General features: G+C 38.8%; 2 protein-coding genes and 1 pseudogene across 2 annotated transcripts; all 3 read right to left on the bottom strand.

The window, feature by feature from the left end:
- Window positions 1-18,887: 18,887 nt before the first annotated feature.
- Window positions 18,888-20,904, bottom strand: PATE3 (prostate and testis expressed 3). The gene is made up of 3 exons (XM_016122616.1): window positions 20,856-20,904; window positions 19,514-19,636; window positions 18,888-19,012 (listed from the first exon to the last, which is right to left on the bottom strand). Exons 1-3 carry the CDS (start codon window positions 20,902-20,904, stop codon window positions 18,888-18,890), a joined length of 297 nt encoding a protein of 98 aa, XP_015978102.1.
- An 18,356-nt stretch (window positions 20,905-39,260) lies between these two features.
- On the bottom strand, window positions 39,261-39,379 carry LOC118603721 (annotated as a pseudogene).
- Window positions 39,380-47,356: 7,977 nt separating this feature from the next.
- Window positions 47,357-48,590, bottom strand: PATE2 (prostate and testis expressed 2). Its single transcript, XM_016122615.1, has 3 exons — window positions 48,581-48,590; window positions 47,829-47,957; window positions 47,357-47,493 (listed from the first exon to the last, which is right to left on the bottom strand). Exons 1-3 carry the CDS (start codon window positions 48,588-48,590, stop codon window positions 47,357-47,359), a joined length of 276 nt encoding a protein of 91 aa, XP_015978101.1.
- Between the last annotated feature and the right edge of the window lie 12,358 nt (window positions 48,591-60,948).

Below are 60,948 nucleotides of genomic sequence, written 5' to 3'. Positions count from 1 at the left end.
CCCTGGGGTTCTCACTGTGCCAGATCACGCAGGGCTTTAATTTGTAGTCTGCCACATTGTCCCCAAGCAAGACTGTTATCCTGTCCTTAAAATCCGTGGAACCTGGCATGAACTTGTCCTCCATATGGATGAAAGTCCTTTCAGGCATTCGTTTTCAGAATAGCGAGGTTTCAGCCATATTGAATATTTGCCCTAATGAGTAAATTTCCTCTATAATCAAACTTACCTAGAATTTCCAAAATTTCTTTACCTGCTTTTACATCAGCATTCACAGACTCACCACTCGCTCATGTTATGCAATGAATAACAGTGCCTGAGTCATTTAAACCACCCAGAGCTGGCAGGACATTCCATATGTTTGGGTACAGACTTTTCTTTCAACATCACTAAAACTTTTTGTTTTGGCTAAGATCTATGAGGGAACAGAGAGGGATATGCTCGTGTGTCTGAGCTGCAATCCACGTGATTAGAAGTTTCTCCATGTCTGATGTAGTCCCAGTTTTAACCTTAAATGGTCACTATGAATAGGACAGGATGTTTTGTTTGTCATAACAGTACAATTTGGGGTCCAGAATTCCTTTCCTTTGGCTACCAGGTAGGCAGAGGAGAAGAAACTATTATTAACCTCACCCTCGCTGCACCCTGGTTTCAGTGTGAAGAGGCATATTATTAATTAGAGAGAAAAGGCACTATCAAGAAGGAAAGGTCTTGAAACTGCAGGCAGAGAGACAACACAAAGGTTGCAATAGCATCACCAGGTGAGGCCCCTGCAAGGTGCAGCACACAGGGCACAATTGTAGATGCCATAATCACAGCACTTCAGAGTTGTGCACCTTTGTAAACAGTCATTCTCTGACTATGATGCTCTCTCTCAGTCACTCATTGTGGGAAGAGTCAAAGAGTTGAATTTTTGTTTTTCTCACTATAGGAAGACATGGGAGAACTCAGTGCCAGGCCTCCAGGAAAGCAAAGGTGGCGGGGTTGGGGGGGGCGGGGGTTTGGTGGGGACTGAGGGGGAGGGGGAGGTAGTGTGGTAGAATCGACTCAGTATTCACGTTTGATCTGGGAATAGAGTCTTTTCTAATAATCCTGACCTAGCTCCTTTATGCCTTCCAGAAGAAAATTACTTGTGCCTAGGAGTTTGGCATCTAAAAAGACACTTGGAAATTCCCAGAAAATTTTGAAGAGAAGGGAGGTCTGGAGATGGAAGAGATACAAGGAAAGCATCCCCATAACACTTCAGTCAAGTTCCTTTTAGGGCCGTATACAATCCTTTGTGTAGTGTTTCAGTCTTTGCTTACTCTGGGTTGTAGACCTACAGATCTAACCCTCTTTCAGTGAATCAGAGCTCACTTAATTTCCATAGTACTCACTCATCTGAGAAAATTCAGTCTGTTCTGAACCTGAGCCTCCGTCTTCAAAGGCCATTCTCAAAGAAATTGTTCTTGATCTTCCTGCCCACTCCAATACATAATCCAAATCCAAACTCTGGTGGCAGTTAACCTTTATCAGGCCACTCCTGCAGCCAGCCACCCACACTGCCAAGTTCTTCCTCATCTCATGCCAGAGCTTAAGCTGCAGGCCCTCACACACTGTCTTCTCTGGACAGATGACCTTCTCAAAGAATGGCTCCCACCGGCTAAAGTTTCTGACATTTATTCTGGCTAGGAGGTCTATGCACTATGGAAAATTCAAAAAACAAAGTGTCGTACGTCCTTACCTCAGCCCTACCACAGAGCTTGTTATTTGGGTAGTCCTGGTGAACACGGTAGAGCCTGATTCATTCTTGGCTTGGGAAAATAGAGATAATGAACCCCACAGTGTCATGTATGATGATGTCCAGACTCCCTTCTTCCCACTGCACTTTAAAAGCAACTTTGTGTGAACTTAAGGGCAAAGCAAAACTCCCATGGGCATTGTACATGGTTTTCTTGAGTAGAGGAGAACAGGCAGAAGTTGCAGCTTGAAGGCAGTGTAAGCTCCAGTGCCCCTTCTCCAGCGTGACCAGTCCATGTCCTTGCAGCCCGTAGCAGGAAGGGCATGCGACAAGCATCTGCTGTGACTGCAGTCATGGAAATTGGTCGATAACTGCTGGTTGGCGGGAGCTTGCTGGAGCTTCCCACCTGTACCCATCACTCCTAAATATGCTTGGTTACCATTAGAGCTAGGGACCAGATGGCAGGAGCTGAGCTGATGGAACAGGGCCTGAGGGAATGGCCTCAAGGCAAAGCCTTCCCTTCTTAGAGATTGAAACTCAGTCTAGGAAAAGTCTCAGATAGGGGGTCATGGAGAAACCTTTCAGAAGAGTCCTTGTGAAGAAGCAAGTTGTTGTTATCCTGGCCTTCCCACAATCAATCTCCTTTTGACTATGTTAAATGCATTAAGCTCTGAGCTGGGCATGTAGTAGGAGGGTCACTAATGGAGGGTGGTGACTCAGAATCCATACCTTATCCCAAAAGTACATTCCTTGCTCCTCTCACCTGTTGGACATGATCTCTGATTTGCTAAGAGTGTATGGATTAGGATCTTCTTCTGCCTTTACATCATGGTGCTATTTTAATTCGGTCTGGTTTCTTGTACACACAATAAAGACATTGGGCTACGTTGTTTGTATGCTCAACTTTTGTATTTAACACATAGGGTAAAATGGTGCCTCCAAAGCTGTCCAAGGCTAGAGAGTTTGGAGTGCAGTTAAAAGAGGGTAAATGAGGTTGGGTCAGGGGGCTGATTTGGGTTGGATATGAAGGAGGGGTGGATGGGTCAGGGTTCCTGCCAGGTCCTAGGCATGCAGGTCAACGTTCTAAGGGTGATTCAGGTTCCTAGAGGGAGCTCGGGTCTGAGGCAGAACTAAGTGTCAGGAGAACTAGTTGGTCAGACCCCATGTCCCCTGTGGGCCTGGGAGTGAGGCAGATGAGATGCTGTGGAGAAGGAACTGTCACGGAGAAGAAATGTGACTGTCCTCCTGCCACACGCACATTTTTTCTCCTGTCTGGATGGGGCCTCTAACAGAGCCCCATAATAAAGTAAGTCTCTGTCTTCTAACTCACCTGGGACCAGATGATTCCACTCCAGGTCTCCTCCCTGATGTGCAGGCCGAGGATCTGTGTTTGTTGAGGTTGGCGGAAGTGGTTGAAGAGGATGCACTGAATGCAGGAGACGTTCTTTAGGGGAAATTTTTATATTTACTTTTTATTCCCCTGTATCTCATGCCTTTTCATTGTCCTCCTGCTGGGGAAACATAAACCCAAACTTCAGGCTGGCTACAAAGGAACCTAATTTGGCCTCAAATCCATTACCTTCCCCCCCTCCTTCTGTAGCAAGAGGGGATGGGTACAGGTTGTGCCTCTGGGCAGGACAGGAGCAGGACAGGGCAAGACAGCATGTCCTACAACTCTCATCTAGGAAAGAGCAGCAGTAATGGAAGGGCCTTGGGCAGAAGCCAGCGCTGAAGGGGAGAAGGTGCAGACTCTGGGCTCCAGGAGAGGCCTCAGGGGAGGGCCTACTTCTGGAGGCTCAGATACAGAGGCGAAGAGGAAAAAGTAGGTTGGCCAGCACATCCTCCTGTATTTGTGGAAGAGAGAGAGCTTCAGGTGTCCAAGGTCTGTCTGTGCCCCACACTAGGATCCTGGGGTGACAGGTTTTGGAAGACTAAGCAGCTAGCTGAGGCTTAAGGACTGAGTCTGGAAGGAAGGCTTGAATATTAGCCTTTTGAAGGGGGTTACCTGTTGACTAACTCGTGAATTGCCTGCCAGTTCTGGCTCTCACATTATAGGAGGGGCAGTGAGGTACAGTAATAAGGGCACAAATTCCACAGTAAAAACATCATAACATCATGCATATGATGTCAACTATGATAGCATTTATTAACATAAACATGTGGTATGTGTATAGAAATAATATTGTGTGGAGATATGGCAAAAGTATTTACGCTGTTTTTCTCAGATTTGGGGGAATAAAAGGAATTTTATTTACTTCTTAATAAAGTTGGCATACCAAAATTTCTGTTGCTCTTATCCAGAGAATAATGTTGTTCAAGTTTACCAGGACAAACACATGGGAGACTTGGGTTGCATGGACTTTGGGATTCACATCCAGATTTTCCTCACTGGTTGCCCAGGTTAAGGTGCGGGAGCATCTCCCCAGGCACAAGGGTCCTTTGCTTGGAGGCATAAGCTGATGCTCTTAGCTCAGACCCTTTAGGACTCATATCCATGATTGCTGCCTGTGACTCACATGTTCCAAAGGCAAGACTCCCAAAGGTGGGCTCTATGGAATTTCCTTCTAGATAGTGGCATGTCAGCCTTAGATCCCAGCCAGGCCGTGGGACCCCTCCCCAACTTCCCACCCCCAATTCCAGTGGGAGCTTGCTCATGAACATGGTCTCTGTCAGTCAGAGAGAGTTTCTTTGTTCTTTTTAAAAACAGAGATGGGCCTTTCCTTCTCCATTCTTCTGCTCTCTCTATTGTCATCTGATGATTCAGAGTACAGCCCAGCCCCCGCCCCCCCCCCGCCCCCAGAGCTTCATCCCTGGGAATCCTTCTAGATTATAAAGAAAAAGGAAACATTGAGGTATAGTGCAAACACAATGGCCCACTGAGTCAGATAGACGTGTGCCTTGTTCTCTAGGGAGAAATATTTCACTCTAAGCACTCCTCGTCTTCAATTGTAAGATGAGGTCAATTGTTTCTACCTGTGAGGTCCTTCTGAGAACTTAAAGAAAAGAGGTCCATAACATGCCCAAAGATACTTGATACCAAGTAGGTTCTTAATGTTGGTCCCCTTTGCCACGACCTATGTGTTAGTTTACATAGTCCTGACAACTGTATCAGATAGATCTGTGATAGTCCTTGTGTTTGCTTGTGAGGTCACAGAGGCACAGAGAAGTTCAGTAACTTGTTTGTGGTCACAGCAGGTAGGTGGCACACTGGGTGGGGCTTGTACCCCAGGGGTGCAGGGAGTGCCCTCATAGTAAAGATTATGTGAAGGATCACACTCGGGTGTAACATGTGTCTGGCTTGGGGGATGCATGCACCCACTCCGATAAATCGCCCCACACTCACTCTCTCCCCAAGAAAGAGGATCTGTCATCGCTACTGCCCGTCTTCCCGTTAGTGACTGCTAACTGCAAGGTTAAGGCCAGGAGTATTATCCTGCAAACTTGGAATTAGGGGCTGTCAGTACAGAGGCACTGTTCCCTTGTGTCTCTCAGGTTAACCATGCCAACCGTGTAGTTCATTTTTTCATCAAAGACTTTTGATTATCTGATATGTGCAAGGCATCATGCTAGGTGCTGAGGAGAGAGCAGAGAGCACAACACGTAAAACTCTTACATTTGTGGAGCTTTCATTCTTGAGGGGAGAGAGACAAAATAAACAGTAATAAGGAAAAGCTATAGAACTGAAATTGGGTTAAGTACTCTGGAGAAAAATCAAACAGGAAAGGGACAGGGAAGTGTGAAAAGAGAGCTTACATATATATATGGAAAGCTTTTTCATATATGTGTGTATGAAAAGCTTATAAACATATATGAAAAGCTTCCCTGGTAAATTAGTAGATGAAAGATGGATGGCAGAGATATGGCACCACCTGGAGGAAGTAAGGTAAAGTAAGACAGGGAACTATTGGAAAAAACTCATTTCCGGCCCTCCCTTTTTTCCATCCACGCCCCCTTTCTTGTTATTAATCCAAATATTTTTTCTCTTTCTTTCCATAACACTCCGTGTAAGTCTTTCCCACTATAATCATTTATGGTCTTGGTCTTCCTTGAAAAAAATAATGAAGAAACTCGAAGCTGAGATCATCTTCCTCTCCTCACCTGTTTTTTCTGGGCTGTCCCATCCATCCTCAGGGATGGTGCTACACTGAGCAGTCAGACCGTATCTGGAGAATTGGGCTCTGATCTGGCGATGCACTTTGTGAGTGATGTAGCACCCCTGAAGGCTATGGTACTTGGAAGAGCCTAAGCAACTCACAAGTGCTCAGTGATCCCAGCTTTGTTATATCTAACAGGATGTCACGTGGACATAAAGTGCAACGTGTTTGTATAGACCAACGAATAGACATACAACCGAAGTGAAGAGGTACCAGGGAGAGAGATTCTACATCAACATTAATTAGTATCTTATGATAGAAATATGGTGTTTGGGTGGTCTGAGTTCCAAGTAGCTGGAGGAATGCAATAACAGACAGTCTACATCCTCTCCTGGGAACATGAGAGAGAGAAGATTAGGGTGATTTGATCTGAAGTTTACGATTCTGTGATTTTAGTGGGTTGCCTGAGGGCTGGTGATGAGAATAAATAAAGCTGAAACCTCCCACTGGGACATTCTCCAGAATGGGCCCCAGGATGTTCCAGTTGCTTCTGTTTGGCATATTCACAGTGCTTTTCATGGATGAGGGTAAGGCCTGGTGAGGGAGGTAGTGAAGATGGAAAGAGAATGTATGGGGAGGAAGAAAGGAAGGGATTTCTAAACATGACTCTGCTATGGGGCTGCTCTCAAATGGTTCACGTAGAATATGTCTTCTTCTCTTCGCAGGAGACAGAGTCCTGACCACAAAATGTATGGTTTGCTGTTCTTGGATAAACGATGCTACAATGAGAGGGGACAGTCTTGAGTTCTTTATGCATTGTCTCTCTACCCTCCCTGACTCCACTCCACTGTTCTTACTCAATTCTCTAGTGTCTTCTTCCTGCCTCCAGCCTTGGGTGGGGAGCAGGATCCTTGATTCTTGAAGAGTCCTAGTTATTTCCCTGGAGTAAAGATCTCTGGAAGACTTGGGAAGGGTGTGAACTTCTCTCCTGTGAGGTTTGCACCACCATAGCATAAATGTTTACAGGTGGGAGAGGTAAAGCAGAATCACTTTTCCGGAAGCTCTGCTTTAAGCTTTTCTCTCTTTTTTTAGGGATTCGATTTTGCAATCGATGTGATAATCATGATGGATTCAAATGCCTCAAACCCATGAAAAGTTGCTGGAAGTTTAATGTATTGATAAAAAACAGGAGTTGTCGTACAGATCACTTTTACTTTAGTGAACGTTATTCAGGTAAGTGGGCTATTAGAGAGAGACAGGAAATATTACTGATAGAGCCCACAGTCCCTGGAGTCAAGGTGTGGAGGGAGACTGGGACCCTGGGAGAGCATGGGGAAATTGCGATTCTTCATACATAGACCTGGGGTGGAGGTCATATGGGAGGCAAAAATCTTTTGCTTGGTCGTATCCAAAGAGATGTAGATGAGATGCAGACACAGCCTTGGAGCTCATTCCAGACTACAGAAAACTGAAAAGATTCTGGAGAGAAGTCATTCCTAGGAAGATGGTGAGATTAAGCAAAGTGATCACATTTGCTTTTCTTCTCTTTAGGGAGATATTTATATCGTTATTCAAAATTATCTTGTGATCCTTGCGAAGAGGGAATGTTCCAAGTATTCCATGACTTGCTTCGAGAAACATTTTGCTGCACCGAAGATGACAGGTGTAATAAGCCTGAACTAATAATCGATACTACAAAGGAATATGTATCTCCAGACAAAGACATTATATGAGCCTGACAACAAATAAAATCGTTAAGATTTTTCGGTGAACACACAATGCAATATGTATGTATGTATGTATGTATGTATGCCTTACTATTAAATTGTATATCTGAAACTTACTAGATTTCATTAACTAATGTCACCATAATAAAAATAAAATAAAAAATAAAAATAGGAAAAAATTAAATCAAAAAAATTATTAAGATTTTTAAACCAGCTCTCCCAGTAGACTTTGCCCTTCCCTGACCGATGCCAACACCATCTTACATCTTCTCAAAACCTAGACTCCACTCTCCTTCCTAATCCAGTAGATTTACTTATGGAAGCGCTATGTTTCCTGTGTCAGCTCTTCTATTGACAGGAAAGGGTAAAAACAGCGTCCCTCAAAACTCCATCTCTGCTTTCCCATCGGATCCCGCTGTCTTTGTTACCTGATACCTCCTGGCAATCTCTACTCACCTTTATGTTCTGATGCCCAATCTGGGCTAAAAATCAGAGTTCTAAAGTTTCTGACAAAGGAAGCAAAGTATTTTTCTGGTAGAGCTTCTGAGGGAAGATCAGGAAAAATCTGACTAGACGAAAACCAGGACAAGAAATCACAGGAGGTTTTAGAAATATTTGGGAATACAGTAGAAGAGGTATCTGGTGGGAGTTTGAAAGGGCTTGTGTTAAGCACAGGCTTGAGACAAGGTGATGCTAGAAAGCTCTAACTCCTGTGTAAGTAGTTGTCAATGTACCAAACATGAGAATTTAGTATCTCCACTATTTTGGAAAATTGTACCAACCACAGCTACTCCTGACCACATATCCCAGATCACCATGTTTCTGATCATCTTATCTTGGTCTCATGGCTAAAGTGCATCAGGATGGGCCCTTAGCTGAGTATTGACCAATTACTCTGTCTCCTGGCCTTTGAGGGATACTATATCACATATAAACATCAATTTAAAAAATTTTAAGAGAATATCAGCAAACAGATTTCAATAGCAGATGAAAAGATAATATATAATGAACCATTAATTTTTGTTGAGTAAAAAAATTGCAAACTGAGTGGTTTAAAATAATAATTATTATTATTTTCTGTGTCTGAAGAATTCGGATGATCCAGATGTGCTCAGCTGGGCAGCTCTGTTAATCTCTGCCAGACTAGACTCACTCATATATCTAGTGGCTAGCTGAAGATTCGTTGATTTAGGCTGGCCTTGGGTAGAATGACTCAGCTCTGCTCTGCATGCTTATCTTCTCCTGGGACCAATGGACTGGCTTAGACATGTCTTACTCATGGCAATGGCAGAAGCATAAAAGAGCACAACCCAAGCCCATTTCCACCTCTGCTTACATTACTTTGACAACACCCCAGTGGCCAAAGCAAGTTACATGGCCAAGCCTAGAATTAGGAGACTGAGCAGGTGATCCTAACTACTGTGGCAGATATAGAAAAATTATGGGTCAAACAATGTAGACAAAAGGAGGATTAAAGAATTGGGACCAGACGATGCAATATACTGCATGCCACAGCCAAATGAGCCTCATTCTAGGGATGCAAGATTGGTTCATAGTTAAAAATATCAATTAATATAATATGATAATAACTTAAAAAATCAGAGAATCATTCCCATAGAAAACTAGTCGTTTGACAACACCTTTTTTATATCACAAAATAAAATAAATAAAAGTGGCATTGATAAATATGTATTTAACATGATGAAATGATATATATTAGTCCAAAAAGCCAGTGTTTATTTAATGGGGAAACATTAGAAGATTTCATGCTAAAATAAAGAATAAGATGAAAATGTTCACTATTTCTAGAGCTAATTAATATAATGTTAGGAGATTAGCCAATGCGATTAGATAAGAGAAAGCAATTAGAGGGGTTAGAATTTGAAAGGGAAAAGCAAAACTATTTTCTTTTACATAGGAAAGGGTGTATATCTGATGAAACCAAATGAATCAATAGAAAAACAATTATTATTAATAATAAGAATTTATTAAAGTGCCAAGGCATAAAATTAACATTCAGTTACCAACAGCGTTTGCCTATACAATAACTGCTTAAAATGCGAAAGGGAATGAATACATCATATCCATATAGCAGGAAAAATATCCATATAAAGAAAAAACATATAAAAAACTCCTGAAAGAAACAGTAGTTGGCTTGAAAAAATGCCAACAAAAGCATACCATCACTTTTTACCCTGGAGTTAGACAAATTGAATATAAAGCTCAATTGGCAGAATAAACAAACAAGAAATACTAGCCAAATGCTGAAGAAGAGCAACGGAAAGAGGGTTTCATTTCTAAATACGGAAATCAAGTATAAAGCCTTTATAATCAAAACATTGTTTTAACACATGAATAGATGAAAAGGGCAACTTCTTGAAAAGGTTTCCTTGATGATTCAAATGGCAGTTCATCTTTTTCTTTTACTGATGTAATGCCCCTTCTGTTCCTTCCCATGTCATAACCCTCATATATAACTACAGTTCTAAATTCTGTCACCATACACCTGCCTTACTTGTTTTTAAAATTCATATAAATGAAATTGCATAAATGAAATGAGTTGTACTCTTTTTGTGCCTGGCTTCTTTTGCTTATCACTATAAGTCTTTAAGAGTTATCCACGTTGTTGCGTAGAGCAATAGTTCAGTCTTTATATTGCTGTGCAGTGTTCTGTGGTATAGACTACCCTTTATCTCTTCCAGTATTAATGAACGATTGAGTTATATCTAGTTTTTAGCTATTATGAATACAGAGGCCATGAACATCCTTTTTTGTTTTTGTTTTTTCAGCAACTCCTTTATTAGAAAATAAACATTAATTTAAAAAATTGACTATTTATGGGTTGTTTGTTCAAAGGATGCTAAAGAGCTGTGTTGGATGCTCTAAGGGTATGAGAAATAATGGCTTAAATTTTTCCTAATGTAGTCTAAAACTAATGAGATGGGAACAGTTAAAGGGTCGAGAAGATTATGATTTTAAATGAAATGGTTTCTGGAAAAAGTAACAGAATATGAAATTATTAAATAATTCTTTATAGGTTTTATTTGCAAATATTTACAAATCATAGATCTCATAAGGGTTTAATATCCAGAATATGTAAACAACTCCTAAAACTCAACAAGAGACAAACAACTTAATTAAAAACAAACAAAACAGTTTTTAAGGATTAAAATGTAATACCCCCAAAATACATACACGCTGTCACCCCAGTGAGCTAATTTCTATTAAAGAAAAAAGTGCTTTCTGGGGAATTTGGAAGCCAAACACCCTGCCTAATTGCCCAGAGTGACATGGAGGGAAAAGATAAGTTTTTAGAACTCAGGGGATTATAGTTGTAATCATATTTAAGATTGCATAATTTATGCTAACTATGTCATCTCTCTTGGCCTCTGTTTCCTCCTCTGAATATTCTCTCAACATCTTTGGTAGGCCTGTTTACTCATTTCGCTACCTAGGGTAGAACTGCTAAATCATAGGGTACTCCTCTAATGGGATAAGGAACATACCATATTTTTTCAAAGTGATTAAATCAATTTACAGTCTCATCAACAACATTTTTTTTCAGATACTTATTGACCATTTGGGTATTTTTTTTTGTGAAGGACCTATTCAAATCTTTTGTTCATTTTTAGTTGGGTAGTTTACTATTATCAAATTAATTCGTAAGAATTTCTTAATTTTTAATTTTCAGTGAGATATAATTGACATATAATACTGTATAAGTTTAAGGTATACAATGTGTTGATTTGATACGTTAATATATGATAGTATCATCACACTATAGTTTTAGCTAACACCTCTATCACCTAACATTATTATCACTTGTTTTTAATGGCGGAAACAATTTAGATCTGGTCTCTTAGCAACACTAAAGTTTATAATATGCTATTGTTGCCTATGGTCACTATTTGTGCATTAGATCTCTGGGACTTACCTACTGGTTGAAAGATTGTACCCTTAAACAACATCTCTCCAATTCCCCACTCTTTGGTAACACCACTCTACGCTGTTCTAGTTTGGCTTTTTTAGATTCCATGTACAAGTGACATCATACAGTAGTTGTCCTTCTCTGTCTGATTTATTTCACTTAGCATATGCACTCAAGTTTCATCCATGTTGTCGCAAATAGCAAAATTTCCTTCTTTCTTATGCATGGCTAAAATATTCCAGTGTGTGTGTGTGTGTGTGTGTGTGTGTGTGTGTGTGTGTGTGTACCACATCTTTAACCATTCATTCATTGATGGACACTTAGGTTGCTACCATATTTGGGCTATTATAAATAATGCTGCAATAAACATGGGAGCTCATATATCTCTTTGATATTCTATCTTAATTTCCTTTGAATGTATATCCAAGAGTGAAGTTGCTGGATTATGTAGTAGTTCTATTTTTAAATTTTCAAGGAATTTCTATACTGTTTTGTATATTGGCTCGATCAATTTTCATTCCCACCAGTAGTGTGGGAACAGGATTCCCTTTTCTCCACATCTTTGCCAACATTTGTTATCTCTTTTCTTCTTGATGATAGCCATTCTAACAGATGTGAAGTTAAAACCACTCATGTGGTTTAAAGTTGCATTACCCCAATGATTAGTAATGTTGACCATCTTTTCATGTACCTGTTGGCCATTTGGATGACTTCTTTGGAAAAAATGTGTACTTAGTGCCTCTGCCCATAGCTTAACTTGATTTTTTTGGTATGGCAGCCTGGAGAGAGTGATGTGCTTTGAGCCTAAAAGATCCTAATTCGAATCATTCCGGTTCTGGCGCTATCTCATTGAGTGACCCTGACTATTCTCTTAACATCTCAGAACTCCAATTTCCTTATTTGTGAAAAAAAAAAAAACAACAATAGTTTCTCCTTTACAGGGTTGCTGTGATAAAAAAATGATATCTTCAAAAAATAAGTGTTGGCAATAATGTGGAGAAGGGAACCCTCATGCACTATTGATGGGATCACAAATTGGTACAGTCACTCTGGTAAACAGTGTAGAGTTATTTTAAAATTTTTAAAATAGAAATACCTTATGACTCAGCAATTCCAATTCTGGGTACTCAAGGGAAACCAAAACCCTAATTCGAAAAGATCTGTGCAACCCTATGTTTACTGCAGTGCTATCTACAAAAGTCAAGATATGGAAGCACCCTAAATACCCATCAACAGACAACTGGATAAAGAAGTTGTAGTACATATATACCATTTAATATTATTCAGCCATAAGAAAAAATGAAACCTTACCATTTGCAATGACATGGATTGACCTGGAGAATATTATGCTAAGTGAAATAAGTCAGGCAGAGAAGGGCAAACACCATATGATTTCACTTATACATGGAGTCTGAAGAACAAACTAAAGGAACAAACAAAACAGAAACAGTCTCATAGATACAGAGAACATTTTGATGGTTGCCAGATGAGAGGGAGGTTAGGAGGCTAGGTGAAAAAGGTGAAGGGATTGAGAAGTGTGAATTAGTAGTTAGAAAACTGTCAAGGAGAAATGAAGTACAGCATAGGGAATTTAGTCAATAATATTGTAATAATTATGTATAGTGCCAGGTGGGTACTAGACTAATTAGGAGGGTCACTTCGCACTTTGTAAATTATATAAATGTCTAACCACTATGTTGTACATCTGTAACTAATATAAGAATATTGAATGTCAACTCTAACTGAAAAAAATTAATAAAAATAAAAATAAGATCTTATACTAATTGCCTGGCCTGTATTAGGTGCTCAATAAATAAAGGTATTTGTTGTTATTAAGTTGTATGAGTTCTTTACATATTTTGTATATTAACTCCCTATCTGCTATATGATCTGTACATATTTTCTACCATTCTGTAGTTCGTTTTTTATTTTTTTTTATTGTTTCTTTGGCTTGTAGAGGCTTTTAGTCTGATTTAATCCCACTTCATATTAAATTTTGCTTTTATTACTTGTGCTTTTGGTATCATGTCTAAAAAAAATCGTTGTCAGGACCAATGTCAAGAAACTTCCTTCCTGTTTTCTTCTAGGAGTTTTATGGTAACAGGTCTTATATTAAAGTCTTAAGTATATTTTTGTGAATAATGTTAAAGTCTATAGTACATTTTTGTGAATAGATTTTTCTGCATGTAGTTATCTGCTTTTCCCAGCATCATTTGTCGAAGAGACTGTCCTTTTCCCATAGAGTGTTCTTGACTCCCTTGTTAAATATTGGTTGACTATATATGTGAGGGTTTTATTTCTGGGCTCTCTATTCTGTTCCATTGGTCTATGTGTCTATTTTTATGCCAGTACTGTACTGTTTTAATTACTATATTTTGTGGTATAGTTTGATATCTAAAATTATGATGTCTCCAGGTTTGCTCTTCTTTCTCATGATTGCTTTGTCTATTTAGAGTCTTTTGTGACACCATATAAATTTTAGGATTGTTTTTAATTTCTGTAAAATATCCCATTGACCATTTACAAAGGATTAAGTTGACTCTATAAATGCCTTTGGGTAGTATAAACATTTAAACAATATTAATTCTTCCACTCCATTTGTTTGTGTCTTCTTTATTTTCTTTTATCAATGTCTGTAGTTTTCATTGTGTAGATATTTCACTTCCTTGATTAAGTTTATCCCAAAGGCTTTTATTGTTTTTGATGCTATTGTGAATGAGATAGTTTTTTTTTATTTCTTCCTCAGATGTTTCATTAGTGTAGAAACGCAACTGCTTTTTGTGTGCTGATTTTATATTCTGCAACTCTACTGAATTTGTTGATTAGTTCTAACAGTGATTTAGTTGACTCTTTAGAGTTTTCTGCATAAAAGATTATTGCTGCGAATAATAATTTTGCTTCTTTTTTTAAAATTTGTATGACTTTCATTTATTTTTCTTGCCTAATTGCTATGACTATGACTTCCAGTATAAGTTGAATATGAGTGGTGAGAGTGGGTACCCTTGTCTTGTTCCTGATCTTGAGGAAAAGCTTTCAATTTTCACCATATGTATATGTTACCTGTGGGCTCGTCATATATGGCCTGAATTATGTAGAGGTATTTTCCTTGTATATCTAATTTGTTGAGAATTTTTATCATGAAAGGTGTTATATTTTGTAAAATGCTTTTACTGCATCTAACATGATGATCAACTCTATTTCCCAAGCTTAATATTTCATTTTTCCCCTGGGGCTCCGCGGTGATTGGTCTCAGAGGATGGGGCGAGGGCCTCTCCGGTTTGGGGATTGAGAGCTGTAGTTCAACCTCGGTTTTGCATCTTGAGTCAGTAAAAATCAACTGTTGTTTTTCTGTGGTCCCGTCCTACTTCTCTACTTTCTGCCCTGATGACTGGGCCCTGCTGCCGGCTACATAGAAGTCCCGGCACTTCCAGGCAGGGTTGTTCAGGGAAGTCACCACACCTTCTCCCCTCCTTCTTCTCCTGCAAGGAGCTCCAGCAGCTGTGAGAAGCAGCTTCTTTATTTCTCCCAGTCCACCACCCGACACCCGGAGTTCTAACCTGTGGTAGTTCTTGTGCGTAGATCTCACACTCAGACATGCTGGTGTGCAGTTTGGGTGTTTTTTGTTGAGTTTTAGATGTTCATCTTATTGTTATTTCAAGGAGAGAGGTCTGAGGATGTCTCTCACTCTGCCATGTTCCCCAGAATTCCTTAACGTGATGATCGTATGATTTTTATCTTGCTTGGTATTAATGTGGTATATCGCATTTATTGATAGGTGTATGTCGAACCATCCTTGCATCCCAGAGATAAATCCTATTTGGTCACAATGTATTATCTTTTCAATGGGTTGTTGGTACATATATACAATAAAATATTACTCTGTTATAAAAAAATAAAATCTTACCATTTGCATAATGTGAATGAACCTAGAGGGTATTATGCTAACTGAAGTAAGTCAGACAGAAAAAGACAAATACCATATGATCTCACTTACATGTGGAATCTAAAGAACAAAATAAACAGAGACAGATTGGAGACAGATTCAGAGATGCAGAGAACAAACTGATGATTGCCAGATGGGAGGAGAATTTGAGAATCTGAGTGAAAAAGGCAAAGGGATTAAGAAGTACAAATTAGTAGTTACAAAATAGTCATTGGAGGTGAAGTATAATGTTGAGAATATAGTCACCAATTAATTAGATTTCTCTAGTCTGGTTGTATATTTACCTGGATCAATGTGTTATATATTTTTGTATATTTTCATGTCATTGATTGTGTCATTTAATTTCAGCTTAAATACTTCCTTTCAGTATTTCTTGTAAGGAAGTTTTTGTCTAGGATGTAAGAGTTATTGTTATGTTCTGGAAACAAGCTTTATGTAAGATGCAAGTATTATAAATATCTTCTCAAAGTTTTTAACTTGGTTTTCACTCTCTTAATGATGGATTTGATGAGCAGACATTGTTAATTTAATGAAGTTAAACATATGGATTTTTAAAAATAGTTTTGCTCCTATCCAAGCACTAACCAGGCCAGACTCACAAATATAGTGGACAATTTGGTAATGGTAAGAGGGGTGAGGGGCTCGGAGGGCTGGGAGAATGGGGTAAAGGGTTAAAGAAGTACAAATTAGTAGCTGATGAATGGTCGTGGGGATGGGGAGCATGGCATAGGGAATGCAGTTAGGGTCAGGGGAGGGAGGGAGCAATTGGGGGGATCATTTCACGAACTATATAGATGTCTAACCAATGTACTGTATACTTGAAACTAATTAAAATAAATAAATTTCAAAAATATTCTTGCTTTTTAGATTATGGTTAAGTATCCTTTGCCTTGACCAAAGTTATAAATGCATACTGTTTTCTTCTAAAATTCTATTCTTTTACTTTTCCCATTAAGCCTACGATACAGTTTGAAGTATGTGTGTGTGTGTGTCATGAGGTAGAGGTAATGGGTAGAAAATTTTAACTGAGTAGAGAACCCATAATTTGTGTTAAGTGCTAATGGAAATTCAGTGTATTATGAAAGAGCCATCTTAAATTAGTTGATAAAAATATAAACTTTTAAATAAATGCTGTATGGTTAATTGGACAGTAATATGCAAATAAATTGAGTTGGATCAATTTCTTACAAAGATAAATTCCACATGGAGAATCTAAATGGTAATTTTGATCCATATAAATATTAGAAGAAAATGTGGATGAATTATTTTCTAACCTGGGGCATAAAAAGTGGCTAAACTCCAATAATTATTAGGAAAATACAAGAGTCCATTCAAACCAACTAGGATAGCTAAAATTTAAAAGACTAATAATAATTGGTGGTGGAAAATGGTAGAGTAACTAAAACGCTTATAAAATACTGATATGACTATATATTGGTACCATTTACTTTGGCAGATTATTTGGTAGTTTGTTTAAATTATGTATATGCTTACTTATGACTCAGAAATTTTGCTTTTAATTACCAACCTAAGAAAAATGCATATGTGTGTCCACCAAAAGTCTTATGCAAGAATGTTCATAGTAGCTGTATTCACAATAACCCAAACCTGGAAACAATTCAATGTCTCTCTATAAGAGAATTATAATTTAATAAATTGTAGTATATGTATACAGTGGAAAAAAGGAACAAACTTTTGGTATAAGCAAAAACATGCATGAATCTTAAAAATGTTATGGTGAGTGATAGAAACCATACTCTAAACACTACTTTAAAATTTTATTTAAAATAAATTAAAGAACATGTAAAATTATTCTACAGTGATAGAAGTTAGGAGAATACTTTGGGAGTGGGTGGTTACCTAAAGAAACTTACTGGGGCGATAGAAATGTTCTATATTTTAATTGAAATGATGATTATATAATTTCAAACTGTATACTTAAAATTGTGATTTTATTATATGTGAATTATACTGCAGTTTAGAGGGTAAAGTAATTCTATTTTGACTCAACAAATAATAGATCTAATTAATAATAATTGATGGAGTTTAAAACTGTAAAATTAAATACCAAAGGGAAATTTTATATCGTATAGTCGAATCTGGGAACAAACAAGCTTCTGTGATCAATCTTGACATCATTAAACCAGGAAAGCATGTGCCTTCAGATATTTCAAAAGGGTTGGGCCAGATTACCATTTCTAAATTTTCAGGCTTATTTTATATAAGACCTTGGTACAACAACGATATTGATTATTAATTCTGAAGTAAGATTAGCTAATGAGTTTTGGAAGAGTCCCATCAAAAATAATTTTTGGTTAAGATATTTAAATACTGGAGGGTCCCATAATAAGAAATGTCCTTTGCACTATCACTTTGAGGAAAACATAATATATTACCATCTGGAGTGAATATTCTTTGTCAGGTAGAAAATAGAGGTCACCATTCTTGGTAAACTCAACAAAATAGGTATACAGCCAAGAAAAGCATGAAGACATCATTAGTCCTGCAAACTAAACTAATGGACAAGAAAAAATTTCCTCAATTCTACTGGTTGCTCAGTTAAACAAAATAAAGTTTCATTGGCCAGTCAAAAGGAACAGAGATGAGTAAAGCATGGCTCCTGTCCTTGCTGTGATATATAACATACTGGGGGCAAATTAGACAAACAATTGAGTTGTCAGTGTCAAGAAAAGTATTCATAAAGAGACTTGGGTATTCGGAAGAGGGAGAATTTGTACAGCAATGGTGTGGGTGCTGGGTGGGTGATAGTGGAGGTGGATGACAAAGCAGAGTGGAATAGAGAAAGATTAGGAGAGGAAGGGCAAGTGGAGATTTGTGATATATCTGGAGTGCACGTCTTGACAGGCCTAGAAGTGGCTGTGTGGAAGCTGTAAATGTTCAGAAGCAGGAAACCCCTTATTTTCTGTTTCCTACTAACACAGTCAATAGATGTACTTTGTAAATGACAAGAAAACCACGACTGAATCTGAAGTGGACACTGTCTACTGGAGAAAATAACTTTGTATCCATTGAGGAAAATCTCAAGTGCCACCATCCAATTTGTTGCAATTTCTGCATAATTATAGTAATGATAATGGGAGTTTTTGATAAAAATAAGTATTTGTGAATTTTCAACTGAGGGAGTTAAAGTTTACTATCTAAAGTAAACTATCTAAGCTAATCACAAGGTTCTAGAATGCTCTTGTTTTAAATGTTACTATACAGGGCCTCTCAGGGAAAGCTTCCTGGGGTGAAGACATGCCAGTTTCCGTAATGGGAGAAAACTGTTGTTGAGAATCATTATCCTCTGACTGAGACAAGAACCAAGCTGGAGACACCAGAAAGGATAACACAGAATTATAGAGAGGACCCAGGTAGTTCCTGGATGAACCAGGCAGGAAACAAGGGCAGGCGGAGTGTGAAGGGGGCGAAACATCAATCACATTCTACAGTGTGAGACCTCAGAAGGGCAAATAGCTCAGGGTTCAAAGTTACAGTAATCATGATTGCAGCATTTGTGAACATAAGTCTGATCGTTGAGCTCATACGTCAAGTTTCTGCAAAATTTCTGACACTCCAAATATAATAACTGGAGATCAACACCTGTAATAAGAAGGAAGCATGGAAAATAAGCCAGTGATCTAAGTTTTCTAAAGTCAAACCTGGCGCTGGTGAAAATGTAATTAGGAATCAGAGGAGGAATAAGGATGGCTTTCCAGCTCTTACTTTCAAGAGGACCCAGGCAGGTGGTGTAAAAATCTCTGGCCCCTGCAGGGGTTGTTTGCCTGAGTCCCTGATGGCCCTCAGCTCTTTGTAGAGCTGCTTCATTCCTTTTCCTGCTAGAAGATTAGTAATTAGTGCTTTAAGGTCTTCAGAGTTGGAGTCAGTTTAGTTAATTTTATTGGAAATAAGAATGCCCACTTTCTACCTCCTGTCTCATTTTCCCAAATTCTCTTTTGTCTGCATGTACCAGGACCCATGCTAGGGACATTCTGCACGTTGGTTCCTCTCCTGGACTGGCCTTAGTCTGAGATATAAAATTGCTGAAGTACTCTCTTAAAATGTTTTAAGAATCTCACAGCACCCCCAAATCCTCTAACTTACCCTTGAAGATCTTTAAGGTCATGCATGTCGCATCCTTCTTAGCAACACAAACACCTGAGCCTTTTCTACAACGATCTGCTTTCAGGTGGAGGTGGCATGTTATGCACTTCAGTGGTGTCACTGCTGGAAGGCACAGAGCTGGTGTGAGGCCTGGGGATGCATGGACTTAGGTGGAGCTGGATGTATCTAGGCCTGGGGAGCGGGGAAGCGGGTGAGCGGCGTGAGGTGAGGGTTGGTGGTGGTGGATGAAGAGCCGGTGATAGGGTATGAGGTGTAAAACAGAGCTCTCACCAACTCCACATCCCAGAGAAATGCTACTGTGAGAATAAAAAAATTCTGGTCCAACTTAAGCTCTATAACCTCAGTAGCTGAGTAAAGATTTAGCCTCCATGGCATTGGTTTTTCCAGCTTAAAAATGGTTTTATTAATGCTGGCCTGGCCTATTTGGCTGTTCTGTAGATAGACAGGAGTGTGATCGTGATGGTGAATGCTTTAAAATATTTTACCCGACCTAGTGTTGCTATGATGGAATTTCTGACATTTGCCGATTAGATATTGTTAGGTGATATATGCTGTTATTTTGAACTTCAAACTGAATCTTTGTAAAGGTCTCATGAATTACAGTGTAGAGAGTGACATTTTACATGGTCCATAGGGTAAGCTAACCAAAATACAGGTTTAATTTTTTTTAAACAACTCTTCCTGGTACACCTACATGAGAAAAAATAGCGTTTGTTGAGCATCTCATTGGGGCCATGTTCTCTTGTTTTGTATCTGATTTAAAAGCCTTGTAAGTAGCTATTTCCCTATCTCTCAGATGAGCAACCAGAAGTACAGGGAGTTTAAGTCAGTGACTGAACTATATATATATATTTTATTTATTTGGTTCCAGAGCATCCAGTATTTTCACTCCTACGATTACTTGTTTTAATATAAAGTCCCTAATAAGGGTATCAGAAGCCATTTCCCAGCACTAAAATAAACTACAAAATTATTCATTGTAGAATGAAAAGCTCCCTTGAAATGGGATACAGATTTATAAATGGAAAGGATGTTGCAAGGAAAATCTTGCTAGGATTTTAGGTTATAGGCAGTGGTAGGAACAGAGTGGGAAAGCAGTATGAAGAGGCAACCATGGATGCTTGAGCCCCTGATGGTAGAATGTCGAGAAGGTCAGAAAAGTTGGCCAGGAAGGCAAACGGAGAATTTTGAAGGCTAGCTTCTCCTCCTTTATAAATGTAGTCAAGGCTTAGTCTTGCATGGATACCTAATGCACATGTGGAGCTTCCTGGGGCTCCCTAGATCCCATCTCTGGAGCCCACTCCTGAGGTCTGTGACTTACCCTCAATGAAGCAGAAGAGGATGAAGATCAACAAGAAGCATTTGTCCATCTTGATGCAGAAGTCCCTTATTCAGGAAGAAAAGAAGCCAAGGACTACGAGCACAGATCTTTAGGCTACAGGGAGGAAACCTTTGTCGTCATAGGGCATTCAGTGATTATTCATGCTTAACGGAGACAATCACACAAGGTTTCCACTGGGAGCTCAAGTTCATTCTCTTCTCCACCACAGAGCCAAGAATAATGATAATTAATTTCTTGGGGTTTACATTAAACTAACTTTGTTTTTTATATAGTCTTCAAATAGTAATTATTGATAATATTATAGTTATGATATTATCATTCTTGTTCCAATTTCCCATGGGAGGAAACTGGGTCTTGGTGAGGTCCAGTGTCTTATCCAAGATCGTATATCCAGTGACCAATAGTGCCAGTACTCAAAGCAAGACTTCCTAATTCTAAAGGCCACATTTTAACCACCTCGATTTTATGCCTCTTGAGGATTTATGTATACATTCAATAAATATTTACTGAGAGCTTTATGTGCCCAACACAGTTCCATATGTGAGAGCAGAGCAATGTGTAAGTCACTAAGCTCATTTAGCTCCTCCCCTTATGGGTGAGAAACAGGAGAGTGAAAGAAGTGAAAGATGTATAATCTATGACCAAACTAGTCCTTCAACCTAAAACTTCTGATTCTCAGTCCAGAACTCTTTCATCTTATCAGAAATTTTTCCTCCAAGGTCAAGGACTTTTAACTTTGTAGGGCTGTGAAGTCCCCACCCCCCCACCCCCCGCCGCCAAAATCAATCACATGAATTTATCCTTAGCAAATTTATATTGTGAATCAGTTTTGTCTATGATTTAAGTATCTATCTCTACAAAAGTTAGCTCGTTAAGGTTCACCATGATTAAAGCCCTAGAAAAATATGACCAACCCTGGCATTCTAAATCTCCTAAACCTGCCAGTAAGCTGATGGTACTTTAGGTAGAGATACTAGGAATCTTTCATACTGAATTGATTCAATGACACATATTTTAGTTGTAGAAACAACATGTTCATTAAAACATATCAAGTTTGACATTTTTAGATATTAAGTGTAGATTGCATGAAATAAGGTCTTAAATTTTTTCTGTGACAAGCCGGAGTGTGGAGTCCATCTTTGTCTAAAAAGGGACCCAAGAGCCTTAGACATGAGAGAATTGATTCCTCTGGAATAATTGATTCTAGAATGGAAAGCAGGATTAGGGTGTCTTTTGTATATTCTGCCATATTTCTAGAGAAGATGTTAGAAACTGGATGAAATGTTTCAGGACCTTCCAAAGGCTTTTCAAGAAGACAAACCCCTGAGCCTTTGGTGCTTGGGTTTAAAGGCAATTAAAGTGTTTTATTTGTTACCTGTTTTCTCTGCTTTCTCTGTTTAAACAGAGTGACTCTAGAATCATAGCCAAAGGTGCAGACATTCTAGATAGACTACAATGGGTTTGCACAGTTTCTATTCTTTCAAGGATCCCCTTGGAAGATACTTTCTGAAAGCCCCATTGAGTTTTGAATCTCTTTCCTACTGGATTATTTCTAGTTAAGATTGTGGAATTTTGCAACTCCACCCAAGCACTGGGGTCCTCCGACCTATTCCCTATCTTCTCATGGTAACTCATCCATCAGATTTTCTCTTAAAAACAACTTCTTTTTTTCATTTAATATAGAGTAGGAGAGACTAGGTATTAGAACCTATTAACAGAGGTAGTGTGGCATAATAGAGCACTTTCCTGGGAGTCTGGAGAGCTGTGGTTGATTATTGTGTAACTCATGGCCTCTTTACCAAGCCATATCTGTGATGTGAGATTTCAGCCATATTTATGATTGTTTACAACTTTAACAGTCTATGGTTCTGTGATACAAATTTTGAAGATGGGCACCAAGTTCAGTCATTCTGACCTGGCACTCTGCTTGGGACATGGTGATATGCTGGACATATGATGACTTATTGAAGGAGTGAATGAATGACGGTGTCAGTCTTGCTTGATTCCACTGTCTCTGATCCCACTGATACAGAGTCAGTTTGGCACAGCACCCAAATTAATACACTCTAATGCCAAGACGTCCAACCACTCAGCATAGATGCCGTTTGCCCTGCACTGTGGAGATGAAAGCAGAACATTGTGTCCTTGCGTTCATGGTCTCTCTTGGCTCCAGGGTGGGCGACTGAGATTGTGGTGATACTACAGGTGAGCACTCTTCTTAACATGACCTTCTAAAAAATGCCCTCTGTTTTGGGGAAATGGACCTTGGCATAGAATCAGGGATTAGGCTGCTTTGTTCCCAGGTTCTCAGGAGCAGCAATTGTTATCCAGAGTGTGTATAGAGACTGGAAAGAGAGATAATAATCCTTTAAAAAATCTGGTGGGGAGGTATCTGCTTGTGGGGCCGAGGGAAATCACCTGGAGTACACATCCAGCCCCTCACAACTCTGCTTGCTGGTGGGAAGAGCAGAAACAGAATAAAACCAGTATTTACTGAGTGCTTGCTATGGCATCACATACGAAGCCAGCACTTAGGTCGCTCTTGGAGCCTTCACAAAACCCTGGTGGCGACATGTTTAACAAGGAGCACAGTGGAAGTACAAGCACAAATCAGCATCATTAAAATTCAGGATTCGTTCACGAGACTGCTATTAATATGTAGCTTCAGATGAGAAGTCATGATGGATAATAAAAAGTTCCAAAAAACCTTCTCAGGATTGTTCATGGACTATTTATGTATGTAAGTATTAGGCTTTTGTTAGCACCTTATCTACCTTCCTAAATAGGGTTTATTATCAAGAGATCTAGTGTCCTCTTAGTTTCATGGGGCCCATGAACTCAGATAGAAAATATATTTTTCATTAACCTCTGGCTAATATTAATAATTTCCTTCCACATTGAACGTTGGCAACAAACTCTAAGAGTGTAGCAGTGCTGAGCTGAGGTTTTGCTACCAATAGAAATAAATGAAAGTACAGGAATTAGATGGTTTCATTTGGGTCTTTGAACTTGCTAGGACACAAAGGCCACAGTGTTTTCATTAGCGTGGGAACATTCTTGTCAATGAAAGCAGGAAGCCAGGCAAAATGAAAGTACATCTTGCTTCTGTCTGTTCTGAAAATACAACTCAGGATTAGAATTTTTCCTAATAAGAAAGCTCAGTTTGAAAAATGTGGCCTGTTTCTCAATGTAGTTGTGCCATTTTGCAGAACCCTTTTCTTGAGGCTTCCATATGTTTTCTCACCAGCTTTCCAAATGAAAGGAAGGTCCACTTACATGGGGTAAACTTTAGTAAATCATATTAGAACTGTTTTGTGGGCTGCAGTTAAGAAAAAAATCTGTAATTCATTTTTCTTGTCAAATAGAATGGTTGATATTTTTTTAAAAAAATTTGAGGCAGTCATTGAGGAAAAGGCACCTTTGCCATACTCATTCATTTTACAATTGGATGAAATAAAAGGCATCTTTCAATGTAACTAGTTCCCCTTTTCCTTTTGGTATTGCTTGCTCTATGCAGGCTGTTAAAATGACGGACATCTTTTGGAAATTGTAAAAGTCAACTACTTTTTGGCAATGTTAACGAGGTGATTTTTATCATACAAAACTTTGACTGAGACAGAGGTTCTTCTCTGTCTTCACAGATGGAGCGCCTATGATGCTTGGTGACCATCTGTTTTTGCTACTTTAGTGAAAAAGGAATGTCTTTATGACCTGGCCATTCACTTGTTTTACAACAGACATATACTGACAATGAAAACTCTTCAAACAACCCTAAAGGAAATTCTGTCATCAGCCAAAAAAACCCATCAACTTTATCTGAAGTATATTTCTAAATCATCACATTTAAAAAATATTTTTGTGGAGAGAAGTCTCTCTCTTTCTTTCTTTCTCTCTCTCCCTCTCTCTCAGAAAAAGAAAATCTACTCTTGAAAAATATTGAGAGAACTTTATTCATGGCCTTGTTTACCTGAAAGGCACGTTTTTAAAAATCAAATTTATTGGTGTGACATTTGTTAGTAAAATTATATAGGTTTCAAGTGTATAATTCAATAATACATCACACACACACACACACACGCACGCACACACATTGCATTGTGTTCACCCAAAGTTAGATTTCCTTTTGTCACCATGTATTTGACCCCCTTTACCTTTCTACCTTTCTCCTTCCCCCTTTCCTCTGGTAACCACTAAACTGTTGTCCATATCCATGAGTCTCTGTCTTGTTCATTTGTTGCTTTAAGTTCTATATCTCACATTTCCACCTGACTTATTTCACTTAGCACGATAATTTCAAGATCCATCCAAGTTATTGCAAATGGCAGTTCTTCATCAAACATGGTTGTTTCCATGTCCTTTTCACTGTTAATAATATTGCTATAACTATTGGGGTGCATATATCTTTATGGATAAGCATTTTCAAATTTGGGGAGTAAATATCCAAAAAAAGGATTGCTGAGTCATATGGTAATTCTAGTGTTAATTTTTTGAGGACACTCCACACAGTTTACCACAGTGGCTACACCAATTTACAGTCCCACCAGCAGTGTATGAGGGTTCCTTTTCCCCTACAACCTCTCCAACACTTGTTATTACTTGTCTTGTTGATGATAGCCATTCTAAAAGGTGTGAGGTGGTATCTCATGGTGGTTTTAATTTGCATTTTCCTAATAAGTTGAGCATCTTTTCATATGTTTGTTGGCCATTTCTCTGACTTCTTGGGAGAGGTGTGTGTTCGGGTCCTCTATCCATTTTTTAATTGGATTTTTTTTTAATTGTTGAGTGGTACATGTTCTTTGTATGTTATTAGCCCCTTATCGGAGGCATTGTTTGCAAACATCTTCTCCCATTCAGTTGGTTGTCTCTTTGTCTTGTCGATGTTTCCTTTTGCAGTGCAGAATCTTTTTAGTTTGATGTAGTTCCATTCATTTATTTTTGATTTTTACTTCCCTTGCCTTTGAGGTCAAATTTATAAAAGCCTCTCTAAATTTAAGGTCCATGGTTTTAGTGCTTATGTTTTCTTCTATGCAATTTATTGTTTCAGGTCTTATATTTAGGTCTTTGATCCATTTTGAGTTAATTTTGATGTGTGGTGACAGATAGCAATCTAGTTTCTTTTTTTCTTTTTCTCTTTCTTTCTTTCTTTCTTTCTTTCTTTCTTTCTTTCTTTCTTTCTTTCTTTCTTTCTTCTTTCTTTTTTTGCATATGGCTTTCCAATTTCCTCAGTACCATTCATTGAAGAGACTTTCCTTTCTCCATTGTATGTTTTGGCTCCTTTGTCAAAAATTACTTGCCCACATACACAGGGATTTATTTTTGGGCTCTCAATTCTGTTCTGTTGGTCTGTGTAGCTGTTTTACTTCCAGTACCATGCTGTTTTCATTATTGTCACTTTGTAGTATAATTTGAAGCCAGGTAGAGTGATACTTTTGGCTTTGTTCTTTTTTCTAGGATTGCTTTAGCATTTCAGGGTCTTTTGTAATTTCATACGATTCTGATGATTTTTTGTTCTGTTTCTTTAAAAAATGTCATTGGGATTTTGATGGAGATTACATTAAATCTGTATATTGCATTTGGTAAGAAGGTCACTTTACCTATGTTGATTCTTCCAATTCATGAACATGAATATCTTTCCATTGCTTTGTGTCTTCTTCAATTTCTTTTAATAATGTCTTGCAGTTTTCAATGTATAAGTCCTTAATATCCTTTGTTAAGTTTACTCCTAGGTATTTTATTCCTTTTGTTGCAATTGTAAAAGAAATTTTTTAAAATTTATTTTTCTGAAAATTCATTGTTAATGTATAGGAATGCTATAAATTTTTGTTGGTTGATTTTGCATTCTGAAACTTTACTTCGTTTATTGTTTCTAATACTTTTTTTAGTGGAGTCGTTAGGGTTTTCTATATAGAGAAGCATATCATCTGAAAAAACTGACCATTTGACTTCTTCATTCCCAATTTGGATGCATTTTATTTCTTTCTCTTGTCTGATCTAGCGAGGACTTCTAACACTATATTGAATAAGTGTGATGATAGTGTACAGCCTTGTTTTGTTCCTGATCTTATAGGAAAGGTTTGTAGTTTTTCAGCATTAAATATGGTATTAGCTAAGGGTTTGTCATATATGGTCTTTATTAGTTGAAGTCCTTTCCTTCTGTATCCATTTTATTGAGTGTTTTAATCTTAAAAGAATGTTATATCTTTTTTTTAAAAAAAAAACACCTACAGCACCTGGTAGTCTTATGAATGCTATATCTTGTCAAATGTTTTTGCTGCATCTATCCTTTGTTTCTTCATGTGATCTATCACGTTGATCGACTTGCATATGTTGGAACATTCTTGTGCCCCTGGAATGAACCCCACTTGATCATGATGTATAATCTTTTTAATGTATTGTTATATTTGATTTGCTAGTATTTTGTTTAGAATTTTTAAATCTGTATTCATCAGAGCTATTGGTCTGCAGTTTTTCTTTTTTTCTGTTATCTTTTCCAGGTTTTTGTGGAAGGGTGATATTGGCCTCATGAAACGAATTAGGAGGTATTGCCTCTTTTTCAATTCTTTGTAATGGTTAGAAGACAGGTATTAAATCATCTGTGAATATTTAGAAGAATTCACTAGTGAAGCCATCTGGTCCTGGACTGTTACTTTTGGGGAGGTTTTTGATGATCGTTTCAATTTCCTTATTGTTGAACATTCTATTTAGATTTTGCAGTTCTTCATGATTCAGTCTAGAAAGGTTATATATTTCTAAGCTTTTGCCCATTTCTTCTAGGTTATTGAATTTGGTGGCATATAATTTTTCATAGTATTCTTGTATGACCCTTTGTATTTCTGTAGTATCCATCGTTAATGTCTCCTCTTTCATTTCTGATTTTGTTTACTTGAGTCTTTCTCTTTTTAATAGATTTTTGAGTGAAATTAAACTAGATAATTTTTTTTGTCTTAGTCAAAGACTTCTTTTTCCCTTTAGAAGATCGCAATAATAATGACTATTAATTTCGTAAGCACCTACACTGTTGGAAACACTACAGACTCATTATCTTAAGTCCTCATGTAAGCATACTCACATAGTGTTTATTATGCCAAAGAGTGGGCAGTTCTTAAGGACTCCACTTACAAAATAATACTAAAAAAAAAAAAAAACCCAAAATATACTTTTTTCTATTAAAGATATTGACTTTGTAGTTAAAAACCTTCTCATGAAGAAATCCCAGATGGCTTCATTAGTGAATACTACAGAATATTTCAGAAAGAAAAAATACTAATTCTCAAAACAGTCTTCCAAAAAATTGAAGGAGTTAATTTACTGAACTCATTTTATGTAGCCAAATTACCCTTATACAAAAACCAGATAAAGACATTATAAGAAAAAAATTCAATCTGCAACATAGTTTTTAAACTCTAGAACTTTGCATGCACCTTTCTCTCATTAAAGAATGCCACTAACTTGTTGTTTATTTGCAAAACCAAGGGGGAAAAAGTGGTGAGAGAATGTCAGGATAGAAGCCTACTACCTATTAGCTTACAATTTTATTTTAACCGGGCTTGTTTGAAGAATTTACATATTAGGGGTACATATATATATATATATGCATTTAGAGTATTTCAATACTTTTTTTTAATGCTTCAGACATATGTACACATTATAAATAAAAATGTATGTTTTAATAGTATTATCAGTCAGTCATCAAAATATCTCCTTGAAAAGGAAAAAGGAATATTAACGTAAGAGCACATGAATGCCAAAAAAGTAAGTTAGAAAAAAATAGCGAATGGTACAATTTATATGTATAATATGACATTACTTTACTAAAGATGAAGATGCTAAAATAAATAAGAAAGTAAGGGAATAAATTTGTTGTGTCTAGGAGTATTCTATCCCTCCGTCTGGAACTTACTAGCCCATTTCCCAAAGATGCCGGAGGTTCTAGAAGATTTTTTTAAATATAATTGTGCGATTGACCATTTATATTTTCAAACTCTTTTATTAATAAAGTATTGGAAATAAAAAAAGAATGTCATTGATCTCAATTCTGCTTAACAAAGCCCTACAATTTCTAACATCGTATCCTTCCATAAATTAATTGTTCTCTTATTCTAGTTGATGGCGATTGATTACTCCTCTGAATAGATTTTAGATGTTTGGGTGGATCGACCGTACTATGAAAGTATCTGAAAGGAATTGGGTTCTATAGCAGTGAACCTCAGAATAGGCTTCGTAGACAAAGAGAAATGGTTTAAATTCATACATGTAGAGGTGTAAATATTTGAAAAGAGAGCAAGGAAACTAACTGGAAGACTAGCAAAAGTAGCTATAGCAGCCAGGCTAAAGAGGTTGAGGCTTAGGCTTGGGTTGTGTCCATAGACGTGGTCCAAATATAACTTAGTTAAAAGATATGGGAAAGAAAAACAAGTGAACTTAATGAGTTGTCAGAAGGGAGAGAGAGGAAGATAAAGAAAAAACATGTTGGGGTGTAAGCAATCTTTAAGCTGCCTTCCCTTTGAATAGGTGCCATGGTTTTCCTAACATATAAACTCTTTGTTTGCATGGATAAAATATAATTGTTGCAAAACAAAAAGTCAATACTCTCTTTTATTTAACTTGTCCCTAACTTCTCCCAACTGTGGACCAATGAGTATATTCTTCTTAAATTCCCTATCCTGTGATTGTCTTACCACTTGGGACTCAATATGATATGGCTACATCTGGATGTGTTTTTGAATAATAAGTGAATTTGTAGTCTCCAACTGCATTCTTATAAGACATACTGAAAGTCTGAGGTGAGTTAGTTCCTTACCTTTACCTGAATGCTCTTTCTTTTACCAGCCCAGTGTTATGCAGTTTGGCTGAATCAAGGAATGAAACACAACATGTGGGTGGGCCATGCATTGTGTGTGCCTGTGAGGCAAAGCATGATACCAGGGCTCAGTGGGCTAGTTGGTAGCATCACACATAGTAAGTTGAATAAGCAGAGAATATGAAGGTGGCTGCCACCTCTGCTTCACTTAGATCCCCTGCATTCTCTGGGATGAGGTAATTTATGTTTTTTTTCCTCCAGGGACCTATTTCCTGTGCAGACTTCTTGGTTGAGGCCCTGTGCTGGCTGTGGAATGGATAGAGGAAGCAGCACACCCACTCTCTTAGAGGCAGGGCCTCCCAATACAGCTAAATGAAATGCACCTTTTCTAGCCCAGGACACAACTCACAGAGCAGAAGACTGGGTGGAGATTGCAGCTTTATCTCCATCCCACATCCTTTGTAGTGCACAATTACTGGACCCTTTCTGGAGCTTGATTGCCTGCCTCATCATCCCTTTCCTAACATACATGGACTGGATCCTTTTCTTCCTGCTCCCAGGATCCCTCCTGGTTTTGTGCTGCTCTTCCACAGAAGGTGAGTCCTAGGGCAGGGAGACAAAAAGGGCAGGGGGATAGGATCAGGGGGTAATGTTCTAAAGTCCTGATCAGATAATGAGGAGGCTACAGGGATGGTGTTAGTTGTGTCCAGGCCCTTGAGACTTTGGCTACTGCAAAATCCTTCCCTAACACAAGAACTCTTCCTGGAGACCCTGTGGTACCTGCTGCCCAGTGGCTTCACCAAACTCTAGCTCCTGGAAAGGCGTGAGGGGAAAGAATCATGGGAGCCTATACATGGGAACGTTAGAAAACCATATTGCCTTTTCTCTCAACTAAGACTGGGGTCTAAATAAGTAACTCAGAAGAAAGATCCTTTTCCCCTTTCCCCACTGGATCCTGGGTGTTTTCAATCAAGCAACCTGACTAGTCCTACCAACAATGAAATGGCATTTCAATTACTCTTTTAGAAGTCACAGCTGCAGGTGAGCCTAAAAATAAAGAAAGGTGAGGGCTACCTGGTAAGCTTATGATGCCTAAAACCAAGTTCCTTGATAGATCTGGACCCTACAGGGAGGGTCCATAGCGGCTGGACTAGGGAAGCCTGGAAAGTCCTGGGTCCTGGCCTCAGTCCCTACACCTGAAGCGCAGCCCTCCTCCTCCTCTCTTCCCCTAACTACTTGGCATCCCTTGGTCTCACCCCATGGTTCTCATATAACGTCTAGATTCTACAAGGAGGTTTCCACGCTGTACGTCCTGCGATGAATTTGTAGGCAAGACCTGCAGAAAGAATTTAGGTTCCTGTCAATCCCAATATCCTGACTTTGCATGCCAGACCAAAGACGTGTATATTCTACATTTCACTGGAGGTAAGATAAGGACAAGAGAAAAAGGAGGGATGGGGGATTGAATTTTATGACTTGGCCTGGAAAAAGAGGGCACTAGAGTAGGAGTCAAAATTCCCTAGTTTCCTAGCTCCGGCATGAACTCATCTGGTGGTCTAGGCAATTTTCTTCCCTTCTCTGAGTTTGAATGTCTCATCTGTACAATGCTTGGGCTTTAGTGGATGACCTCCAAACTCATCTATCTCTGATATTCAGTGACTAAAACTCTCATAGGTACAGCTGTTACAGCTCCTTTGCTGTAAATATATGTGGGTGGTGAGGGTGAGAGAGTTTCCCTGGAAGGATTTGCCTCTTTTGCGGAAGGATATTCAAGTCTCAGGCTCTGCCTAAGGGGACAGGAGAGGAGAAAGGGGCCGCTCATTCCGCTACGTTCCCTTTCATATCCAGAGCCTAACCTGGGTCTCTCTGTTATTCTCCCGCCCTCTTCAGAATACGTCTATCAATACTCGATCCTGGGCTGCCCCAAAAGATGTGTGCAATATATACGTATCACCAACAGGGAGAAAAATGTGTTCTCCTGTTGTAATGAAACCTACTGCAATAGCTAGTCAGTAAAGGATGAGACTGCACTCCCTCCCCTCCTATCAGAGAAGTTAGAATTCAGCTGACTTGCAGAGAGCTCCTCTGGACTGCATCCTGCCCATCTTCCCTGAACAAACGTCGAGATCCAGAAAAGCTTCGCTCTCAACTGTCACCCACACTGTCTCTTGAGAGCCAAGAGGCCCAAGAGAAATGACCGGTGGATGAGGAAGGACTGTGGTGCATCTTTGAAATGCCATCTGGGCCTTTGTCGGGACCCCCAGTCTTGGTCATCTGGTTCTGCTATTGTGGCTGGGCCCAAACCTCAAGTCTAGGTGGGGTAAGAAGGTGGAGGAGGCTGAACTGGGACATCTGGGGACCCTGAGAGGATTACAAGAACAACTTAATGAATAACAAGACCAAGTGCAGGGCAGCTCATGGGCTGTTTCTGTAGTGGACGAGATAAAAAGGAAGGGTCACCGGGCGGAGAATAGTCTAGCAAAGGTCCTCAAGTTATTTCATTTCTCAAATGTCTTCGATATGAACCCCAATCAGGCCCTGATACTCAAGGCCAGAGGATGTCCCAGAAACAAGGAGGGCCTCACAAGCAGCTCCTGGCTATCTATGGGGTGGACAGGGGAGGTCCTCTGCTTTCTTAGGGCTTGAGATACGGATGTGTGATGAGGGCAGTGGGGAAAAAATGTTTCTGGCCACTGCATGATTAAGTACTAAAAGACACGTACTCTGATGGTAATTGTCAGAGTTCCCGAATTTGAATGCCACCACTCCATTTTATCATCCCTGATGATCCTGGGCAAAGACTTAGCTTTCCTGTACCACAGCCAGCTCCTACTTTCCACCATTGTTATAAAGATTAGGTGAGTCTATAGCTTTTAGGGGCATATAAAGCACAGGTGTTTGCTGTTTCTTATTACCTGTATGCCAAGCACTGAGTTGAATGTTTTACACATCATTTTATCCACCCTCCAATGCAGTGAGATTGTTATCTCCATCTTTACAGATGAAGCAATTGTGGGTCAGAGAGGTTAATTAACACTGTAGAATGTGCAGAGCAGGTGAGTGGCAGAGCTGGGATGGAGTCTCAGAGGCGTCTACCTGCACTCTACACCTCTGTGCTCTGCCAAGAAAAGGGTGCACTGGGAGGGTTCCCAGAGGATCCAGAGCCTCACCACTGTAACTGTGGTCCAGTTTTAGCTCTCATCACCTTCATCTTCTTCCATCCAATGGCCCTGGACTCTCAGTTGTGCCCAGGTCTCCTTTCTTCATTCTCCCTAGAACTCTGCTGACAAGCTCTCCCATGTCTAACTCAGCCGTCTGTCCTCTTGAATGTGTGGTCTACTGAATAGGAGACTCAGTGGAGAGCACAAGCTTTGGCTCAAACAGATCCAGATAGGTGGCAGGGCTCTGACACTTGCTGGCTGCAAGACTCTGTGCGGACACTTAACTGCTATGATTCTAAGTATCTTCTGTACTTTACGATGTTATGATGAAAAGAGATGAAATATGTAATGAACCCACTGACACAGAGGCTGGAACACAGTTGTACCTCAATGAATGGAAGCTGTTGCTCCTCTTTCTACTTGCTAGGCAGATTTATGTCCTGTAATTTGTATAGTAGTTCTATTTAGAGACGAGGAATCTGAAACTTAGGTGAAATCATGTAACCAATGTCACATAGTTATTATATCACTGGGATGAGCTGAACCAAGATAAAAGGTTACAACCCAGTGCTCTCTACTCATAAGGCTGCCTCAGCTCCACGGACTCCTTACCTGGGTCTGTCCAGGGTCCCAGCAGATGGAATGATTCAGTCACAAGAAAACCAGAAGCAGGAGAATAGGGCACAGGCTTCAGACCCAGATGCACCTGGGCTCTATTTGTAGCTCAGTGCTTAGCAACATGACTTTGGGAATATTCTCTAAGCTTTTTGAGCCTTCATTTCCTCCTCTATTAAGTGGGCTGATAAAAACTTTTTCACATGGCCCTAGTGAAGTCTCAATGATGAAACATACCACTGTACATAGTAACTGGTACATAGAAACTGCCCAATGGAAAATAACTATGTTATAATTCATAATCGTATTGTAATTTTGTTGCAATAACAAAAACCAAGACAATGCCAGTTATTTTTTAAATTGTGGAAAAAATAAGTGACAAAATTTACCATTTTAACCATTTTTAAGTGTACAATTCAGTGACTTTAAGTAATTCACAAGGTTTTGTAGGTTCAAGTCTTACATTCAAGTTTTCAATCTTTTCTGAGTTAATTTTTGTATATGGTGTAAAATAGTGGTCTAGGTTCATTCTTTTGCATAGAGCTGTCCAAATTTCCCAGCACCATTTATTGAAGAGATTATCTTTTCTCTATTGTATGTTTTTGGCTCCTTATTCATAAATTAATTGTCCCTATAAGTTCAGATATATTTCTGGGCTCGTAATTCTGTTCTATTACCTCTGTGTCTATTTATCTGCCAATATCATACTGTTTTGTTTACTGTAGCATGTAGTACAGTTTGAAGTCAGGGAGCGTGAAATCTCTGGAAAGAGCCTGAGAGGGTGGCTGGAGCAAGATGTAAGGTGGTCTCAGACAAATCAGGAGTATGTCAAAGAACAGTTGACATTCAATACACTCATTCTATATATAATCTTACTCTGTAAAATATATTTTTCTTTAAAAAGATATACATATATATCTTCATGTGTGTGTCTGTGTATATACTTTTCATTTAAAGGCCCATAAAATACTACATCAAATTATAACCATATTTGTCTCTAATGAGTGTGTTTTTCAATAACTTTTAATTTCACAATAGTTTTAGATTTACAGATAAATTTTGTCACAACTAATGAAAAATATTGATAAATTAATTTTAACTAAACTCTGTGTTCTATTCAGATTTCATTAACTTCATGGCTAATGTCTTTTTTCTCTTCCCCGATTTCACATTTCAGTTACTCATCATGTCTCCTTACCTCCTTTGGGTTGTGACAAATTCTCAGACTGTCCCTATTTTTTTGGTGTTCAATATGGTGAGGAGCAAGAGTCAGGTATTTTGTAGACTGTCTCTCCATATGGATTTTTCTGATGTTTTATTTATGGTTATACCTGGGTTATGGATATATAATACCAACCTGCCTTATCATTGATTATATTAACCTTGATCTCCTAGCTGAGAAACTATTTGCCAGATTATTCCTTGTAAAGTTACTTTTGTTCCTATTTTTACACTGTGCTCTATGGAGCAAGTCACTAAGTGCAGCCTCATTGAAGATATTTTTAAATTTTTTGTTAACATATTTGTATTTTGCACCTTTTCTGCTATGTCCACAGATTTTCTGTTAGCCATTAGTGAGATGGAAAAGGAGTAATAAAAGACAGGAGTTATTTATTTTTTTTAATTTTTTTTTTATCGAGAGGGATAAAAGTGTGTTTTTTTTAATTTCATTTTTTGCTTTTCAAATTTTTAATTGTGATGAGAACATAATAATAAAATTTACCATCTTAACCATTTTCAAGTGTACACTTCAGTGGTGTTAAGTATATTCATATTGTTGTGAAAAACAGATCTCTAGAAATTCTTCATTTTGCAAAACTAAAACTCTATACCCATTAAATAACAACTCCCATTCCCTCCTCTCCCAAGCACCTGGTGACCACCATTCTACTTTGTTTTCATGAATTTTGCTCCTGAATACTCTTACATAAGTGGAATCATATAGTATTTGTATTTTGGAGAGACAATCTTGTTTCATTCAACATAATGTTCTCAAGTTTCATCCAGGTTGAAGTATTTTTAAGGTTTAATGATATCCCTGCATATGTATATGCATTTTATTTATCCATTCACTGTTTGGTGGCCACTTGGGTGGCTCCCACATTTTGGCTATCATAAATAATGCTGCTATGAACATGGGTATGCAAACATCGCCTTGCCACCTTGCTTTCTAATCTTTGTCTATATATCTATAACTGGAATTGCTAGATCATAAGGTGATTCTATTTTCAATGTTTTGAAGAACCATTATGCTATTGCTGCACCATTGACATTTCTACTAACAGTGACCACACATTTCTGTTCCTACATCCTTGCCAACACTTTTATATTCTGGGTTTCTTTTTATATTACAAATCCTAAGAGGTCTAAGGTGATAAAATGCAGTTTTTAAAATAATAAAAAGTCCTTTCATGGGTTCTGCCTCTATCATCATGACCCATCTATAGTTTTATCTAGTGAGATCAAACATAATAAGTACACCTAGCTTAACATATAATGGAATATTTAAGTTGGGTTTTATTGGCTTGATCTTGATGGGGTTATTGATGATATTTTACCATTTAATAACAAGTTGTTGGTTTACACTATGCTTCACAATCGCTAATCCAACCTGTCTTTTTTTATCTCCTATCTCAGCTCAAATTTATTTATTTATTTGTTTGTTCATTCATCCCCTCCCCACTCCACTTCCACTCCTGACCTATGGATGTTGCCATCTCCCCTTAAAAACCAAATCTCTGAAGGTGGAGCTTCTCCTCTCACGCACTCACAGTATACCAGACGTATGGTCTGTGGATGCACCTGGGGTGCGAACCCAGGACCTTCTGCATGTAAAGCAGACGTGCTAACCACTACACTATTGAGCCACCCCTCTCAGCTCAAATTTAGAGGTGAAATCTATGAAAAATATTTAAATTTGATATTTTTTTAAAAAGTAGATTTTTAAGACTTCTAATGACTTTGGAAAATGTTAACCTAAATAAAAGTAACGGAAAATGAATATAATTAATTTCTTTAGTCTTTCCAAGAGAAATGTAAAATGTTCCATTTAGCTTATTTTAAATGTGAATGAGAAATAGTCAATAAGTAATAAAAATACAAACCATAATGTCTATTTTCCCATAGCAAACAGGAAAAGAAAATTTAAAAAGGCTAGGAAAGAGATGGAAAGAAAAAGAAAGAAGTGGACAAAAAGAGAAGAAAATATTGTATGTAGAAGATGAAAAAGATATGGAAATATGCATTGCTACAGTTTTAATAATAAGACTTTTACATTAAACAACTGTGAAACATGGCAAAGGCCATAGTAGCCTCACAGAAGACTATATAGTTGTAATTTCCTGGTTGGTTTACCTTCATCTTCTCTTCCTGAATACCATTCTATAGTGTCTTTACCTCAGGTTGGACAAAAAAATATTTTAAATATTAGAGTTTTGCTGAATGATAAGTCGTGAAGGTGTCCTGACTCTTTGGAAGTGAGGAGTCTTGGAAGGTCCATGAGGAATTGAAAGCATGATGGATGCCATATATTAAATTCATTCTGAGCCCATGAGTGCCTCCCAGACTCACAAAGTTGGCAGAAATCTAATAGTCCTCTATTTCAGGCTTAAATATTAATATTAATAAAGACCCATTTACTCCCACAGTGTGTCAGTCTGGAGGATAAATTATACAGCCCACCTGCTTAGAGGTCATCAGGCACATAGAATCCTCTCTCTCTGCCGCATCCAGACAGTGGGTGTCCAGAACCACCACAAGCTTCCAGGCCCACGCCCTTCCCCATCAGATCTTCCAATAATGTGTCTAGGCTGAGACCCAACAAGGGAGTACCTTGGCCAGAACACAGACTCAGATAGATATCAGACAGATCTAAGTTAGAAACCTGATTTCAACATTTAAAAATTTGAGACCATGGTAATTTACATTCTCTGTGTATATTTCAATTTCCTCCATTAAGGAGAGAGGGTAATAATTGAACTTAGGTCACAGAATGGCTGTAATGAAAATATATGTATATGTGTGTGTATAGAATATATATTTACTGAATGAAATTCAGGTTTTCTAGCACAATATGCAAAACAGAGTAAGGACTGATTGACCTTTGCTCTAAATATACTTAGTGGGACCAGAGAGAGTCTGGGAGTAGAATTCCTGGCTCCTCCCAACCCTTTCTATGGAGGGAGAGACTGTTTATGATATGACTGCTGCCTGACCACTGCCAGACCCTCATGCTAGATCCAGTTATATCCAGGGCAGAACAGAGATTGCTTTCTGTCACCTCCTTCAGAGACTGTCCGACCCCTCCCATGGCTCATGGTTTCTAAGACCATTGTCCTTCCCCAGGCAAGCATGTAAGGCTTTTCCCCCTTATCTGGGGCAGATCACACCTCAGTTCCCCCATCCTTCCTGCCCTGTCTTATATAATCCTTAGCACCAGCCACTCAGTGTGGAGAATATCCATGTTGTCTTGATGCCATTCGAGATAACCATGTATGTAAATTTCCTTAATAAATTCATAATGGAATGTTGGAGTCGTCAGCCTATTTGTTTAGTTTCTCAGCCTGGAAAAATTTTACATAACCCCTCCCCTGAAGGGGATGATCTGGGGGAGAGTCTCAAAGGGTGGCTGGTACAAGATCTAAGATGGTCTAACACAAATCAGGAGTCTGAGGCTTTGTCTGTGTCCTCGTCCCAGGCCTCCAAAGAACAATTGACATCTAATGTACACATTCTAAGTATGCTTCCACTCTTGTCTAATATATGTATAAAAAATTTATGTGTATACATTTGTATATATCTCCATGTACGCATGTATGTTCATGAGAAGTCCTATAATAGATACATACAATTTTGAATGTTGATCTCTAAGAATTGGTTTGAGTGGGTTTTCTTTTTTTAATAATTATAAAAATGTTTTTTATTATTAATCCCCCTGTTTTAAAATTTTTATTTTATTATTAGTTTCAAGTATACAGTATACTGATTAGACATTTGTACAGATTATAAAACAGTCCTCCTCACTGCCCTCTCTCTCCTCTGGCTCTCCACCTCGCTATTACATTAATGCTAACTGCATTGCCTATGCTGTGCTCCCCATCTCATGACCATATATCATAAAATAGTTTTAGACTTACAGAAATGTTACAAATATATTACAGTTTCTCACCCAGTTTTCCCTATTGCTAACAGGTTATATTACGTCGATACTTTTGTCACAACTAACAAAAAAATATTGGTTCATTATTATTAACTAAACTCTGTGTTATATTCAGATTCCTTTTCTTTGTACCAAATGTATTTTTTCTCTTCCAAGATACTGCATTTCTTTTGCTCATTATGTTTCCTTATCTCCTCTAGATTGCAACATTTTCTCGCAATTTCTATTTTTTGTGATGTTGATAATTTGAAGATTACAGATATTTTGCAGAATGGGCCTTATTTTGGGTTTACCGGATGTTTTTCTCGTGGTTAGACCAGGATTGTGGATACGGGAGGAGGACCACAGAGGTAAAGTGCCATTCTCATTACATCCTATCTGAGGTATGTACTGTCAACCTGCCTTACTGCTGTCACTTTACATTTTGATCACCTGGATGATGCACTGTTTGTCAGGTAACTCCACTGTAAGCAACTTTGCTCTCTTTTCATATCATACTTTTTCTTTTTTTAAGATGAGGCAACCTTTGGCTGACCTCACAGATTGCAAGGAACTTTTCAGCTCACAATCCCTTTTATCTATCTATCTAGATATCTATCTATCTATCTATCTATCTATCTATCTATCTATCTATCTATCTATATTTGTTATGCCTATAGCGCCTGGTCTACCTAAGTGGTCTCCCATCCAAGTACTAACCAGGGCCGACTCTGCTTAGCTTTCGAGATCAGACGGGATCAGGCTTTTTCAGGTTGACGTGGCCATAGACCATATTGTACTTTTTGAAAGCAAATCGATAAGTGGATCCCATTAAATCTGTTTTTAATATTTCTGTTAACTTATTAGTATTTTTTGACTATTTTACAGTAGTTAGGATTTATATTGCTCATGAGAATATGGCTCATAAGGCAGTTTTTAAAATAAAAAAGGCCCCTCACTGGCCCACCCGTTGTTCTCTTTAATACAGGATGACCTACCTAGACAAACTTAATGTAGGCTGGAATACTTGATGTGGGTGATCACTGTCGATGCTAATAGGATTGTTTCTGATATTTTAGAGTTTAATGACAAGGCTCTGGCTTAGACTATGCCCCACAATGGCTAATCAAACTTGCCTTCCCTGAAACCTCTTATCTCAGCTCAATTTTATCTCATCTCAATTGCATGAAAAATATTTACATTTGACAATTGGAAAATAAAAGTAGATATTTTTAAATTTTCTCATCAGTTCAAAAAAAATTAGTTAAATAAAAATCACAAAAAATAAATTTGTTGTTAGCCTCTACAAGAGAAATAAAATATTCCTCTTATTTTGTTTTCATTTATAAATGAGAAATGTAAGATTACACTGAATAAGTCATTTAACATGATAATAATAGTCTTCGTTTATAGGTCAGGAATGATTAGGGAACAGGATAAAAGAAAGAGATAAGGACAGAAGAAGTGCATTATAAAGTGAAAAAGAAAGAAGTCAAAAGAACAGGAAAAATACATATAAAAGTGGTGATAAAAGTTTTAAGATATACATTGAGAAAAATAATAAGATGGTGACAGACATTCCTGAAGTCATAATAAGAGAGGCATTTTACACTAATGAAAAGACATAAAACTTTCTTTGCCTAAACATACATTAAACTCACTATCCTTACAAAAGATATTTCCACTTTCTCAATTTTTCCCAAATATCTTGAAAGAGTTGCCCATACTCACTACTTCCTCCGGCCATAGTCCATTCATTCCTCAACCCACTGTGATGTGGCTTCTGTACCACTTCTCCATTGAAACTGTGCTATCAATAACCTGGAACCTTTCACAGAAAACAGATACTGTCACCCTTCCATCCTCGTTCCCCATCTACTTCAGGACCATCACCCATGAATCTTTTTGGAGAGAGGCTTTCACTCACTTTTTATTTTCATGATCTCTAGTGTTTATGATTCATCCACCCCTTCTCTTCACATTGGACAACCAGTTTCTTCCAGTCTCATAATGTAAGCTTTCAGGAGATTCTGAGTGTGTACATAGCATCTAAAGCTGATGATCCCATCATTTCCTCAGGTCTTAGGACCTTCTTGGACTTGGAGGCCTCTGCTCATCTTCCCGTTGGATACATGTTCCTGAATTTTCCACTGATCCCTTAAACTCTTGATGTATAAAATGGAACCCATCCATTTCCTGGACACATTGCAGTCGCTTCTGATTTGGTGGAATTAGAAAGCAGGCAGCCACTCAGCCAGAGGAATGTGGTGATCATGAGGAACCAGGACATGCAAGGCAAGGAGGGCTGATGGTGATTTGCAGGTGTGCAGGAAGCAGAGACCTGACACAAGGGTGAACTGAGAGTATTTGGTGTCACGGGGAAGGAGCCAGTGGCCAGGAGAAAAGAGAAGAAGGAAACATGGAGGAGACAAGAGGGCACTGCCAGCTCTTCAGGAGGACATGTGGAAGGAGACAGGGCCAGAGATGCCAGGGACAGGAGAGGGTGAGTGACCCCACCACTGAAAAGACATAGCAGTTACTGAATCTTATAGTCTTTTCCTTTTCCTTGGTATCTGTTACAAAAATCTTGCCCTTTACAACAAAAGGTCGAAATCTTCAGGGCCCCGTAATAGAAATTCAAAGGCGAGCAATATTCTTCACAGTCCAATTGAGTGTGGTTGTAGCGCCACTTATCTGGAAGAGAAAGAGTTTAACCTCAGTGTCAGAGGACAATGCTTGGAGCGCAAGTAGGAGCACCTTCTCCAACCACTCTAAGCCTGGTCTCCAGACTACAGACACATCCACCTCCTAGCAAGGTCCACATCATACCGGAGAGCGCCTGCACAGTGTCTGAAGTCAGCAGCCTGCTCAAGACAGAAGAGCCTGGCTCAACAGCATTACCTTTCTCAGTGAAAATGAAGAAGTCCCTGCTTCTGCATCCAGGGCCTTGCTCTACAGTGCAATTGCCCTTGTCCTGCAAACAATGACCACTCTTCATATTGTTGCAGACCATACATAATGTGGCTGGAGCTGTGGAAAACAGACAGGAAGGCTGACCCCCAGATTGCATGGGCTGAGACCAAGGTGGGCTAGAACATCGATAAGGCCTAGGACTTCAAAGGAAAAGCGTAACTCTGTTCCTCCTCCAAAACACTCTTAATGCCTGGAAAATGTTCCTATCAGGTTATGTCCTTTGATTCTTTAAGGATCTGGGCCTTTGAAAATAGTTCTTGATTCCATTAAAAATAGAAAGTTCTTCCCTTCGCTATGGCGCCTTTATGCAGAATACATTTAGAGCATCTCCATACAGACACCTGAGGCTAGAAATCTGTTAGAATATCATGGAATATAACTGTGCTGGCTCCAAGGTGGGGATGCAGTTCCACAAATCTCCTATGACACCAAACCCCAAAAGTCTTTGGAAGTCCAAACATATTTAAGTGACAATAGTGTATTTACCACAGAAATACTGGTTTTGAGAAAATCCCTCGGTGACCTGTTTCTGCTAGAGCCCTTCCCCTAGGCTGCTTCTTTATCAAAAATCTTGAGTAACTGTTGGTTCTGCCTCTTAGGGCCACCTGAGCCAGCCCCAAAACCCTAAATGGAGAAGTGCCCACAGTCTCATTCTGCCCCATGGGAGTGACTGACCCCACTCTGAACTTGGGAAAGGACCTGAATCCTTTCCCTGGTAGTAGTCAGGGTGGGACCACAGAGAGAGACCCCAAACTCTTGCTGGTCAGATAATCCCAGAACCTCATTCTTGACCTTGTTCCATCCCAAGCTGGTAAGATCATCCTGCGACTGCTCCCCATCCGTCCATGTCCTCACTCCTGCCCAGCTGACCCAGGTCCTCACCCACTCCATGGAAGAACACAAAAGGGGAGACTCCCAGCAGCAGGAGCAGGAGCAGGAGCTTGTCCATCTCAGTCTGGGATGGCAGGGAGATGCAGAGGAAGCTGGAGCAGGGCAGCAGAGCACCCAGGAAGGGCTAGGACAGGCTGCTCTAGCATGTGGTTGACAGAGGGCTGGAGATTCAGATGAGCTAATCCTGGGCTGTGGGCAGAAGTTTCCTGTTACAGGCTTGCCAGTGGGTGTTTCACTGCCACCGAGGCCAGGAAATGTTCCCAAAGAGCCAAGCCCCCTGGATACTTCTGAGGACAGAGGATGTCTCAGGTGCCCTTCCTGTTCCATGGAGGCTGCCTCCTGATGAGTGGGGACATGATGCTTGACCAGATCAGCTGGGACCCTCGAGAGTCAGGACCTTTACTCTCCAGATATTCCACTGCCCCAGGCCCGAGAACTGGGGCTCCAATGGGGACAGGACTGTGCTAAAATCCTCTGGGTCCACTGCCCCTATGACCACTTCCACCCAGGTCTATGGCCCAAGCCAATCCACAAGCTGGGCTGACACCCTGCCTCGGGGCCCTGGATGCTTTCATTGTAGGTGCAGTCTGGGCCTTTTGCTCTCTTCCTCCCACCCCTCATGTTTGTGTTCACATTTAGGACCAAGGTCTTCTCAATACTGGATTAGTATTGACAACGGTGAGGATAGTCACAATAACAAATATGTCTTTAGTATTTTATCTAAACCAGTATCCACCCTGCATAACTTTATTAGGCTATATCATACATCATAAAGCACATCAAATATATAGCAAAAACTAACCAAACAAAAAAGTAACAAAGCACCATAAGAAACTAGCTTATATTAAAAGATATGAAATTATTCATGCTACATTACTCTTACTCTCTGGACCCCTAAAAAAGCAAGTGATTTTTTCTGATTTAAAAAAAATTTTTCTTGTGTTCAGAGGAATACCTCAATTCCAGTATCTCTGACATTACCAGCCTATGGTGTCCTGGTTTCACTCAAATGTTTAGTAAAAATAGCCCAGCCTTTACCCAAGTATTTATGCTTGGAGGTTCAGTCAAGGGAAGGAGAAAAATCATGGAGCAAAATCCCAATGTGCAGATTGGGTGCTAGAAATAACATTTCAGGGTTTTCTGGTTGGGTAGTCTCTCTTTTCTCTCACTCCTTCTCCATCTAGATACCCCGTTCGTGGTAGACCTGGACAGTCAAGTTCACCAATAAGCCAGAGCACTTGGCACCATGCTTAGTCAGGACACGGATGCTGCAAATATTTCCAATTAAACAAAGACGTATGGAACAAATGAATGAATGCATGAGGATCAGCCAGCCCAGAAAGCAACGGGGAGGGGGGCTGGAGGTGGAGAGGAAGGGCTAAGAACTACTAGGCACCCGCAGGCTAAGAATCTGGCTGCATCTCACACTGAAAGCAGAGCTATCATGCTTGAGAGCTCCCTTTCACCTCCTCCAGAAGACAAGATCATGCACAATGCACACTGGAGGAGTGTGGTATGCATGAATAAATAATTCAACTTTTTGCCTAGTCCCCAAACTTTGTAACTTTGCTGAGTTACCCAGGATTACCTTTATGTTCAGCGTGCCCTCCTACAAGGGCCATGGAATTCCAGAGGTCCTCACAGTTCTTCATCATAATTGTGCAAGAAAAGAGGATGAAAAAGGAGTAAAATGAAGAGAATAGGAAAGAAATTATTGAAGCTGCTAGACATCATCAAGCAGAGACAAGCAATTCACACTAGCTGCTTTCTGATCTCCAGACCCACAGTATCAGTGAACACAATAATTTTCTTATGTAGCAATAACATCTGGAAAACTGTGTGATACTTGCCAAGTTACAGTTAGCATCTGTGCAACCAATCTGTTCCTCAAGTTTCCCACCTATTAAATTGTGTTTTAATAATTGCTGCTTCATAGAAACTTGTGAAGATTAAACGAGATCATACATAGAAAGTACTTAAAACATGCTTCCCACACACTATGAGGTCAAACAGTGATAGTCATGACAATATTAAAATATAAAATATAAGGTTTTTGTTTAATGTATTTAAAACTTTAATACAAGTGAAATTTATTTTGGTTCGGTGTGTAAGGTTGTATGAATTATGTACCATTCGACTCCAACTTAACATTTAGATTAGTAGTCAAATTGCTGTTTTCAAAAAAATATATGAAGAAAATCAATTCTTGTATAACTGTGCCTCTATGAGAGAAGAGCAAACACATATTGGAGAACTGCTTCTTGGTGTGCTATCACGTGGGTAAGGAAATTTTCATCTGGGTCTTATTCTATATATTTGTTCAAGTTGGAAAAAGAAGCTGAGAATATTCCAAGATAAAGTAAATCAGAAGAAAATACTCCTCGACATGAGAGCAATTTTATCTAGGCTGTAAGGAAGCCGAATAAGATTCTCCTTGTTCATGAAGGGTTCATGCACACACTAAACACAATATCATTCAGAGGTGCCAAAATGCAACTTCATTTTCTAACCTCTATGCCCAATGATAGTGGAAAACACTTTATCTTCTCAGCTTAAGATACAGAGGAGGAACAAAGGAAGCAAAGGAGGTAAGGGGGAAAATGTTAACGAGAACATGGCCTCAGCTGGAGAATGGTGTTAGTCGGATCCCATGGAAATGTTCTAAAGCAAAAATGCACCACAGACGTATTCTCACCATGATGTTAGGAGTCAGCCATTATTGGCTGCGGTCTATGCTCATGTGGGAAGCTTAGCATCTGGGCAAGGCAGCTCCCATTTAGCAGAGGGCAAATCGCCAGAGAAGTAAATAGCTGTGAGCTATCATCAGCCAACACTCAATACAGCTAGGTGGCACATGTACTAATCACCAAAGAGGATTTGGGCAGGGAACCAAAATCAAATCAAAATCATGCACCACATAAAGTAAAATTCTTTCTTATTCATTCATTTATTCATTCATTTATTTATTTAAAGACATGATTTAAATCCCCCCCACCCCCCGTTTACCTCCTACCTCCTTCCTCCCCCCTACCCTCTGGTAATACTAGTCCATTGTCCATGTCCATGAGTCTCTGTTTGTCCTGTTCATTTGTTGCTTTTAGGTATATATCCCACATATAAGTGATATGTGACTTTCAACTTTTTCTGTCTGGCTTATTTCACTTAGTATGATTATTTCAAGGTCCATCCATGTTGTTGCAAATGGCAGTATTTCATCTCTTGTTATGGCTAGCGTAAAGTAAAAGTCAGTGCTCCGATGCTGAGAATGCCAATGTTTGCTCTTGTAACATTAAGGCAAGATTTTATAATTGGAAACCTCTTCTTGTTTAACAAAGCCAAGCTTTGTCTAAACATTGATTCATAGATATTTTAAAAGTTTATTTTGAAACCCAAGGCAAACCAAGTATCTCTTTTATTTTTTATTTCTTCTGGACTGAGATCTCTCGTCCCCATGATTTAATGGGTAAGAGAGCCCATATACAAATAGGAATAAAAATATGTTGTTTCTCTAATCAGAATATCCATGTTACATGGCTCTTCCAATCTGCTTGTCTATTTTTGAAAAAGTTGCCTTCATATCTTTCTTCATCCTGGCTCCTTAAATTTCCAATTGAGAATTTCTTAGAAACAAATATATTCTCAAACACAAAGACACGGAGTACACCAAGCCGCTCAAGCAGGGGGGTAATTGGTTTATTATAAGAATTCCAAGTGGCATAACAAAGGAGAAAGAAGCTCATGGAAATCCAGAACCAGGAACTGCAGTCAGTCTCACATGCAGAAAAATGCCAGAGTTTTTGTGTTTCCAGGAAGCTTCACCACCTTGGCCACAGATGTGTTGGGCTCTTTCATCACCAGTGCTACTCAGTTTCTCTAGGCCTATTTATTTCACTCAGTGTCTGCCTGTTTCTCTTCCCACCACTATTATATCTTCCATTATCGCACACCTTCTCTTTATTCATAACTTCATCTTAGGTAGGACACTGTAACTTGAACATTGTCTCATGGCATCTCTATACATTCTATAATCTTCAACTATCATGCCACCTGCTTCATTATTAACATCTTTTCCTTCATTCTTATAAGAAGAAACTGGCCATCCTTGTACAAGATCTCCATTCCCAATTCAATCACCTAGTTCAGTTATGTACTACATGGCAACCTGGCTAGCCAGGGCCATCATAACTCCATCCACACCAAATTGTGTCTCAAATCTTAGTTTCCATAAACTGAAGTGCCCTTAAAATTTAACGTAATGCTTTGTCCCTAGGCCTGCACAGGCTTTCTAGCACAATACTCTCTCACACTCAAAGAGCTCAGCCAGAGAAAAATGTAGCTCATGTTGCCAGCTAATTGGGAAGCTGGAGTTAGTCCTGTTCTAGCTCCAGAATCCAAAAAAGGAGAGTGCCAGAAGGTGTCAGGGCCAATCCGAAGAATCCCAACCCAGAGGACTGGGGATAGATGAGGCTGAACTATGGTCACAGCATTCTCCGTACTAGCTTGAGATTATTTTGACCCAAGTGTTCATTTCCATATAGCAGATAATAAGTAGCCGTTCATGAATCCAACCCTCTTCATGGCATCAGCATCATAAGGAAACCAAAACCCCCTTACAGATATGAGAAAGAGATTTGCAAAACTTCAGTGTAGTGCTTCGTTATTAATGAGACTCAACTACCCTTAACTGCTGCTGCTGCTTTTTTTTTGAATAATTTTAGAAGTCTTCTCTAGTTTTCTGTTTTATTATTTTATTTTATTTTACATTTTATAACTGCTACTCTTTTCACTACCAGCTGGCTTTTGCACTCTCCACTATTGGTTAGAAGAAGAAAGCAAAATACAGGTTTTGGAGAAAGGAGATGGTGAGTTGAAGAATGACCCAAAATCCAGGAAAGATGCAGAACTAGGCATCCATAGGGATGTTGCAAAAGGGATCTTGGTTGCAACAGATTATCTCTGTCTTCTTGTCAGAAGCCAAGATGTTGATGTCTTCACATTTGTTCATACATGACAGTTTTGAATAATGGTATATATATTTCCCTGAGGAGGTGAAATAGTGAGAACACAACTAAAATGATTATGTTTCCTCCTACCAAATTCCTAGGAACAGCCTCTCTTCAGAGCCTCGATGAGCTACCAAGGCTGAGTCTACTAATTACTGACCCGGGGAATGGATTTCATTTCCTAACCAATAAGGGATGTCAGCTTCATCTTCACTCAATATCATGTTAAGGAAAAATCGACTTTTGCCATCCCTTCTATAGGATCACCCCATCTTTACCCATCCCACTCACACACACACTCTGAGGGCAAAAAACAGCCTGTCTCTAAGGGAAGGAGGTAGTTATTTTTAGCCCCTCTGTCCTCCACAATACCTCTGTTTGTAAGTGTGTAGATGTTCTCAACAGCACAGGACTGATAGTACTTCGGGATGCAGAAACCCATGACATCGTAGCATGTCCCAAGATAAAATTTTGAACATTTGTAACATATTCTTTGAGCCTCTGCCAGATACAGAAAGGGGTGCTTAAAGAATGTGCTCTAGAGAATGTTTAGCAGGACTGGGGGCTTTCCCCCAGAAACTAACCATTGCCTGGTGGCTCCTAACCTTTCTTAGGCCTCCCACTCCTTTGATAATCTTATAAAAGATAACATACAGACATAATCGAGTTGCATTTGATTTCAAAAGGTCAGATCCTATAAAATTTATCTATGGACCCCAAGTAATGAACTCCTTGTCTAAATCTAGATGATTTTGTCTAGTCATGAAGAAAAGGGAGAAACAAAGGGGATTTTAGCCTCCTTACTCCAAGAAATGGACTAAATTGGTCTGGGAGAAGATAAAACTCCTAGGATTCTATAATAAGAGCAGATTATAACCCTCTCTGAAGATGAAGGGGAAGTTTATTTCTAAATATGTCACAAATTACCTGTTTACTAAGGACTTTAGAGTAGCCACAGACGTACCTGTGTGATATATCTGAAGGTCACCTGTGAAAAGAAGAAAAGTCTTCCTGTCATCATCTCACATATATCTGCCAAAGTCCCAAAGCCAATTGTGGAAACTTCCCCTCCTCCAGCATCTGTTCATCTATTAACTGACAACCAGCTCTCCCTCTGTACTTACCATTATTCATGTTGACCAGAGAGACTATGCCCACCAGAAACAGAACAAACATTCCGGTGCTTGTTTCATGTGCAGTTCCCTGAGGAATGTGCCAGTTGAGCTCCTGTCCTTGAGTCATTCATCTAAATTATATAATCATAAAATTTCAGGAACAGATAGTACCTCAATGTTCCCAGAACAAAACCATCAACTGGGTCTCACTACCCCTAAGGCACCTATTTAAAAATTCTATTCAATAATGAGCCAATAAATACATATATTCATTGTTGCATAGCTAAGCCTTGAGCTATGCAAGTGAAGTCAAATTTCTCTTTCACACTGTAATGTTTCAGGTATATTGAGATAGGATTTGGACACCCTAGTTCCTTTCAGCTCTCTTCACTAACCTACTCACTTTCCTCAGAATAATATCGGATTTTTCTTCGTCTCGCCTAGATCGAAGCACCAGTAAATGAGCTCGGAGCTCTGGGTGTAGTCTGAGTGTGCAGGAAGCATTGGAGTGCCCTCTCTGTGGTGTAAGGATAGAAGTTTCAGGAAAAAGACTAACAGAGGTGAAATTTATCTAGTTTACCTTCAGGTGGTTCCTTTTGTAATTAAATAATTACTAAACACATACCAGATGCCAATAGCATAGGAAGAGAAGATGCCAAGATAAGCAGGACACAAATTAGTGGCCTTGCAGAGTTTGGAGTCTAGTTTTAGAGATCCTAAGTACATCAAGAACAGCTGGCTATGAAGGCTGAGATGAGAAACATTCCCATTTGACTGCCTAACCAGGGAAAGCGTACCTCAAAAGGGAGTGGTCGGGCAGGTCTTTTTAGGCGAGAAATGTGTTAGTTAAAGGAGTAGGGACAGGCATACAGAGGAACAGCATATGTCAAAGTACAGAGATTTCGAACAACCTGACACACTGCGATGAGAGTGGTCATGTGGTTGCATGTGGGTGAGCAAGAACCTAAGGCACAGAGATGCATCTTGGTGGAGGTGATGGCATGCGGGTAGAGAAAGGAGCTCGAGGGATGACGCACTGGTCTTGCTGCTGAGATTACTAATCTCAAGGATGTAGAATGAAACTTCTTGCTCACTATCGTGCACTCTCAAGGTATCAATGAAAAGAGTCGTTTTTCCCCTCTTCTGCACCAATATCCAACTTAAGAAGAGGCACGTCCTTTTATCTCAAACTTATGTTTGCTACACATAAGGGTTTGAATCCTGGCTCTCCTGCTTGTCAATTAAGTGACTTTGGATGAGTTACTTATGTTGAGAATAATTTTTGTATCTTATAGGATTGGTATGGGGATTATATTAAAGCTTGTGAAAGAAGAAAGCTCATATTTATTAAGACCCCGGAAAATATCAAGCTCTCACTCCCTGTGCAGTGCCTCGAATTTCAGGGGAAGCCTGGATATTTTTGCTAAGGAGGCATCAGAAAATTTAGCCACAAGGAGCCACAAGTAGGAAAGCGCAACTGACCAAAGAGACAGTAGGTTAAGCTGTTGCTGTGGTTTTGGTATTCATGGGGCAAGAGTCTGGCAATTATGATGGTATCAGGAGCATCCTATCAGGGGTTAACTTTCACCAAGCCTTATTTCCATTTGTCTTTGGGTGTTGGAAAAGATGAAAAGATTAATAACAGTCTCTTCTAGAATGGACTCTAAAGACTGATAGTCAGATTCAGAACAAACTGTCTAATTTGACTTAGGTGGGTGAGCATCTAGGAGCTAATTGAGTTCTGGTTCATTGAGATGGGTGAGAATTGGATCCCATTCTCAGAGCTCAAGTTATGATCCATATGCTGATGATGCCCAATTATTTTTAATCTCTACCTCAGACCTCTATTTGGAGTTCCAGACTCATGTCTACAAATACCCATTCCACTTTAGAAGGCTCACAAGTACCACAATCTCTGATATCTCCAAATGAAACTGTAATCTTCCTGATTCACTAAACCTACTCCTACATCAGTGTTCAGGATCTTAATTAACCTGGAAATTATTCTTTATCAATCCCTGTGCCCGTTCCACAAAGAGAATCTAATGGCAAGTCCTATCCTTTCTGCCCGCTAACTTCTCACAAGGGTTTATTTTTCTCTTTCTCCAGTACCACTAATATAATCCAATCCATCATCTCTTACCTAGACTTCAACTGCTGTTGCTTTATAGTCTGTTCACCAAAAAGCAGTCAGAGAACCCTTTTACAGGTCATAGATGCCACACTCCTAGTGAAAACCTCCAATGATTTTTCATTACATGTAGCAGGAAATCCAAAGTTCCTCCTATAGCCTCTAAAGTCTACTCTGAGCAACAGCCACCTCTCCAATCTCATTTCCAACCACATTATCCTTTCTCACACAAATGTCATCCCTCTGAACAGCATTTCCTGATGAATCTCTAGTATATGGCAACATCGGTGCTCCATCCTTTTCACTCCTTTACTTTTTTCTTTTTATTTTATATCTATTATTTTTAATTTTTAAAAATTTTTAAAAATGTAATTTCTTTTTATGGTGACATTGGTTAATGAAATCTAGTAAGTTTCAGCTGTACAATTCAACAGTAAGGTATATAGATAGATAGATAGATAGATAGATAGATAGATAGATAGATATAAATATAGATATAGATAGATATACAGATATGTATATATATTGCATTGTGTGTTCATTGTCCATAGTTAGATTTCTTTCTTTTACCCATCTACCTCCCTCTTCCCCTCTCTCTCTCTACGCTGTGGTAACCACTAGTTATAGTCCATGTCCATGAGTCTCTGTCCTGTTCATTTGTTGCTTTTAGGTTTATATCCCACATATAAACGATATCATGCAATTTTCAACTTTTTCTGTCTGGCTTATTTTGCTTAGCATGATTATCTCGAGGTCCATCCATTATTTCACAAATAGCAGTGTTTTATCTCTTCTAATGGCTGAGTAATATTCCATTGTATATATGTACCACAGCTTCTTTAGTCAATTGTCTATCATACGATAGACAATTATCCTGCCACTGTGAATAATGCTGCTATGAACATCAGTGTGTAAATATCTTTTTGGATATGGGTTTTCAAGTCTTTGGGGGTAAATACCCAGTAGAAGGATTGCTGAATCATATAGCAGATCAATTCTTAGTTTTTTGAGGAACCTCCATACTGTTTTCCATAGGGGCTGTACCAATTCGCAGTCCCACCAGCAGTGTATGAGGGTTCCTTTTTCTCTGCATCCTCTCCAACCTTCGTTACCACTTGACCTGTTGATTACAGCTATTCTAACAGGTGTGAAATAGTATCTCATTGTGGTTTTGATTTGTATTTCCCGAATAGCAAACGATGTTGAGTATGTTTTTATATATTGGTTGGCCATTTGTATGTCCTCTATGGGGAAGTGTCTGTTCAAGTTCTTTGCCCATTTTTTGACTAGATTGTTTGTTTTTATGTTGTTATTTAGTCATATGAGTTCTTTGTATATTTTGGATATTAGGCCCTTATTGGAAGCGATGCTTGCAAATATATTTTCCCATTGAGATGGTTATCTCTTTACCTTGTCAACAATTTCTTTTGCTGAGCAGAAGCTTTTTAGTTTGATGTGGTCCCATTCATTTATTTTAGCTTTTATTTCCCTTGCTTTTGAGGTCAAATTCACAAAATCCTCTTTAAGTCCAAGGTCCTTGAGTTTCTTTCCTATGTTTTATTCTATGCGTTTTATTGTTTCAGGTCTTATATTCAGTCCTTAATCCATTTTGAGTTAATTTTGGTGTGTGATAATAGAAAATAGTCTAGTTTCATTCTTTTGCAAGTGGCTTTCCAGTTTTCCCCGCACCATTTATTGAAGAGGCTTTCCTTTCTCCACTCTATGTTTTTGGCTTTTTTGTCGAAAATTACTTGCCCATATAAATATGGGTTTACTTCTGTACTCTTGATTCTGTTCCACTGGTCCGTGTTTCTGTTTTGCTGCCAATACTATGCCATTTTAATTACTGTCACTTTGTAGTCGAGCTGAGTGATGAGTCCAGCCTTGTTCTTTTTCTCAGGATGTTTTTGGCAATTCGGAATCTTTTGTGCTTCCATACAAATCTGATGATTTTTTTGTTCTATTTCTTTAAATATGGCCAATGGGATTTTGATGGGAATCACATTAAATCTGTATAATGCTTTAGGTAATATGGTCATTTAACTATGTTGATTCTTCCAATCCAAGAACATGGAATATCTTTTCATTTCTTTGTATCCTTTTCGATATATTTTAATAGGGTCTTGTAGTTTTCATTATATAGGTCCTTCACATGTTTCGTTAAATTTATTCCTAGGTATTTTATTCTTTTTGTTGCAATTACAAAAGGAATTATTTTTTTTACTTCTTTTTCTGACACTTTGCTATGAGAGTATAGGAATGCTATGGAGATTTTAACACTAATTTTGTAACTAGAAACGTTACTGTATCTGCTTATTGTTTCCAGTAGTGCTCTTGTGTTTTGGTCTGTTTCTCCCTTTAGTTCTGTTAGTAATTGCTTTACATATTTCATAGCTCCCTGATTGGGAGCATAGATATTAATAACTGTTATGTCTTCTTGGTGCATGATTCCCTTTATCATTGTGAAGTGTCCCTCAGTATCTTTCTTTACCTTTTTTATTTTGAAGTCTAGTTCATCTGATATTAGTACCGCTACTCCTGCTTTTCTCTGAATGCCATTTTCTTGAAATATCATTTTCCACCCTTTCACTTCAAGTCTAGATTTGTCTTTGGAGCTGAGATGTGTCTCATGGAGGCAACATAAGGTTTGGTTTCGTTTTTTTTTATCTAATCTGCAACTCTTTGCCTTTTTATTGGTTAGTTCAGTCCATTTACATTTAGGATGATTCTTAAAATATGAGGTCTTTTTATAGCCATATTATATTTTGCTGTCTGGTAGTTCAGTGTTTCCATTGATTCCTTGTCTTTGGTTTCTGTTTTTTATTTTGGTTGAATTTTCCCTCTGGTCCTTCTTGTTTTATGTTATATACTTCAGTTCTGAATTATTGGTGTGTGGTTACCAGTACATACACATAGAAGATAGTTACATATATTGTAGTCCATTTTCTTCTGCGTGTGCCTTATCTCCATTCCCCTTTGCAAATTTAGATCTTTGAATCTTCCCCTTTTCAGTCATTGTTATCTCAATTTGTCCCTATGTTAGCTGAGTGTTCATTACTATCTTGCTATAGCAAATATCTCCTTATTGTTTAAGCTTACGATACCCTATTCTTAGAAAGGGTTGCACTCCTCTGCTCCTATTTGCCTGATAGTCACCTTACTCCTAATTGTGTTTTTTTTTAAAGGGGTGGTGGTGGTGGTCATTTTGTTTTCGGTGAGCTGACCCTTTGCAGTATTTCCTGTTATGCAGGCCTCATAGTGGAGAATTCCCTCAATTTTTGTATTCTGAAAAGGTCTTTATTTCTCCTTAATATCTAAAGGAGAGCTTAGCTGGATACATTATTCTAGGCTGGTAGTTCCTTTCACTCAATAGTTTAAATATTTGATTCCACTCCTTTCTGGCTTGTAAGGTTTGTGCTGAGAAGTTCGACGATAATCTAATAAGTTTTCCTTTTACCTTACCATTTTCTTCTCCCTGGCTGCCCTGAGAATTCTATCTTTGTCGTTGATTTTTGATAACTTTAATATAATGTGTCTTGGTGAAGGCCTTTTAGGGTTGAGATAATTGGGTGTTCTGTTGTCTTCTTGAATTCCAAGTTCTAGCTTGGAATTCCTTAGATTTGGGAAATTCTTGTCAACTATTTGTCTGAAAATGCTTTCTAGTCCCTGCTCCATTTCCTCGTCTTCGATAATGCCCATTCTTATGTTTCCTCTTCTGATGGTATCAGCTAGTTTTTGTATTTCTCTTTTATTGTTTTCCATTCTTTGGTTTCTCTTGTCTTCCTTCTGATTTATTTCTAGATTTCTGTCTCTGATATCACTGACCCTCTCCTCCATTTGGTCGACTCTATTTCCCATGCTTGCTATTTCATTTTTCATCTCCTTTAGCGTGTTCTCCATCTCCAGAAGTTCTATTTGGTTCTTTTTGAGGGTTTCAATTTCCTTGCTAAAGAACTCATTCTACTCATCTAGTTGTTTTTTTCAATCCCTGAAATAGTCGATATGAATTGTTTTGGATCTCACTGAGTTTTTTCAGAAGTACCATCCTGAATTCTCTGTCTTTTAACTCACATATTTCTATGTGTATAAGCTTACTTTCTGGAGATTTTTCTCTTTCATTCTGAGATGCCTAGTCACTTTGGTTGTTCATGGTGTTTAATGGACTATTTCTCCTTCTGGGCATTAATGGAAGTGTATTCTGCTGTTTTTCCAGAAAGAAGATTTATTATATAAAGGTCTCTCTTTAGCCTGCTACAAAGAAGGCACTTTTCTTTTGGTTTCCAGTGGGTGGCGTCTAAGCCTGTTGGATCCCTGCTTTATATAAAGCCTTAATAATGTTTTTTTAATTTTCTTGTAGATATGTAATCACACTCGCTACCCTCAGTCTCAGTCCCAGTCATTTTTAGCAACAGTTTCGGTAGCATTTGTTCAGATTCCCCTGGGCTCTGTGGTGATTGCTCTAGTAGGGTATGGGGGGAGTTGCCCTCTGGGTTGGGAATTGGGAGTTGAGGCTAAGCCTCAGTTTTGCATCTGGGGCCGATAAAAATAAACTATTGCTTTAGTGTTGTCCCACTTCTCTTCCTTCTGCTCTGATGACTGGGCCCTGCCGCTGGCCTTGTGGAGCTCACAACTCTCCCAGGCAGGGCTGTTCAGGGAAGTCACTGCACTATCTCCCCTCCCCTCCTCCTATAGGTAGCTCCAGCAGTTACGAGAGGCAGCTTCTTTATTTCTCCCAGTCCACCGCCTGACACCGGGGTTCAGACCTGTTGTAGCTCTTATGGACAGATCCCATACTGAGACATGCTGGTGTGCAGTTTGGGTGTTTCTTGTTGAGTTTTAGATGTTCAGCTTATTGTTGTTTCAAGGGGAGAGATCTGAGGACATCTCTCACTCTGCCATGTTTCTTTAAACTCTCTTATTCATTTTTTAAGTCATTTATTGAGCAATTCCTCTGTGTTAGGCAAAATTCTTCTAGTCACCAGTGGTAATGTCACCGCTGGAGTGTTGTGAAATCTGGTGTCACCCAGTGGCATGGGGAAGGAGGACGGTGGTGTTGTTCCTTGATTCTTCCTTGCGGACGCAGTAAAGAATTATAGGTCCGCAACATTGAGAAAAAGTAAGATTTATTGAAAGTACATTTTAGAAGAAGACGGGCCACACTACGGAAGGCTGCAGCCCTGTGGAATATAGGTGGTAAAGAGATAGGATAGCATGCCCCAAAGCGAGAGGCATCTTTCCAGGCAGGAACACTGTTCTCTGGATTTTAAACCTCAGCAGCCTCCGGGCTCGCCGCCAGTGCACCTGCGCAAGCTGCGGGATATCAATGGATGCTTGCCTGCTCCTGCCTGCTTCTCGGGATTGCGCCCACACCTCAATGTGGCGAGTAAGTGGGACCAGCTGGGAGGGGAGGTGGGGCTCCTGAGGGCCGCACAGCTGCTGGAGAGTGGCCAGGTCTGAGTATGCGAAACAGGTTTCCTTTTCCAGGTACCAATTCCTTGGTGCATAGTCCTGGGACCTGGCCTGGATTCACAGCGTTCTCAGGCTGCCTAGCGGCAATGCGCCAGCTGAGGGCAATTGTAGCAGCCGGGGTCACAGTGGCCGCAGCACAGCAAGGGTCGACAGGCCAGGATGGCAGATGCAGCGAGGGAGCTTGCCTCCCCCAAGGTTGGGATCGTCAGACGACAGCGGTGGACTGGGCGGGTGGTGCCAGTGTCGGTCTTTCTTGTAAAGGGACAAAAGCCTTAGTCTTTAGACACACCTTTTGTGAACTTCTAGGTGTATCTGTGTGAGCAGCTCTTTCCTTAATAAGTTAGTATAGTGCGTGAAATTGAAGAGCCCTACAGTCTGACCCTAGAATGAAAATAAACCTCTTTTTCATGATTATAAAAATTATACAATCTCATTATTTTTAGAAATACACCCAAGCACTATTAAGTACATGTAAAGGAAGAAAATAGTCAAAATTCCTTGAGCCACAGATACCCATCAAAATTACACTCTTCACATTTGTGTTTACTGCAGATAATTCAATATGAATACATATTTACATGCTTATACTTACAAAATGTATTTTTATAATTGTACATTTTGAATATAATAAAGCATATTATTTAAAAAGCAGATTATGCCGTATCCAGTTAGTAATTTAGGAGCACATGTCTGTGTCAAGTGTAGATATGCATTATTACTTTTAATTGATGTGTGGTATTTCTTGCTATGACTGCACTGTATCATATTAGCAAACTAGTCCCCTAATGATGGACATTTATTTTTCCAATTCCATCTTCATCATAGAATAATATGCTAGTGATAATTGGTACTTATACATTTTTGCATTCTTGTCCAATTTATGTCCTTCGAATAATTCCTGAAAGCAGGTGATGGCTTAGAAATAATGGTACGATTTAAATTCTGATACATAATGCCAAACTACTCCCTAGAAAAATTGATATCCCCCATCCCACCCACATAGACAGAGTGTAAGATTGCTTATTTCTCCACACACTGACCAGCACTGAATATTGAAAAATCTTACCAACTTAAAAAAATGTTTTTATTTGCATTAATAATGAGATTAAACATCTTTTCCTATATTTGTTACTTATTTCTTTGGTAAATCATGTCTTTTCCTTATTCTGGTTGTATGTGTACCTTTTAAAAACTTTGTAAGAAAAATGTGAATTTGCAATTTTGAACCTGTTACAGGTATTTCCCTGCTCGTTGGGTCTTTCAATTACAATTCTTTTTAGGGTGTTTTTTTCATTTGTGTTGTATTATTGTAGTCTTTAAGCTGCCTTTTGACCTCCCCAAAGGTTGAGGTAGCCTCCCTGTAACAGATTCTAACTGCTGACCCAGCCCTCTGCTTCCACCCTCAAAATTCTTTCACTTGAAACTAGCTAAACCTGGGACACCTGGACGCTTAAGACTTTTGAAGAGAAGATATTGTTGGGTATTTGGGTTCATATTGTCTGTGTTTACTTACAAAATATAAGATGTTCTAGCCTCTGTATGGAAGTTTCCTCTTAAGATAAATGATTATCAGGTCTTTATATTAAAAAGAAAGAAAACAAGTTCTTTGGGCTTTAGTGTTGGAACTCTTCCTGGCCCAGAGCCCCATTCCATCTTTGTCCCTCCTTTATTCTGTGTTTATCTTTTTAGTAGGTAGATATCTATTGCATGAACATTGAAATGAATGGTGTAATACTTCTTACGAAGCTCCATTTTATTTATATATCACATATTTATTATGTAACATGTTAGGTATTTTCCATGTGACATGTATAAAATTCACAACCTATTGAAATAATTCTTTCCATTTTTCCAATGAAGAAAGAGCTAAGTTTTATTTTAATTCTCACATTTATTTAGTCACTACCCTGGTAAGAGACTTTGGAATTGATGGAAACATTACCTCAGATAACTAAAATAATTTTGCAAAGTTACATTTTTGGATTTATTACTTGTTTCATCTGTGATGACTGCTCTGAATTTTTTCAATGGTAGTACCAAAAATAATGTCACTAAACAGTTATTCTAGATTTGATAGTATAATCTAGTTAAACTTGAAAGGATTTTACTTAAGACCTGAAACCCTGATCCTCTACCCTTTGGCTTCTATACAAGTATGACTTTTTAGTTAGTGCTTTTTGTCCTATGTATCATTTCTTTAGAGTTGATCTTTTAAAATAAGGAGTCATTTCTTAAATCTGTTCTTTTCTAGGTTTTTCTTTAATTCAAAAACTAATGCCAGTGAAAGTATATTGCAATAAGGTAGGAAGTCGAAAATAATTAAATGCTTTAGTTTGTCCTTACATGTTTAAATGAGAATATTCTACTATGCTCAATGACTACACTAAAAATGAAAGAATCTTTTACATCTAAATTCAAGGAGAAAACAAGATTTTAAGAACCTTTAGGACATTTTGAAATGTTGGCACATCAGGTCCCAAAAATCAATGACACAATTCACAATCCAAAAGGCCTAGATGCTACAATTGGTACTTTAGAATAAATCTTATTTGGTATCACTATTTCCCCATCTCTAAACTGGGATCTTTCCCGTTCCTCCTCTGCCAGAAAGGAAAAGGTATTCTGTTTTCTTACTCTTCAATACAAGGTTATTGTGGTTTGCTCAAATCTAAGACCCATGGAGCCAATTGAGATGAATTGTGAGCCTTTATTAGCTGGCTAAAGATTGACTCTCTACCACGCAGGGTCAGAGGAGATCAGTCCCGAGCTCCCAAAAGAGGCAGTTTATAAAGTCTAGAACCACACCCTGGTTAACAAGTAAACAGATTACCACACCCTGGTTAACATCAAAACAAGTAAGCAGATTACAGAATTAGAAGTTGGCTGTTAGCATATCTTTGATCAGATTACCACACTCTGGTTAACAGAATCAGAAGTAAATTTTTAATGCCGGCTCACTGGAAAACTTTCCACCCTTAACAAGGTCACATTATTTTTCTTATATTATTTTACTTCCTAAACCTGGAACTCTTTCAGGGAAGTCTTGTATCTGTAGCCCACTCACTACTAAGTTTCTGTAGCACTTATATAGCATGTTTACTATTTATGTTAGTATTATTTCTAATTGTCCTATGTTAATTGTATGTTAGGTAGCAGCTTGAGAATATAAACCCTATTTATATACCTGGAGTTTTCAATGTAGGTAGGAATAAACTGTTGGTTGGGAAATAAAATTTTGGATCTCATAAACATGTAGTTGTGGATATCGTAATTGTGGATAAGTGATACAGTCTGCAATGATGAAAGCTGTTATCACTGAGGCAGAAGGTCTGAGTTCATTTGCTTCAGGTTTATTAATTGCTATAAAGGATAATGTATTATTTAAGAGAATAATATGTTTTGAATAAATATTGGTGTTTATATTTTCAGGGTTACTTATCAACTTTGTGAGAGTGAGCAGAGTCCCGTGACATTTTCCTGTCACAGTGTCTCACATGTGCTCTAAATCTGAAACCTAGGAGTTATCCTGAAAGCCTTGCATTCATTCACCTATAAAGTCCATTGCTTCTCCTTTCTTTATCCCAACTTCTTCCACTTCTCTCTGCTCCCCTTACTATAAAACTAGTCTAGGCCATTATCAGTTTCCCTGATTTCTTTAACAGCCTCCTAATGTTGTAGCCGCCAGCCCCCGAAAGACACACGGACCACCAAAACTCAGTGAGTGAGTTATAAGGAACACTCTTTATTCAGCCAGCTGGGTCTGCCAGGGGTGCACAGACCCCGAATTTAGCAGCCCCAAAATGTAGAGGTACAAGGTTTTTAAGCCCAAAATCCCATTCTTCATTCTGTCTAAACTCAAAGGTCTATCCTTCTTCTATTCATTACCTGTCAACTCACAGGTTGGGTGTGCAAGCGGGGGTACAGAAGCAGAAAGCTTATTGTTAGAATGTTATGTTCCTATGGGTGAATAGCCTATGTTCCCATGGACATAGCCAATCAGTCATTTTCCTGCAAATAATAAATTTCTAGCAGTCATTTTTCAGCCATTATACTAATTGGTCCCATTGTCTTGCCCTCTTCCAATTCACAGTATATCCAGGGCAATATTTCTGCTACAGTTCTGGCTTTTTTTTTTTTCCAGTGGTGCCACAAAATAAAATCTAGCCTTTTGTAGGACGGTCTACAAGGCTCTACAGACAAGACCCTTGCTTACCTTTCTAAACTATGCTGTTACTCTCAAGCCATAATACCGCAACTACCTGAATGCAGATGCGGAAATGTTTAACCCTTTATACAAACTGCATCTCTGTCTTAGACACACTAAAGCTCTGCTTCTTGTTCCCACTTCAGCTGGCTCCCACTTGTTCCACAAGATTTAGCTTGGGTATCTCTTTATACGAGTTTTACTCAAACCACTTGGCCAACTACATGGCCTATTCTTATATGGCCCATGAGTTAAGATTTTGTTTTTTACATATGTTAAAGATTGTAAAAAAACAAGGTAGCAGAGACCATTTGTGGCTCACACAGCACTAGACTGATAAGTTTGGTAAGAGATGCTGTGCTGTATTCAGGTCACTCAGGCAGTCATATTTTTTTGTCTTAGAAATAAGACATTTAGGTCAAGAATTTTAGGTGAACATCTAGTTTGGTTTTAAAAATAACAGCATAACAAATCAGACACTTGCAGAATCGGGCTTTAATGAATTTGAATGCAAGGCATGGGTTTCTGGGTGTATGTAGACATATCCCCATTTCACATTTGCTTTTGCTTCCA

Source organism: Rousettus aegyptiacus, unplaced genomic scaffold (assembly GCF_014176215.1).
Source record: "Rousettus aegyptiacus isolate mRouAeg1 unplaced genomic scaffold, mRouAeg1.p scaffold_m13_p_5, whole genome shotgun sequence".
Classification (NCBI taxonomy): domain Eukaryota; kingdom Metazoa; phylum Chordata; class Mammalia; order Chiroptera; family Pteropodidae; genus Rousettus; species Rousettus aegyptiacus.
The sequence above is the reverse complement of the archived record's forward strand: the minus strand, read 5'-3'. Positions and strand labels throughout refer to the sequence as shown.

Coding starts and splice junctions, on each gene's coding strand:
- PATE3 (XM_016122616.1), bottom strand. CDS start 20,904: ATGGACAAATGCTTCTTGTTGATCTTCATCCTCTTCTGCTTCATTGAG. Junction 19,637..20,855: donor CCTCTTCTGCTTCATTGAGG/GTAAGTCACAGA, acceptor TGTGCCTTCCAG/CAGTGACACCACTGAAGTGC. Junction 19,013..19,513: donor GACCTTAAAGATCTTCAAGG/GTAAGTTAGAGG, acceptor TTCTTATTACAG/GTGTTGATCTCCAGTTATTA.
- PATE2 (XM_016122615.1), bottom strand. Junction 47,494..47,828: donor CTACACACTTACAAACAGAG/GTATTGTGGAGG, acceptor TCACCTCCTCAG/GGAAATATATATACCATTAT.